Source organism: Macaca thibetana, chromosome 1, assembly GCF_024542745.1.
Source record: "Macaca thibetana thibetana isolate TM-01 chromosome 1, ASM2454274v1, whole genome shotgun sequence".
NCBI classification, from domain to species: domain Eukaryota; kingdom Metazoa; phylum Chordata; class Mammalia; order Primates; family Cercopithecidae; genus Macaca; species Macaca thibetana.
The window spans coordinates 199,606,283-199,678,371 of NC_065578.1; the positions used below are offsets into that span (position 1 = coordinate 199,606,283).

The window sequence follows — 72,089 nt, forward strand, 5'->3', positions numbered from 1 at the left end:
AGAAAGAAAGAAAGAAAGAAAGAAAGAAAGAAAGAAAGAAAGAAAGAAAGAAAGAAAGGAAGGAAGGAAAAGGAAGGAAGGAAGGAAGGAAGGAAGGAAGGAAGGAAAAAGGAAGTCTCAGTAATTAAACATTTATGTTGCATGAAAAAGCAATTGACACCAGTGAAAAAATCCTTTGTTTTACTTCCTTCTGCAACTTTTTTTCTTTTGGCTTTTAATGATGATGGGCAGAGAACTGAGAGAAATGGAATTGTTTCTTTTAATGATAAATTAATTTTTAATTGGCATTGCTAGATTTAGCAAATAAAAACTACAGGATGCCCAGTTAAATTTGAATTTCAGATAAATGGTGAATACCTTTTTAGTATAAGAATGCCCTAAACTTATATTTGTTTATTTGTTGTATTTTATTCGGCAACCCTAATTTTAAGGCTTTGCTAAGATCACAAAGTCCTTCTTTAGAGACACTATGGGACTACTAATAGGCAAGGGAGAATACAGACGTGAGGTAAGACCGGACCATGCTCAGTGATGGCAGAACAAAGGCAGAACTGTTTTCTTGAGCCCCAAGTAGGTTATCTTCCATGAGGACACCCTAGTACACTTTGGCTGGGCAAGTCATTTGATGAATTTCACAATCTTCCAAATGAGTCCATGGAATTTTAGGTAGCATACCCAGAGAGAAATAAACTTCTTTAGACCAAACTACAAATTAACAAATTTGAGAGCCAACATTTTGACTGCTGGCAGCTATCCAGTCCAAATGTACAGTTGAGCATGGTGGCTCACACCTGTAATCCCCACAATTTGGGAGGCCGAAGTAGGAGTTTAAAAAAATCAGGACTTTATAAAAACACAAAAATATGAACTGCCAATGAAAATGTTCACTTTAAGAAATATATCTAACTTAGGAAGAACCCCCTATACATCAACTAGAGCAACCATAAAATAGAATTTGGACACTAATCTTCAATTTCTTCCTCATTAAAAAATTAGAAAAAAAATTTTTGCTAGATTGGTTAAGACAAGAGAAAAAATAATCTCGGTTGTAGAAACAACCAGAGTTTTCTTCTTCCATCTAGTCCTAATTTTGGAGATTCTGCCACATATTACATTCTGTTCTTGTCCCATACTTATCTCTCTGGGATGATGTTTCCATGTTTCAAGGTCTTTATTACTATGTAAAGATTTTTCTTAGTATCTATTTGCAATTGCTCCTTGTTTTTTTCTCAGCTTTAAGTCCTGAGTGTTTTCCAAGTATACTGCTAAGGAGGTTTGCTCCTTCCAATACACTCTGCCAAATGTGTGCTAATTACTTACCACATTAGGAATAGCTTCGCTATTTGTCTGCTTGGTGCTACAGCTCAGCTTTCTAGTCCTCACTGCCTGTGCAATCAGCATTCTTCTCCACCAGATCTATATACGCCAGGGTGAGAGGAGGGTGTTTCTCACCTTTTGGGGAGGAAATATTTATTAAGAGTCTGATTTGAAAATAAATTTCCCACAGAACAGAAACACTGTTTCTGAAACACATTTCATCCATTCATTCCTCCACAAATTATTATTGAGCGCCTGTTATGTGCTAAGCACGATACTAGGCCCTGGGAACATAACTGTGAACAACAAAAAAATGTGGAAGTCTAGTGTGGAAGACAGCTATTTATACAACCATTCCAACAGTGTCAAATGTTGTTGATAGAAAATGATCAAGTTGACATGTGAGAACGCCACAGAGGGACTCTGAGATTAGGAAAGACTTTTTGGAAGAAATGATATTTAAGCTGAATAGTATTTAGTAAACTTAAAAGAGTGTGGAAAAGGGATGTATCAAACAGCACGTGCGAAGGTCCCTAAGGAGAGATGTAGAGGATGATATAATTGTGGAAATGAAAAGAATATAAAGGAGTCTTCAGTAGATCCATAAATATCTATGGAGTGCCTACTATATGCCGAGCATTGCTCTACAATCTGGAGGTACAGCTTTGAGTATTACATACACCGAGGAGGAGCTTAAATCCTGGTAGGGGAAGACAGACAACAAATAGGGAAGTATTAATAAGATAACCCCGTGTATTGACAAGTTCATTTTAAAAATATAAGGTAATGAGATACAAATGAGTGGTTTGGGGGTAGGGCTGCTTTAGCTAGCCTTTAGCCAAGGTAGTCAGGGAACATGTCTTTGAGGAGGTAACATTGTGGTGAGGGCTGCATGTTGAGAAGCAGCAGCCGAATTGAGGTTTGGAAGGGCAAGAATGTCATGAGACAAGGAAGTTCTCAAGAGCTTTGAAAGCCATGTTAAGAGCTTAGGCTTTATCCTAAAGGCAGTGGGAAAACAGTAGAGACTTTTCAGCAATGGAGTAATATTTTATTAAAATAGTGATTATTTTGGTTTTGTTGTAGAATCTGGATTGGAGAGGAACAAAACAGAATCTGGTGGGTGAGTCTGAGGAATGGAGAAAAACAATTGGGCCAAACAATTATAGAAGAGAGAGTTGACAGGTGTGTTGATTGAATTGTTGTGGAGGATAAGGGAGAGAGGGATGAGGGAAGGCTTTTTTTCTTTTCTATCACGTGCAACTGGGCGGGCTGGTGGTAATATTTGCTTTGAAGAGGAGATGAAAATGATGAGTTCTATTTAAGAGGAATTGAGTTTGAGGTGCCTATAGTATACCCTACTGGGGTACCCAGAAGGCAGACAGATTCATGGGTCTGGGACTCTAAAGAAAAGTCTGGGTTGCATAGATGGACTTGGGAGTTATCAGAAGAGCAGACAATTAAAGCCAAGGGAGAGTGGGAATTATGAAAATAGAGCCTTGAATATAGCCCTAAGGACAACCAGACTGTGGCTGCTCAGGAGTATGACAGTTTTCCATGGTTGATATTATGCACACTAGACATCCTCTAAACACACCTCCTGGCAGTTGTTAAAATACCTGTCTAGTGCATGATGACTTTCATCCTACAAAAGTTATTAAATACCAAGCATGCAACAGGTCCTGCGTTAGGCAAGGTATAACACGTTAAGCATACCTCTAGAAAAGAAATGTGTAGAGTAGGCCAAGTATGTGAATAGGATAACAAGGATATGAGGATTTTCCCTGCATATTGATTAATAACAACAATAAAGAGTAATTGAGTACCTTTGTGTCAGGCACTGCATCAAACATTGAATGGGCTTTTATTCCTGAGCCCAAGAAGCTCACAGACAATGGCAGAGTCATTCAGATAGGAATTTAATAGTAGCACACTATGGTATATGAAGAGATAGGTAAAGGATACTGTGGGACATGGAAGAGAGGGTGGTGGAAATGGTCCCTATGGAGAAAAGATGATGATACAAGGTTATAGGCCAAATTCCTAACCCTAGGACACAGACAGGTAGTTTCAAGTAATTATACTAATCCTTACCAGTACTCACAAGGATAAGGCCCTTAAAACTCTCTAGGGTTCATAAAATATTTGTGACCTGGTGGGTATTTTGAAACTGTTTTCAAATACTACAGTACTAAAAGCGTTATATGGTATTGATACAAAATAATTTAACTAAATGTCAGCTCACTACCTCCTAGCCCAGATCAGGTAGCTGAACAGGAATCTATGTTCTAAGTAGGAAAGCCAGAGACTGCTTTAAGGAACTGCTGATAACTTGTTCCCTGTAGCTGGGTAAACATGTGACATTAAATTTCTCTAGCCCAAAGATCTCTTACCTGTAATCTAGGTTAATGGATATGATAATTTCTACATTTTGAGATGATCCAGAAACAGACCAAGTATTCATGAGATCCTGAGTGTTCTTGTTACCTGGTAGCACTAACATACACTTCTAGATATATCTTCAAGTCAGGCATTGCATTTGAAATACATGAGACTGGGCATTACATCTTGGGATATCCGTTGACTTATCCAATGAATTAATAACATTATTTGCACTACCAATGAATAAACTTATTGAATAGAAAGTACAAGCAAAACCACGTTTTTGGTGGGGCTGGCTGAGATCTCCATCTGATGGATGTGGATAAAGAAAAACAATAAGAAAAACAACACAGTTGACCTTTGGACAACATGAGGGTTAGGGCAGCTAACACCCCACACAGTTAAAAATCCACGTCTAACTTTTGACTCCCTCAAGACTTAACTACTAAAAACCTACTGTTGACCAGAAGCCTTACCCATAACATAAATAGCCGTGACACATATTTGGTATGTTGTAGACATTATATACTGTATTCTTAGAGTAAAGTAGGCTAGAGAAAAGAAAATGTTCTTAAGAAAATCATAAGGAAGAGAAAATATATACTATTTATTAAGTGGAATTGGATCATCATAAAGGTCCTCATCCTCATCTTCATGCCGAGTAGGCTGAGGAGGAGGATAAAGAGAAGGATCTGACCTTATCGTCTCAGTGGTGGCAGAGGCAGAAGAAAATGTGCACGTAAGTAGATATATGCAGGTCAGACCCCTGTTGTTCAAGTGCCAACTGTATGTAGAAGCAGAACCCAAATAGCCTAAGGTTGGCATTATTAATTAGCAAAAGTTATTAGTAACCAGGTGATAAGGTTGCATTTTCTCTGGGGTAAGGAATTGTTTCTAATCCTAACAATGCGATGTTATTTAGAGTCTAACAATTCTGGCTGAAGCCAACATATTAACACTAACTCTGCCTTTCACATTACTTTTCCAGTCCAGCCTTTCCAAATAAATCAAGACATTTGTTGATTAACCTCAGCATAAATTTTCAGTTATTTTTGGTGTACTAATAGCCTACTCAAGTCACACAGGATTAAGTAAAGGGAAGGCAATAATGCCACCTTTGAACACACCAAAAGGGTTAATGAAGGACCAGCCAGACAGTTGAAGAGCTTACAGAGTGAGCCAAGAGAGAGAATGTAAGAGTGAATATAATGGCATTAGTTGAATAGTCTACAGAGATTTGGGGCTCTAAGGGCTAGACCCTGCTGTAGCAGGACCTACCAAAAAGATGTTCAGAGCAATTATTGCCCAATATAGACTGGAATATTCTGCTGACTTTTTAAGCATAGGAAGGTCAGACCCATCTGTTCCATCCTATGGAGCAATTTTGGAGTTAGGAAGTGTCTGTCCTTATTGTCCAGCTCCTTTAGTAAGAGATCCTCCTACTGAACAGCAGCAATCATGCCAGAAAGACCTAATTTCTTCTGAGTTTTGAGCTAGTTTTCTCTTTTGGCTGCCTTCTCATGAGCCTCGGGAATATGGATAAATGAAAAAGTGTACTTTTCATTCTCAAAAGTGGATAAATATAAACCTCTAACAGCCACACCAAACATTTTGTCTAGTACAAAAATGAATCTGGACATTTTACAATCACATCCATGAAATGGGAAGAGCATCACCTGCCCCTCTGAGCTCAGGTGCTGTATGAGAACTGCAGCCATCGTGCAGGGCACGGTTTTCTCTGAGCACAAGCTCTCTGAAGGCTGGTGGGATTCCTCCCACCACCGCACAAATCTCTGTTGCCAAGTAATGCCAATGAACTTCAAAAATCTAGAGCAAGCAAGTGTAGTTTAGTACATTTTTTAAAATTCAGATTCATTACCATAGAAATGAGCCACTTCTCTGTCGCAGCTTGCAATTCTCTCTGACATACAATTGACTGATCAGAAGACCTGTGCTTTATAGTAGGAGACTTTTTGCATCCCTCTTTGATCTGATTTCCCTCGATTTAATAGACAATTATAGGCTCTTTAAATCCCAAAGGTTCAGAGACAGCAAATAATTACCAGTAGTAATTTTAGAATAAAGTCAATCTAAATGAGTTCAGTTAAATTATGCAATACTAAGTAGTGGCTTTTTTTATTTTAAACAAGGACAGCTAACCAAAACCCCAAACAATCGTTATGCTGCCTCAAATTTTTCCTGACAGCTGCCTGTTAAACTTCTGACCTGTTAGTAAAAATCTGCACACCATCTACCAAAGGGATACACACATGATTGCAAACTTCTGTTCTAAGGACATTAAATAAATTATTTCTTTAAGATCATATGGCAGATCTATAATTAATTAAACCCACCATGATATTACGGCAAAATAATTTAGCTTTTCTAAAAAGGTAAATGTAATTTGCCGATCTGGTATTTGGAAGAATGCTTTGCCCAAAATCAATTCCTTTAGTTTCTAGAGAATAGAAACTAGAGGCAATCTCATTTTAATTATATCTCTTTATTGCTAACAAAGGAATGATTTATGCAATTAAATTAACTGGCTAGAAAATTATTCTCAGCTGGGCTGTCCTAATTCTTTGCTTTCTGAATTGCAGGCTCTTATACTTTCCTATGTAGATTAATTTTTCTGATATGCAAACAATGCCTCCTGTGTGCGTCTTTTCCTTTTTTTTTTAATTCAAAAGTCTCCTTTTCTTCTTGCCAATGACATGAGTAATATTTGTTGAACTGTTGGGCTTTGACTAGTTTTTTTTCTTTTTAATGTTGAAAAGATGAAAAAGATCTTTTTTTCCCAGTCTCATTATTCCAGAACAGAGCAAGAGTTGAGGGTTTCTTATCGGTGGTACTGGAACAGCAGCAGGAACATGGAAAAATTGGAAAAATGTCACACGCTGCAAAATTTGAAAGCAGTTTCAGTAGCTCCAAAAGTTGTAAATTAGCAAATGCTTTTAGGGTCATCTTTCCTCACTGCTTCCCTCTGTCTCTGCCTTCTCTACACCTCTCTACCCACATCCTAGTCCCTCTCTGTCTGTCCCCATTATTTTTTACAAAATGCAACCAGGTAAATAATGCATTACAATATCAGCAGTCACAAGTCAACATTTATAGAGTGACCTCAGTGAGCAGAACACTGAATGAGATTGGGTGGGAGTCAGGGTTACAAAAAAATTCAAACACACTCCTCTGTCCGTAAATAATTGATGATACAGGAGTCAATTTTTGGTACACATTCTTATGAAACAAGATTCATTTCTGTATTCATGAATTCAAGATAGAATGATGACATTATTTGGGGACTGACAGCATTATTTAGGGCCTAAATTAATTTGGGTTATTTTCAAATGTTCTATATATGTTGTTACTCATTCTTTTTAAGATAGGATAAGGCAAGGAGCTGCAAAATAAGCAGGCTGGTAAATGTTAAGACAATGTTAAGAAAATGACAGTAAGAGATCAGGTGTACTTTTCTTTTCAAAATTGAAAATAGTAGCATGCTTCTCTGTGCATTCACCTTTACTTACTAGTCCAGGAATGGCAACCTTCCTTTGTAAAGGGCCAGATAGCAAATATATTTGGACTTATGGTCCATATGGTTTCTCTCATAGCTACTGAACTCTGCTGTTATAGCAGGATAGCAGCCACAGACAAAATGTAAGCAAATGATCATAGCTGCGTTTCAATAAAGCTTTATTTACAAAGTAGATAGTGGGCTAGTTTGACACATGGGCTGTGGTTTGCAAACACCTGCACTAGCCCCTAGCAACTGCTTTTTGCTTTGTCTGAGGAAAAAAGCCCTATCTATTTCAAAAATCAAAATCAGCAGGGCACAGTGGCTCACACCTGTAATCCTGGCACTTTGGGAGGCTGAGGCAGGAGGATCACTTGAGCGCAAGAATTTGAGAACAGCCTGGGCAATATAGTGAGACACTGTCTCTACAAAGAAAAAAAAAATAGGTGGATGTGGTTGCACATACCTATAGTCCCAGCTGCTCAGGAGGCTGTGGGAGGATTGCTTGAGCCCAAGAGGTCCAGGCTGAAGTGAGCTGTGATTGTGCCATTGCACTCCAGCATGAGTGACAGAGCAAGACCTTGTCTCAAAAAAATAAAAAATAAAAAAGCATTAAGTGGGCCCTAATATGTACAAGGCACGGTGCTAGGCCCTCAATCATGAATAACAGACAGTTTGCCTTCCAGAACCTCACACTCTAGTAGATTAAACTTTTTAATGATTTAATGGTTTTCATGCATTAAACAGTTAATATTCAGTGGAATAAGTACTATGAGGAAAGTTGGGATTTTTTGTTTTTAAGTGCTGTGGGAGAAGAAAGAAAAAAGACAAACCACAAATAGAAGATATTTGCAAAGCATACAGCTGATAAAGGATAGTATCCAGAATTTAAAAATATATATCTTTGAAAGCAGTAAGGAAAAAAATAAGCAACCCAGTAGAAAAATGATCAAAAAATAAATAAATAAAAGGGGCAATTCACCAATGAGGAAATGTAAATAGCCAATAAACATATAAAAAGATGTTTACCCTCACTAGTAAACAAACAAAAAGGAAACCTGCCGAGCAATATCATTTCACATCCATCACATTGGCAAACATTAAGAAGCCTGTAGTCCCAGCTACTCGGGAGGCTGAGGCAGGAGAATGGCGTGCACCCAGGAGGCAGAGCTTTCAGTGAGCTGAGATCCGGCCACTGCACTCCAGCCTGGGCGACAGAGCGAGACTCCGTCTCAAAAAAAAAAAAAAAAAAAAAAAAAAAGAAGTCTGATTATTCCAGTGATGACAAAGATAGGAAGTAACTTAGTGCTGCTAATGTAAAATTTGGCAGACTACTTTGGGGACCCCGTAATTCTACTCTTTGTTATATATCTCAAACTTTACCATGTATGTGCAAAAATAAAAATAAATGTTAACAAATTTTCATAGTGCACAGCATGTTTATAATAGCAAGAAAAAAAAGATAAAAAGCAACCTAAATATCTTTCAAGAGGAGTATGTGGCATAGCCATGCACTGAAATACCATTCAGAAGTAAAAAATGACACAGGATGAGCTACACATATAAAAGGAAAATTGGTCACAAATATAATGCTTATTTATTCAAGAAATACTTGAGTTCCTCCTATATGTCAGCCACTTTTCTAGGTTCTCTGGATATAGCAGTGAACAAAACAAAGTCCTCACTCTTAACTTGCTCCCATTGAGCAAAAACAGCAAGTTGTAGAATGTATAAAGCAAATCATTCAAAGTTTAAAACACGCAAACAATACTATATATGGGTAGAGTTACTTCACAGTGTCAGTAAAATTCTAAAAAATATTCATGGGAATAATAAATTTATATTTCAGGATACTGGTTACCTGAGAGCAGTGAAGGGGCTTGTAATTGTGGAGGGCTATAGAAAGGGCTTCTGTTGCAATGCTAATGCTTTCTTCTTTAAGTTAGGTAATAGCACATTTATCATTATTTATAATTTATCATTATTCAAAATGTGGTAGTCTTGTATAATTCTGGAATAATTCTGGAATATACCTATCTTAAAAGAAAACAGAAATGTTTTCAAATCCATTCGTTATGTAAAGGTTTTGATTATTAAATGTTTCAATCAATTTTTTTAAAAAATTCAAAATTAACAGTCCCTTTGACATTCTGAAGATTTACTTCCAGAATAGGAATATTTGACTAGCTAATGACAGATAAAGTACATAATGGAGTTTTTATTCCATTGAAAACAGTGTTGGTTATTGTGGCTTGGTAGAGTATCAACTGATGTGTAGACTTCACTTCTGCTGTATCTGAATTTCTGGACTGAGACCCCAGGTCAGATGTCTATCATTTCTTAGAAATTTCCTTTTAACCAGGAAAAAAAAGGATAGGGACCTCAGGGAAAATAAAAATGAGGAATAATTTTAGCTAGAAGAGTTAGGGAAAACATCACAATGGGCAATTAAAGGTCTGAACCTTAATTTCTAACCCTCTTTCACTACAGCAATGATACCTGCAAAAGAGTTAACTTTCCTCCCAAAAGTGACTGCCGATCACCTATTATGAAGACTTTCAGGCAACACGCCCCCCCGGGGTTGATGGAAGCAGGGCTGACTTGGAAGGCCTAGCTTATTCTGCAGTCACTTTTGGGAGGAAAGTTAACTCTTTTGGACGTAGTTTTTACCTGTCAAATCACTGGAACTAGTGTAAAATAGACTGGTCTTGAGTCCTCAAAAAAAATTGCAATGAACAGACATACATAGTGCAAGGAAATTGGTGGTAAATCTCAGACTGCTACAATAGAAATGACAGTGAGAAAAGATTCATGTTTGTCTTTCTTACATAGGAGTCTGAGCAAAAGAGCTAAATTGGTCTTCCCCAAATTTTCAGATTAAATCTCTAGAATTGCACCTGGCTTGTAGAGTTTAGGATATGGGTCCCTGAATTCTGGAAAAGTGGCTAATAAATGTCTGATTTCTTTTATTAAAAGTTGGAAGAAGGTCAGATCCTATTTGGAAGCAAGCAACTCATGATATTGTTCTAATATATGTTGAACTCAATGAGGAAACATTTGATGAAAAAAAATATAGGTCCAGTTTAAAGAAGACTTGAATGCCAACTAAGTAGTTCAGACTTGAACTAATGAGGTCATTGGCAGTCATTTTAGGTTTTTGGGCAAGTGAATCAACTGGTTGCCACTAAGAACCTATTTGAGCCAAAGTTTCCCATCTGTTTCACAGGAGATAATGAGTGCCTCATCTACTAAGTCGTGCTGTGATCACATTAGGCAAGTGTAACGTTCCAGTCAAGAAAAAGGTACATTGTAAGAGATGCACTAGCGTATTGAGAAGATATATTCAGCAGTGTGAGTACACCAGTCAAAGGAATAATTCCCTAATTTTATATTACCTTAAAACATTGTCTACATGCTGGTGGTAAGGGTATAGAAGTCCCAGTCTCCAGTACAGGGACTGGGGAGTGTGGTAGCCAACTCTACAAGGTGGCTCCCAAAGAGCTCTGCCTCTTGGTATTTATGCTTTTATGAAGTTCCCCAAAACATACACATTGTACCATAGTTGGTCTATGTGAAGAGTAGAACATGGCAGAAGTGATGGTATGTCATTCCCAAGATTAGGTTATAAAAGACATTGTGTCTTCCATCTTGGTTGCTCTCTCTCTCTCTCTCTCTCTCTCTGCTATCTCTATCTGCAATCATTTGCTTTGGGGAAAGCCAGCTACCATATCAAATAGCTGTTTGAAGCCTGTATGGTGAGGAATTGAGGTCCTTTGCCAAAAGTCATTGGATTGAGCCATCTCGGAAGCAGATCTTCTATCCCTAACCAACACTTCAGATGACTGCAGCCCTGAAGGCCAGATTAACTGCAACCTCATGAAAGTACCTAAGCCAGGACTAGCCAGCCAACCTACTTCTATATTCCTTGACCCTCAGAAATTGTGTGAGATAATAAACTTTTTGTTTTAAGCTACTAAGAGTTGGAGTAATTTGTTACATAGCAATAGATACAGGGATTTTGGCCAAAAGAAAGACTAATAATACCTGAATGAAGAGAGAGTCATTAAAAGTTTACTTTGTCCATGGATAATTCTTGAGAGCAGGAATTCTCTTTTTCACCTTGGCTTTTTCCAACACACTCAGATTGGGCCTGTGTGTAGTGCACTCTTAGTACATATCTATTGAGTTATTGAGGGAAGAAGACCAGCTCTAAATACCGTGAAAGTAAAAGAAGCCTAACCATGGGTATAAGAGGAGGGTTGGGCCAAATAGGAGCTTCATGTAGAGCGCATGTCCAGAGAGATCAACCATCCTGGTTTGACCTGAATGAAGGGTTGCCTTAAATGTGGGTTACTTAGTGCTAAAACTGGGATAGTCCTTAAATGTGGGTTATTTAGTGCTAAAACTGGGATAGTAAGAGGACAAAAGGAACTCATCTAAGAAAAACAGAGAGAGTTCAAGGGATACACTAACAAAAGACAGCCTATTATTTCTTTGAATATGGTAGGGTTTCTTCATGCATTTGTTCAGCACATATTATTTTGATTCTATTACGTGCTAAGTTCTGTAGGTACAAAATGAATTATAATCTCTGGCTTGAAAGAGCACGGATATAGAGTTGTCCTGATTATATAAGAATAAATTTGCCCTCCCTGCTAAAATGCAATTCCTCTCTAAAAACTTTTGAGAAGATATTGTTTCTGTAACTCTTTTTTTCCTACAAATCTAGTTTTAAATGATGGTTGTAAATTTCTCAGTACTTTGAGTCTTTTCTCCTTTGACGGGTGATACAACTGCTAGCAAAAAATGAACATTAGTATTCTGATGGGTGCCATGTGATTTTTTTTCTTCCGGGTAGAGGCTATCTCTTTCAAACAGTAAAAGCTCACATAACACCTGTTGCAGTCATTTTTGTCGCTTTAATTTCTTTGGTTTTACTAGCAAAAATGGCCATTTCCAAAGAGTGCCAAGTAGTTTACATTTATTATCTGATTTAGTCCTTACAACAGTCTTGTGAAGTAAAGACTACTAAACTCCTCAATTTGAAAATAAGGAGCCTAAGCCTCAATGCCATTTTGTTTCATGCCCCAGTTTACAAAGCTGGTAAGTTGCAAACATGGAATTCAAATGTTTCTCTCTCAAAAATCCACATTCTGAACCATTGTACTAAATACCTCCACATAATAATTGCTAACATATGTAACGTGCTTGACCATGCACTGGGTGCTGTGCCAAGCATTTTACATCTCTCATCACCTCAGTCTTGAAGGGTAGAGAACTTGGTGATGTAAAGGTAGAATCAATGACGAGAAGCAGGAAGGCTATTCAAAGTGTGGTTTGTGGTCCAGCAACCTCAGCGTCTCCTAGGAGATTTTTAGAAATGCAGGATTACAGGCTCCACTCCAACTTACTGAATCAGACTCTTTATTTTAACAGGATTTCCAGGTGACTTGTAAGCATATCAAAGTGTAAGAAGCATTGCTATGGAAGACCTGTGAAGAATCTGACCCCAGTTGTGGTTAGATTTCTCTAATGCAGTGCTTCTCTAAATGTTGATCCCTGAACCAACAGCATCAGTTTCACCTGGGAACTTCATTGAAATGCAAATTATAGAGTCCCACCCTAGACCTACAGAATCAGAAACTCTGGGGCAATAATCCGTTTTACTCCTCCAGGTGATTCTGATAAATCCTGAGGTTTGAAAATCCTCTTTCTAATGTCCTGCAATCCTTACACCTATGCTCAAACAGAAAAGAGGAGTTAGCAGTGACACCCAGTGGAGCCAAGCGAAATTTGCAACTTTTAAAAATGAGCTTACCTGGTTCTTTTTTACCCTGGTAGGATAAAACTGTCATGATCCTTGTTCTTTGCACTAAAAATACAAGGCTGACTTCTTTTCCTGAAAACTCCTTGCTTTAGGGTCTCATTCCCATTTTGTATATGTAGATATATTCTTTAATTCAGCAAATATTCATTCACCACTAACTAGGTATAAAGAATTATGGCAGAAGTAGTGCAGAAGATATAAACCATATCAAATTGGCCCCAGAGCAGTCTAACAGCATCACCTACCATTTGAGTGTCTGAGGTGTGGCAGGCACTTTGCTAATTGTTTTCCAGAATTCACTCAGTGTTTTCACGCTTGAGATACACATTTGACCATTGAACAACATGGGGTCGAACTTCACAGGACCATTTATATGTGGATCTTTTTCAATAAAAGTTAATCCTAGATTGCCTGCCTCCCCTTTCACCCTATCCACCTCTTCTGCCTCTGCCTCCCCTGAAACAGCCATACCAACCCCTCATCTTCCTCCTCTTCCTCAGCCTACTCAACATGAAGACGAGGATGAAGACCTTTGTGATGATCCAGTTCCACTTAATAGTAAATGTATTTTCTCTTCCTTATAATTTTTTAACATTTTCAGTTCTCAGCTTTATTGTAAGAATACACTATATGATACATATAACATATGGAATATGTGTTACTTGACTGTTTACATTATTGGTAAGTCAACAGTAGGCTTTTAGTAATTTTCGGGGAAGAGTTATACGTGGATTTCCACTGTGAGGAGGGTTGGTGCCCCCCTCAGTCACATTGTTCAGCACTCAACTGTATTTGTTATTCCCGTATTTGTTATACTAGAAGTAGTGTGAGGACTTATTCTAGTTTATGCTGTTAGTCACACAGCAGTTCTTAAAATAATCTCCAAGGATTATTCTTATTAGAATCATTTAGAATGTTTGTTTCATATGTAGAACCCCAGAAACCCACCAAATCAAATCTCTCGGGGGTGTGGCATATTTAGCAAGTTTCCCAGGAAAATTTTACACACACTACAGTTTGAGAACTGCCATACCACACTATATGGTCTCCATCAAAATATTGTGCTTTAAAGTATTATGCGTTAGCATCAAAGATTTGTAGAGCAGTGAGGAGAGATTATCAAGTTTGTATTTTAGAAAGTTCTATGTCATGGCAGTAAGAATGGATTAGAGGTTGGTGGTGGTAGGAACTTACTTTATAGGATTACCAGAAGAAAAGAATGTTACACTGAGAATCCCAGGTGATATTCTAGTTTCATTTCCTAAGAGACTTGCTTGTTGTATGAAATCTCAAATTCTTGTCTCAGAAAAATTCAATTTTAAGAGTTACATGGAATCTGAACTAGAAATCCTGAACCAATTACTAAGAGGATGATTTAGACCAAAAAAAAAAAAATATATATATATATATACACACACACACACACACGCACGTAATCTTTAAAAGATTACATATGTGTATCTTTAAAAGATTATATATATAATCTTTTATATATATATATTTAGTTATATATATTTATTTATATATATATATATAAATAAAGAGAGAGAGAGAGAGAGAGATGGAGTCTCACTCTGTAGCCCAGGCTGGAGTGCAGTGGCATGATCTCGGCTCACTGCAACCTCTGCCTCCCGGGTTCATACGATTCTCCTGCCTCAGCCTCCCGAGTAGCTGGGACTACAGACGCATGCCACCATGCCTAGCTAATTTTTTGTATTTTTAGTAGAGACGGGGTTTCACCATGTTAGCCAGGATGGTCTCGATCTCCTGACCTCATGATCCACCCGCCTCGGCCTCCCAAAGTGCTGGGATTACAGGCATGAGCCACCGCACCTGGCCAAATTAATTTTTAAAAGATAATAAACATAAGGTCATAATTGGAGCCTTGAGATGAGTCATCCTTTTAGCAAAATTTTAAAATAATCTTAGGATATGATTTAGAACCTATTTCAACTTTAAACAGACTATCTCTAAATTCTGACACTTTTGTTTTTTGCATTGTTACTATAATTTAAAAATTTTTCAGTTTTTAAGTTTCAAATCTTAAAATCCACAGCTATTTTAGCATTGGTTATGCAAGTTATGTTATGCCCCCTGGTGGCAATATGGAGAGAAAGATGAGAAGCATATTTCAATCAAAGGGAGAGAGAGTGCCAACTTAATTCAAGTAAGTGGCAGGCCCAGAATTTGAAATGGAATTTCATATAAAACTTTTCTGGTCTTACTAAAAATAGGAAACATCCCGTTAAACTAAAATCAGATGTATTAACTTCAGCCTGCAAGGTGCATATTTCAATTTCCCTTGCTTTGTCATAAAATGGATTAGCTCCTTGAAATATGTCAGTTGAACTTGAAATTAAATATTTGCTCTACATATAGCTAAGTACCTGAACTCATAAATGATAACTAAAGTCTGTGTCTGCACAGTATTTCCTTTAAGATCAGGCTTCACCACATGCCACATACCATGAGGCCACTTGCTTCTGCAGAGTATTGATTTTCCCACATTAATAAACTTTAAAAGATTACATGGTCCAAGTAGTCATTTTCAAGAAGGTGCTGGGGAAAATCCTAAATTTACTCATTCTTTAGTCAAAACAGCCAAATGTGGATTATACTGAAGACCTCTTAAATAAGGCTTTTTACCTCTTTGGGGGCAAAAATAGGAAGTGAAAATATCAAACTGCTGAAATATATGTCGTTACTCGGCATAAAAATATGCCTAAAAGATAACGTTTCTTGCTGGGATAAGATACACCCGGCCTCAAGGTTATATGCTTTGGTCATAGGAGAGAGATGGCTATTCCTTAAGTAAACATTTAAGTGACTACCAGGTGCTTGGTTCCACGCTAGAGGAGAAATACTAAAACAGATGAGTCACTGACCTTAAAAAACCCTGAAGTCCAGCAAGGTGTAACATGTGTAAAAAGAATACAATACAATGATACAAATTACAGTAAAAATAAAAGTAAAAAGGAAAAGCTGACAGTTAAAAAAGTATTAGATTTGGCCAGGCACGGTGGCTCATGCCTGTAATCCCAGCACTTTGGGAGGCCAAGGCAGGTGAATCACTTGAAGTCAGGAGTTCAAGTCCAGCCTGGCCAACATGGCAAAACCCTGTCTCTACGAGAAATACAAAAATAAGCTGGGTGGGATGGCGTGTGCCTGTAGTCCCAGCTACTCGGGAGGCTGAGGCACGAAAATCATTTGAACCTAGGAGGCAAAGGTTGCAGTGAGCCGAGATTGTGCCACTGCACTCCAGCCTGGGCGACAGAGCAAGACCCTCTCTCTCTCTCACACACACACACACGTCTTAGACTTGAAAAACAAGTATTTTCCAGTTGAACAAAGGAAAGACATTATAAACTATGGCAAAAAAAAAAAAAAAAAAAACACGTGTAAACACATTAAGGGTGAAGTACTGTGAATGCCAAATAGCTCAGTATTGCTCAAGGACAAAGTTCAAGTGAGAAGTGACAAGAGAAAAGGTGAGAAAGTCTAGATTATGAAGAGTTTTCAAATTCCTGCAGGTTTACTTTATCCTATAAGGGAATGCTCCTAAGCAAAATAATTATCATTCTGTTTATTAAGCAGTTAGGTCCAGAAAACTTAATAAGCATTTATGTCCTAACAATGTTTTAAAATAAAACACAAACTGAAAGAATATTTTTATTATTTTTACTCTTAACCAGTTACTAATTGGGTATCTGTGCCCATTGGGCACCTTACTACTACTCAAACCTTGGAATCAGACTGAACATCGTTATCTTCATTTCCTATTCTATGATTTTCATGTGATACTTGCTTACCTCCTCAAATTCCAAACCCAGCTCCACAAAGATATTGTGTCCAGAATTGGTGGGTTCTTGGTCTCACTGACTTCAAGAATGAAGCCACGGACCCTCACGGTGAGTGTTATAGTTCTTAAAGATGGTGTGTCCAGAGTTTGTTCCTTCAGACGTTCAGATGTGTCTGGAGCTTCTTCCTTCTGGTGGGTTCGTGGTCTCGCTGTCAGGAGTGAAGCTGCAGACCTTCGTGGTGAGTGTTACAACTGTAAAAGGCAGCGCGTCTGGAGTTGTTCGTTCTTCCCGGTGGGTTTGTGGTCTCGCCGGCTTCAGGAGTGAAGTTGCAGACCTTCCCGGTAAGTGTTACAACTCATAAAAGCAGCGTGGACCCAAAGACTGAGCGGCAACAAGAGTTATTGCAAACAGCAAAAAAACAAAGCTTCCACAGAGCAGAAAGAGACCCCAGCAGCTTGCTGCTGCGGGGCTCGGGCAGCCTGCTTTTATTCCCTTATCTGACTCCACCCACATCCTGCTGATTGGTCTATTTTACAGAGAGCTGATTGGTCCATTTTGACAGAGTGCTGATTGGTGCGTTTACAATCCTTGAGCTAGATACAGAGTGCTAGAGGGAAAAGTTCTCCAAGTCCTCACTAGGTTAGTTAGACACAGAGTTAGCTAGATACAGAGTACCAATTGGTGTATTCACAAACCCTGAGCCAGACACAGAGTGCTGATTGGTGTATTTACAAACCCTGAGCTAGACACAGAGTGCTGATTGGTGCACATACAATCCTCCGGCTAGATATAAAAGTTCTCCAAGTCCCCAGTCGGTTCAGGAGCCCAGCTGGCTTCACCCAGTGGATCCTGCGCCAGGGCTGCAGGTGGAGCTTCCCGCCAGTCCGGAGCTGCACCTGCACTCCTCAGCCCTTGGGCTGTGGATGGGACCGGGCGCCACAGAGCAGGGAGCCGCGCCCTTCTAGGGGAGGCTCAGGCCGCGTGGGACCCCACCGCAGGGGGAGGAGCTCAGACATGGTGGGCTGCAGGTCCCGAGCCCTGCCCCGCCCGGAGGCAGCTAAGGCCCAGCGAGAATTTGAGTAATTTGAGTGCGGCGCCGGCAGGCGGCACTGCTGGGGGACCCGGTGCAACCTCCGCAGCTGCTGGCCAGGGTGCTAAGCCCCTCACTGCCCCGGGCCGGCGGCGCCAGCCGGCCGCTCCATGTGCCGTCCCGCCGAGCCAGCGCCCGCACACGCCGGAACTCGCACGGGCCCGCGAGCGCTGTGTGCAGCCCTGGTTCAGACGCAGGCCTCTCCCTCCACAGCTCCCCACAAGCAGAGGAAGGCAGCTTCGCCCTCAGCCAGCCCAGAGAGGGACTCCCAGGGTGCCATGGCAGGCTGAAGGGCTCCTCAAGCACCGCCAGAGTGGACGCGGAGGCCGAGGAGGCGCTGAGAGGGCTGCTAGCACATTGTCACCTCTCAATATGATGTCATTGAAAGAAATGTAGCATGCTTTAACATTGTAATTCTGAATGACCTTGAACTAGTAGTTTGTGACGGCGTCCCACAAATATCAAATATGTTGTTTCCTTTGGAAATTTAAAATATTCCATGATTCCCCTGTGAGTTCACTAATGTACCCTGGCAGGACAATTTGAAAAGCTAAAAAACTGCACAGATCACAGACACTATCTAATTTGCATGATAGAATACTCGAATGCCTTTATAGAAATGGGTTGGAGACTGGGAGCCTGGTAAGATTATTGCCAGTACAGTAATGACGAGGATGCAACTTGCAACATAAGCAAAGGAGATGTGAAAGGGAGATTTGGGTACATTAATCTGTAGTTCTTGCTAACTAAATGGATATAAGGGAGTGAGGTGTAGTAGCATAAGAAAGTGGATGAGTCCCTTTCCCAACATGGCACAAGTGTAGCTAGTGATACTAGTAACCATAATATGTTTTTAAATATTTGATAATCATATTTGAATCTAATTGGTTTCCCTTTTTATCCTGTATTTTATATCATGCATTAAACCCATTATTCTGAAAGGGTCCATTATTAAGCTTCATCAGAATGCCAATAAGTTAAATACACCTACTGGCCATTGGATATGCAAGTCTGAAAATCAGGAGATATGATAAAAGAAACATAAATGTAGTTAAGTTTACAGGTGTTTAACTTGTGCTGGAAGCTGTGAGTATAGATAAAAATTTTCAAGGAGGAATATAGAGGTTACAATAAGGAGAGGCAAGGGTGGAAGCACACAGAACAGAAACACAAGAGGTGAAAACAGAATGAGGCTCTAGGGTGGAAAAATTAACAGGGAATTAAGAGAACCAACAGAGAGGTGTTACTGAGACAAAATGAAAAAAGCACTGGATAGGTAGAATTTGAGGAAAGCTTAAAGTATGCATGAAATTTTGGTAACCAGGAATTTTTTGGTGACCTTAGAAAGTTCAGAATATTAGCATGGATAGAAATAACATTTCCGTGATGAACAAGGAATGAAACTAATTCACAAGTATAGATTAGGTTTTCTAGAAATCTGGTTGTGAAAAAAGGTGCAGTAGTTAAAGGTGGAGATAGGTCCAAGGGGTCAAACTTTTTAAAATACAAGAGATATTTGGTGATGTTTATACCTGTTACCTTGCCTTAGAGGCAGCCCTTTCTCTGAAGGAAAACTCATGAATATTTAAAGAGAAGCTAGGAAGGGAAAAGGCAATAGCTCAATTTTGTATCCCCATCTGTTCTTCCCCGCACACCCAGTTTTTGCTGCTCCTTCCATTCCAGGGCTTTCCCTTTCATTGAAAGCCTGGTCACTCCCTAAAATAACATTTTATTATCTCTGACAAAGGAAAGTACCTAGAGCTTCCATGACCTTAAATACTAATAGATAAGAGCTATCGAGTGTTTACCATGTGCCAGGCACTGTTTTAGTCACTTTACACATATTAACTCATTTTTCTTGAAAAAAATGCCAGTCGCATCAATGAAGAAATTGACTACTAAACTCAAACTTTCTCTTTCAATTAACTACCTTGGAAAGTGTGGTACATTGAAACATTCTAGACTTCAATATCATACAGAGTAGAGTTCAAATTTTGCTTCAGCTATCTGATCTTTTAGGACCTTTATAATTACTTTATCTATGTAGTAATAAAAATATCTACTTAAGCAAAAAAATTGCTTAAGTAAGAATCAAATGATATCTCAACCACAATGCTGAGGGCAGTCTGGACTCAATAATGCCACAACTCTCTATGTCAATAAACAAAACAACAGCCATTACAGTAACAGAAAACATATATATATATATATATATATATATATATATATATTTCAAAGGTAACTAGTTTTGTTTTACTCAAACTATTTACAACAAAGGGCAGAGTAGAGACATGAATGGCTGCACAAGTTATTTTAATTATAAATCAATAAAAGCCTACATTAAATTCATCTTATTAACTACTTATGAGAGTGTATAAAAACTGATGAAACCAGCATTTTTTGGTACTTCTGTTACTTCCATTCGCTTCAACTTAACTATTCTTTCTAAATAGAAAATTGAAAGATGGCAAGCCATTTGTAAAAAGACATGTAATTTTGTTAATCAGGTTGACATTTTGAACATCTTCCTCTTCAGTTCAGCTGTCTTCTCATCTATCTTAGCATAAGAGTCCTCTGCTGCCTTTTCAATACCGTCGTGGTATTTCTCCAAAGCAGTTTTCAAGTTTAGAAATATTTCCTAGGTAGAAAATGAAACAGAATAATAATTATTCCATGCAACAACCTAAACTACAAATGAGTTATAAGAATTCCAAGTTTATTCATATTTATTAATATTTTAAAGCCTAAACTCTTATGCACACACATACAAATGTGCATGTCCATGTCTGCTTTTATTAAAAATTCATTCTATAAGCTGTACAAACACATCAAAAAAGTTTGCTACTTAAAGAACAAAGGAGAGACGTGAGACAAATGGTTAGGATTATAATATATTAAGAACAAACATATTTATAATTATCAAGGAAAAATTTACTTTAGAGCTTTCCATGTTAAACATGGAAAATAACTACATTACTGTAGATAACTATACTCTCTGCATTTGACCCTGATTATCATTTAAAAGGTATGCAAACAGATTTAATAAGCAATCTATAAGACTGAAAAATATATTAATACCTTTTAGAGTTGTTTGAATAAACTGATCAGATAGTTCAAGCCTATATGGATGTGCTAAGAATTTTAAAAAATAAAAAAACAATTTTTATAGATTAAATAAGAAGCAAATTAGCCTGTACACATTTTCTTCCATTTCATACTTGTCAAATATAATATTGATTCTCCTTTCATTATTTATTTCTTAGACAAAACAATTCTCAAACTATAATATACATAATACCACAAGAAATTGGTATTTTACAAGGTTATAGGATGTGTTTTGCCACTGAAATAAAATAGCCATCTTTTTCCAATGGGGGAAGAAAAGCAGTATATGAATACAATGTTCTCAATTTTAAGTGTCTCTCCCACTAAATTTTTCTTAAGCCTATAATTTTGGCTACTATTTATCTTAGTTTAAATTCTAGCAGAGATACTATCTGAATAAATTACATAGATTATAATTTGATATAGTATAAATTCAGTGTTCCAAAAAAGAACACTATTTCCAGCAACTCTGCCACCTATGCAAGTTTGAGAGCTATTACTACAGATTAAGTGAATGTAAATATATGCTTAAGACTAAACATTCTCCAAAAATCCAAACATAGTTATTAAATCCTAACACAAAAATAGAAGAGTGTGTTTATATTTCTGAGATCTAAGCAGGTATCAAATTACTACAACTATGGTAGAATATGAACCAATAGGAAAATAAATCAAAATTTTTGAAGGCTTTATTTCTTAAATCTTGTAGGAAAAATAAGGTGAATTAGTTGCTAGCTTGTGTGAATGCCATTATAAAAAAAAAAAAAGCACTTTCAGCAGCTATAAATCAATTTAATTTTCTAGTTCTATATGAGTATATGTTTATTCATTCCAAAAAAGAAAGCTGAATAAATTTGGTAGAAAGATATTACTTATGAGAAACTATCAAAACTAAGTGTGACTAAATTAAGATATACAATCTGTACGTATCTGAACCAACCATTTCAAAATACCCAAAGGAATACTTTCCTTCTGAGAACAAATAACACTCTCAAGGAGGAGCAAAATCCTGCTGGTAGAGCCACAAGTGAATGAAACATTAAGGCCCAATTCCAGTGGCACAGGCGCAGAGACAAAAACATCTGAAGTTCTAAGCCAACTCTCACAAGATGTTTAATGGTGACAGATCGTATCCCTGACAAATACTATGTATTTCAGCATTTTCAATTAAATTCTATATCCAAGTGGAATTTTATAATATTAATCCACCCTAATTCACATATAATAAGTCTTACTGTGATGGCCTCATTGAAGCTAAATATTTTTAAACTCAAAGGCTAGTTCTGTGCTGTCGAATATAGCAACCAGTAGACATATGTGGCTACTTAAATTTAATAAAATTTAACTTAATCAAATGAAATTAAAAATTCAGTTCCTCAGTTGCACCAGCCACACGTCAAGGACTCAACAGCCACATATGCCTACTGGCTACAGTATTGAGCAATACAGAAGAACATTCTCATTACAGCAGAAAGTTCTGTTGGACAGTGTCAGTCTAGATAACTATCTCACTTTTCAAATCAGAAATATTTAAGACTATACACTATCCATGGAGTCTTATAGCCAGTGTAGCCATTTATCACATATGTATAAATTAACCCAATATATTATTGGGTACTTTGTATAAGTAGCACTGTAAATAGTACAATAGTACAATGAAAGACGCCAGTTATGCTTTCTTTCCTAAATGAACATACAACCAGAACAGACTGGATATTGAGCACCTGAAATATAGCTAGTGCAAATAAAGAACAAAAACTTTTTATTTTATTTCATTGTAATTAATTTAAATGTAAATGTAAATAGCCACATATTACTAATAGCTGTCCACTGGACAGCACAGATCCAGATTATTTGAAATAGACTAAGAGTGCTATAGTATTTGAGAGAGGAGAGAAAGATACTTCAAAGAAATAAAAGAAAGTTATGTGGAAGACATAATTTCTACTGGGCCTTAAATAATGGAAATGATTAGCTTAGATAGACAATTTTAAAAGTCCTAAGGTGGAAATCATTCCTGCCTTGTTCACAACTTACTCTCTGAATCAAGTGTGAAGCCTGACACCTAGCAGATACACTGGCCATTTGTTGAAATACTGACTGGGTGAATGAAGGAACTGAAGGAAAATGGTCCTTGTTTTGAATAAGAAAGTGTAGTATTGAGAATAATATTTTAGCAGGATAAATGTGGTAGTACTTAGTATTCAAGGCATATTTGATGCAGAAGAATCTAAAATCAAAGAAACTTGGCAAATGTTGCTGTAATCCATGACTACTACAAAATTATGTGATAGATGTATAATAGTAAGAGCGCTGTATGTATGAAGGGCTATGTACATGTATGAAGAGTACCACCATGTAAAAGCAATCATGAAATTAACTTGGTGATTATCTGGATGTCAGGATTATCTAAAGCAAGTCCAAAATTTCAATGTTTTGTGATAGAAAATGATGCCATTAGGAAATACAAAGAAATTTATGAAGAAGTTGAGCAAAAGCGAGAAAAAGAAAAGGGAAAGACAGAAAGTGAAGAAGAGGTCAGATGTGAGAAAATGTTGAATGTAATTTTAAAATATTATTTTTGTTGTGAGTGGCCAGAACAAGAAACATAGATTTTTGAAAGCTATCCAAATGAAGATAATAATTAAAACTAGAAGAGATAAATTATCTATGGGAAAGAACATTTAATGAAAAAAGACTATGATGATCACAAAATGTAACAGAACTGCACAAAGAACAATTTGGCAATCATAATATATCCTTTTTTCTTTTTCAAGGATGATTATAAAGTAAGCTAAGGAGAGTCCTTTGACACAAAGTATTTGATTTTACCAAAGTATTTAGAGACCTTCTCATTTGTGTAACAGATATCACAATGTAGCCTGAATCAAGGTGGGTAAGAACAACTTAGCAAGTTGAACAATTGTACCCAAAGTTTTGTTCAATAGTTCTATGCCTCTAGGATGAAAAAATTGCAATGCAGCAAAGGACCTTGTTCTAGTAAACATTTTTATTTTGAAGAAAAATGCATGCAGATCAAATCTGAGGTGACACTAAGCAATGAGAAATAGTTACGGTGGAATGATAGATTTAAACTAACCTTGACATTTTGAAATCTAGGTTGAAATAAATAAAATAAAATAAAACCTAAAATAGTAAAATTCTGAATTAACAGTAACAGTTGCACTAAAGTATGGTGAAAAACTCTTAACATGGCAGAACTGTATGTGGAAAAGACAGAGTCCTTTAGTTGATCACAGGGTCAATATGAGTCAAAGGCAAGATGCTGCTGCTAAAAATCCACCCCAATATTATGCTTTATTAAAAATGTGCTTTGGGTCTTGTTGGTCACATCATTATTTTGGAAGATTGTGTTTAGCACTGGGTTCTAAATCTTAAGCAGAATAATGACAACTAGGAAATAGAGATGACAATAAATAGGACAGTAATAAATCTGAAAATGAAGCTATATAAAGAATGGTGGAAAACTGGGACTAATTATCCTGAATATGAGAAGGCTGAAAGAAACCATGATCATTATCCTCAAATGTCTGAAGGGTTATTAAGCAGAAAAGGGTACACATTTGCTCCACAGAGAAGATCTGGGCTGACTACAGAGTACAGAAATAAATATTTTAAACTCAAAATAAGAGACAGAATTTTAACAATTAAAGCTGCCCTAGTAGAACAGCTTGGGTGACCATACCCATTGAAAACTCTATACCACTGAGAACAATTAAGCCAAGCCTATCAGTGGTTCTCAAATGCCACATTAAAAAACACAATTTCATGGGCCCCCTTGCTGGAGATGCTAATCAATGTGTTTGGGTGAGGATTTGTTCATTTTAAAATTCCTCACTGAATTCGAATACACAGCTAGTTTTAAGAAACACCATGCTAGATGACCTTTCAATTCTATAAATATTTATGGAAAGCATACTACACATAAGGCAGCATTCTAGGAATGGTTTGACATGATATGCTAAGGTTAACATTAGACAGTTGCTACTGTTAAGAAATGGAAAATGTAACTGGCAAGACATACAGGCATAAAACTCAAAGTAATATAAGGTAGGCATGGGTATCTCATAACTGACAGACAAAGATGCCTCGAATCTGAGTTAGTAACTAGTTACTAATTTGTTAGTAACTGGTTCACTAACTGTTCCTAGACCACGTTATAACATATAAATATTTGTTGATTAGATTTGGTTAAGAAGCAGGATTAAATATCTGCTAAGTCTTTCTAATCGCCATACTAGACAGACTGACTCTTGGTGAATATCAAGTTAAGAGGCAGGAAAAAGAAAAGTAGTTGAAGTATACAAAACAAAAACAAAAACAAAAACAAAACAGAAAAAAGCAGGCCAGTGTATTGGGAAGACCATGGAAGTGAAATCCCAATCATTTTATTTCTTTTACATCCAGTTTCCCTCTTCCTTTCCTTGCTCTATTCCCTTTTCTTTCCTTCCTTTTAACATAGCCTTAAGATAATGCTCACATGTGCAAGTGCTAACAACACAATTTTTCTGAGGGATAAGGTACTGAGAACAGATAAGGGAATTGTCTATTGTGGCTCTGTTAGTATTAAGAATTTTTACAAATTGGGTGTGGATAGCAGAAAGTAATGGCAGCAGATGTTTAAATATTTATCAGGTATCAGCGGTTTTAGAAATCTGTATGTAAGTTGTCAATGTAGACAAGGTAAAGAATGAAAAAAAAAAGAAGCTAAGGGATTTTGCATAATAAATAGCAATTTTTTGTGGTTTCTGGCAGAGCAGTTTGAATTATTGTTCTGGTAGAACACTCTTGAAGATATAAATCAAACTCAAAAGATAAGGAGAGAATAAATATATAATAAATATATCAGAAATAGACTACTTGTTAGAGACACTGGCAGTTAAAAGGATAGAAACAGGTAAACCTTTTATGTTTAGCATTGTACTAGCATTTTTAAAGATAAAAATGTAGGAGACAAGATGCCTGTTCTCATTAAACTTAGGACTGTTTATGAAGCTTTACAGTAAATATATTCAAAACAAGAATAAAGAGTAAATAATTTTAGGTATCATTAAAAGTCTCATTACACACAGAGACCAAGTAAGCTGTTTTGTTTCAGTTAACAACTCAAATACATATGAGATTATCTGAAATTAACTTCTTCTGAACACATATTCACCTGGGACTTCAGTTTCTCCCTTTCAGCAGCATCTTTTAGTTGTTGAATTCCAAGTTTAATTTTTTGGATTTCTTGATTAATTGTGGTTACTCGTTCATAGACAGCACCTCTTTTTTCTTGAACTTTATTGCAATCCCTAAAAGAAAATCAAGACAGCTAATATTTAATCCTCCTCAGTAACTAAAAAGGCAAACACAATTCTAGTTTTGATTCCAAAGTGACCATGTGTCAGTATTTGTTTGACAAACCTAAAACTCTTCTCAAGATATAAAAGCAAAGGCACGAAAACCCCAAAGAGTGGTGCTATAATCACATCATAACATAGCATGAATTATTTCTCTCAATATATTAATGAGATTTTTTTTTCCTCATTGGTGGGTCAGTGAATGAGTAAATAAATAAATAAACACATTTTTTAAATGAAGATTTTTTAAGTTACATTTCCCCAGTTGTACACACTTAGGTGTGAATCAGTTTAACTTTTCTACAAGGCAGTTTGGCAACAAATATAAAATCCTTAGGTTCTGCCCTTTTTCATCTGCATGAGGCAGTATGAAGGAAACACTCAATGATCGCTAACATACCTTTTAGGAACTGAAGGAATGACATCATAGACATATCTGGGGCAGGTATTTTAAAAACACATTCTTACGACTGATGGGTACTTCACCAATAAAGGACCCTAACATACTGGCTAAAAACATACTTGCATACTTAGGAAAGTATTACTTCTTACCTGAATATAAGACTTTTTCTCAAAACACAAATGCTGTAACTCTACAGACCAGCTGGACTATAAGATAGGCCAGTTAGTTCATTCTGATGCAAGCTAAACCACTATCTCTAAAGTGCACTGATGCAAAGGAATTGGAACTATACATCTAGGAAAAGAGTAGCTAAGCCATCTCTATATCTAGACCTAGCAGTATAAGTTTTATAATTAACTCATCTGTTTTAGTCAACTAAAGGTGAAATAAAGATAAAACTGTTTAAACTCTTTTTGAAAACAGAGGTTTTGAAATCCTGGGGGAAAAATGTATTTGCTTTTCATAATCGCTTTCTAATACACTAAAATTGAAAACAACTTCATACTCAATTACTGTGCGTTTGTATTGCTTAACGTCTTCATGTTTCTTATTTATTTTGAATTGTGCTGTGGCAAGTTTTTCCTTCTTCACAATCATCAGTCTTTTGAACGAATTTTCTTCAGTCTTCAATTTCTTCAGTTCTGACTCATCACTCTCAATTTGGTCCTCTAGGTTCAGGCTCTGTATTTTATAAGAAGTATTTAAAGTCAACATAACCAATGAGGATTTATAAATAAAATGAAAGAGTATTTTCTAGGATGAACTATAATTAAACACAATTTTTAAAAGAGATAAAACTCTAAAGCCTGAAAGCCTGGCGGAAAAATGCAGACGAACCAGAAGAGACAACAGGGAGGCACCAGAGATACTGAGAAAGGACATGACAACTAGAGAGGTATTTTCATCACGTTATTCTATCAGCATAGACTGAAAGGGAGACATGTTAAGAAGATTAGCTAAGAGACTAGAGTTGAGGGGGTTAGGATCTGAACTAAAGTAGTAAAAATAAAGGGAAAAGGGTAGGTGTGAGAAACAATTCAAAGCAGTAGATACACATCTCTTTTGGGTGACTCGATGGCAGATGAGGGGACTATGTAGTTGGGAAAGAATACCTGGGGCAATCTCACCTTCTAATCCCTACTTATCTCAAAAAGGAAATTGTTTATCAAATGTAATGTTAGTTATCCTGGAGGCGCAGTCTGGATGAAGATGATCAAGTTAAGAAGTAAAAAAGGATTTTCAAGCTTGTAGCCTGAGAAACTGCCATTAGCTCTCATTTCTTCAGGGCAGAGGACTATGTCATAAACTTTAAATTTCTCCATAGGTCCTAGATACAGTGTTGGGCACTAAGGTGGAACTTTCTTTCTGATGCTAACATCATTTCCAACTGGTAGAACAAATTTAAAATCCCATGACAGTAGTTCGTTCCCCTTATCCATGGCTTCACTTTCCATGGTTACAGTTACCCCTGGTCAACTGTGGTCTAAAAATATTAAATGGAAAGTATTAGAAATAAACAATTCATCAGTTTTAAACTGTGTGCTGTTCTGAGTACTGTGACTAAATCTTGCACCATCCTACTCCATCCCACCCTGGATGTCTGGGTGTGTGTGCTTTTGAGATGGGGCTTCACTCTGTCACTCAGACTGGAGTGCAGCGGAACGATCATAGCTCACTGTAGTCTTGACTTCCTGGGCTCAAGTGATCCTCCCACCTCAGACTCCCAAGTGGCTGGGACTACAGACATATACCATCATAGCTAGCTAACTTTTTAAATTTTCTGTAGAGATAGGATCTTGCTATGTTGTTCAAGCTGGTCTCCAACTCTTGGTCTCAATGGTCCTCCCTCCTCAGCCTTCCAAAGTTCTGGGATTACAGGCTTGAGCCACCATGCCCAGCCCTGACCCTGGAAGTGAATCATCCCTTTGCACAGCAGATTCATGCTGTACACACTACTGGCTCTCTAGACATCAACATCCAACTGTCAACATCATAGTGCCTTGAGGATCTAGGATCACATGAAGCAGATGATCCTCACTCTGATGTATGGTCAGAAGGTTAACAGCAGCCTAGCAATATCTCACTTCAATTATTTATCTAGGCATTTTATCATCTCACATCATCACAAGAAGGGTGAGTTTAGTACAATAAGATATTTTGAGAGAGAGACCACATTCACGTAAATTTTATTACAGTATATTGCTATAAATGCTCTTTTATTAGTAATTATTATTAATCTCTTACTGTGCCTAAGTTTTAAATTAAACTTTATCATAGGTATGTATGTATAGGAAAAAACATATATATAGGGTTTGTTACTATCCACAGTTTCAGGCATGCCCTGGGGGTCTTGAAATGAATCCCGAGGATAAGGGGGAGCTACTGTACTATTTTCCAAAATATACACAGCAATGTATTGGGTTAGTTATTATTAATTTCATCTGAAGGTTAAAAATTGGGTCTTGCTACTGCTATATTTAAAAAGAAAAGTGTCATTTTCATAGCATACACTTCCACATCTATTATATTGTAGAATGACCCTGCTTTTCTTTAGGAAAACAGTAACAAAAAGTGAAAGCAAAATCCAAAGAACTATAGTAAACTGTATATAACAAAGACATAAAAATTCCATACAATACAAACCTCCTTTAAGATACTGGCTAATTTTTCCCTATTATCTGAAAGGTCCTGTATTTTCTTTTGATATAACTGCACTTCCAACTGACATGAAGGCAGGCAGTCAACTGAATCTCCATAGATTTCATATTTCTCCACCACTTCTTGCTTTGAAAGACAAAAAACAAAGACCACAGTTTGATATTCTTCTTAATGAAGCTGCAGTAATATCAATTTGTTTGCTCTTAAATAATTTCTGCATTTAATACTGAAACTTAAGAGCAGGGAATAATTAAATTTCTAGGTCAGTAATACAACACTATTATTGACATGTGTTTAAGCACAAATAATTGTTTTTTAATTGCCAAGTATCTTCAAACAAAGGAAAATTGCCATAATTTTACTAAATTACTCGATGAAATACTTTCCAAAAGTTATTAATGATGATATTAAAATAGTTTATTTTGCTAATATTCAAACTATTTCTGATTAGTCCTGGGCTATCAATCGTATTACTCATAATCTTCCTATTCATTTGTATAATAACGGCTACTACAGTTAATTCTTTTAAAAAGATTAACTCCTCATCTAAAATTACAAAATGAACATATATTTCCTACAACCATGGTAACAATACAAAGACTCCTTCCCTTATTCTCACTAGCCTACCCCTCGATCTACCTTATTTTTTTCTTTTTCTTACTAATTTGTAATCTTTGCAAATCATGGATATAATCCCTCTACCTGTCATATGCACTGTAATTATGTTCTAGTATGTCTAATTTTCTCTAAAGATTTTCTGTTTCCAATCTTAATTTAAAAAATCTATCCTAGTCCAAGATTATATAAATGTTCTCCTAAAATCAGTAAAACTTAAATTTTTTAAGGTAAATTTTTAATACATATAAAATTTATTTTTGTAAAAGAGCAAAGTGTAGGCCCAACACCCTTTTCTTCTAGATGAATAGCTAATTGAGCCAGAACTGTTTCTTAAATAAATCATCCTTTTCTCATTAATACTCAAATCTATTTCTGGATTCTCATTTCTGTTCTGGTGATCTTTGTCTATTCTTGTGTGATAATCTTAATTTTCAAGAAAGAATTGGATAACAAATTCAAAGACAAACCACATATGTTTTTTAAATTAATAGTTTAAAAACAATGCTTCACAAAAGATGGTAAATTGTCTGCCCACTTCTAAGTTTGTATTGCACCACGTCAATCCATCTCCTACATAACCCATAATCTTGAACATACCTTACTCCCTACTACCTCACAGAATTCACATATGCTGTTCCCTCTGCCTTTCATGTTCTTCCATACACAATGAATTGGGCCTTGGTACTGCTATGTTTAAAATGAAAAGTATCTTTTTTTAATGCTAGCATCTGAAGAATGGTAGCATTCTTCCTTCCCTCTTCCACCTGTACTTCCAGCCCAATACTAAACTGGGCTCCCCTTATTACATTATTTCAAAGCACTCTATACTTCCTTTCCTCTTTCTGATACTATTAATAGATTTTAATTTTTCAAGCAGTTAGACATTCACAGCAAAATTAATCAAAAGGTACAGAGATTTCTCATATACCCCTATCCACACACATGCATACCTTATACTTTGTCATAGTATATATTATAATTTATAATTACAATTGTTTGTAAAATTACTTAATACTTTTCTCCCTTGTAATAAAGTAATTAAATCTCACGACCCAGCATTTCTGTTTTGATCTCCCAGAGCAAAGGCTTGTTGCATAATTGAACATATGTCTTGAAATTATATTTAGTTTCCCCATATCCACTCTAGAGAAAAGCTACAAAGAAATAAGGTCAAAAAAAGTTTAAGAGGAAGTATAGATAATTCAGAAATCCAAAAAATAACACATAATTAAACAAGAATTTGCTTTTTTTTTTTTTTTTTTAAAGATACAAAAGCATTAAAATAAAAAGAAAACTCACTCTGGCGTTTTTAAGCTTCTGGACCGTATCTTTCATTTTTTCTTTATAATTTTTTAGCTTCTCTGGAGAATCCACAATTTTTGTTTTCAAACTCTCTTGTATTTCTTTCAAAGAAACCACTGACAATTTTAGTTCATTCTGTTGAGAAAACATTTTTATATATTATATATAATAAACTTGGTGATTTACCATTCTAGTATAATGGGAAAGAACAAAGAAATTAGGTCCATGTTCTCTGTAATGGGGGTAAAATTAAATTCTGAACACATCACTTACCTACTTAATTGCTCACATTTGTCTGTAGGCCAAAGATCAAGCTCCTCCTTAGCAGGACATTCAAAGCCTTTCATTACATGGCTCTTACTTACTCTCATCCTGTCTAGTCTCATCTCCCACCAGTTCCCTACTGCACCCTACAATCTGGTAATTCTGATCTTATGTTTAGACAAGTATAAGTGATCTTTCTTTGACCAGTAGGGTCCTCCTAGAATATCATTATCCCACTCCTGTCTACCTGCTAAATGTGTACTGATCCCTGAAAATCCTGCTCCCATTTTCTCTATGTTTCTTCTTTAAATAGTACAATTTGTACATGCAACTCTATAATTATGTACTTAATATGTGTTTCATAAGACTGAGCAAATTGGAGTTGTGAAAATGTATCTTGGTTTTCCAAGTACCCAAATAAAGTTATAGCACTGAGAAGGTGCTCACTACATGCTTGCTGAATGAAAACAAATTCCCTTCTCCTGAATTTCAAAAATGAATGTAACTATTCAAAGAATCGAAGTGAAGGGTGGCTGGAAATTATCTTGAAAGTTTGTTGTTTTAAGTCTGAAATTATGTCAAAAAAATTCCTATGAATTTTCTTCTCAGATATTTGTTGATAAGTTGTATTTACATTGTCTGGGGACCCTCGATGACTCTATGTACTAACAGGAAAGATTTTCCAGATATATTAAGTGAAAGAACCAATTCACAGATCAACATATAAGACATAAATACATTTCTATAAAAACAGAACAAAATAGTGACACATGATTATGTGCCTCTATATGTGTATACATATGGTGTCGGAAAAAGGAAGGGAATAGTATTACCTCAAGGTAAAATGGGCTGAGAGGAGACCTTTCACATTTCGTACCCTTCTCTCTCTCTCTCTCTATATATATATATGTATACTCCTCTCTCTATATATACATATATATACGTGTGTGTGTGTGTATGTAAAGAGAGAATATTTCATAACAAGAATGTATTACTGTGTTGTGTAATTTGTCTAAATATTTTTAACTTAAAAGATTCTTTTTTGATCAGCTAACTCAGAGGCCAAAACTGCATGTTCGATATAATGTATTCCTGTAATTTCTGTATATTTTGTTATTTTATTCTTAGAGTTCTGCAAATCACATTATCTACTCTCTTTTAATGCGCTACAAGATTAGAGGTTATTTTCCTTACAATAGTGTTAACTTTCATCACTTTTCTCCTCTTTATAAAAGGTCTAAACTTGATAAGTACAAAGTGTTTGTTTTAACTTGGATTTAAATGGGACAGAAATAAGTAAATAATAAAATTGAGCAATAGTAAGTACTACTTAGATGAAAGCATTTCCCAATTAAAAAAATGATAGAAAAATAAGGGAAATATAATACCGCAGTAAGTTTCTCAAGGATCTAAAGAATACATGCTAAAATAATAAGGAAACTATAAAAGTACAATGAGAAAATATAGTATTAAAAAATAATCTGATGAATAGGGCAGTCCTTTCTATGTACATAATTAAAGCCAAAAACCACAAAGGCCTTATCTATAAATTTTATTACATAAAAACATAAACCTTTTAATGGGCAAAAAATATATAAATTTGACAGACAAATAAATGGAGAGCTAAAATCCCTAATTCATGGAGTTTATTGAAAAATAAATAAGTGGCCAGGTGCGGTGGCTCACACCTGTAATCCTAGCACTTTCGGAGGCTGAGGTGGGTGGATCACTTGAGGTCAGGAGTTCAAAACCACTCTGGCCAACATGGTAAAACCCTGTCTCTACTAAAAATACAAAAAAATTAGTTGGCAGTGGTGGCAGATGTCTGTAATCCCAGTTACTTGGGAGGCTGAGGCAAGAGAATCCCTTGAACCTGGGAGACAGAGGTTGCAGTGAGCTGAGATCATGCCATTGCACTCCAACCTAGGCAAAAGAGTGAGACTCCATCTCAAAAAATAAATAAATAAATAAATAAATAAAATAAATAAATAAGCAAGGTACACAAACAAGTAACATACAAAATAAGAAATTACAAGAAATCACTAAGCAAGATGGCCGAAATCACTAGAATTAAAGCAATTAAATTAAAATGAGATTATTTTGGCCTGGCGTGGTGGCTCATGCCTGTAATCCCAGCACTTTGCGAGGCCAAGGAGGGTAGATCACGAGGTCAAGAGTTCGAGAGCAGTCTGCATAATATGGTGAAACCCTGCCTATACTAAAAATACAAAAATTAGCTGGGCATGGTGGCACGCGCCTGTAGTCCCAGCTGGTCAGAAGGCTGAGGCAGAGCTGCTTGAACCCAGGAGGTGGAGGTTGTGGTGAGTCAAGATCGCACCACTGCACTCCAGCCTGGGTGACAGAGTGAGACTCTGTCTCAAATAAATAAATAAATAAAATAAATAAAAATAAAATGAGAATTTTTTTTTTCAATATAACAGTAACAAAGATTTTAAAAGCCTGAAAACATCCAATTTTGGCAAGGGTATAGGGAAAGGGACAGTCTCTTATTCTACTGGTAGTAATATAAATTGGTATCTTTCTAGAAATCAGTTTGGCTGCATTGGTCAATTTTACATGTGTATTTCCTATGACCCAAAAATCCTAAACAAAAAAAAATTATTTTAAATAAAAGCAGCGTGTTGCAGAAATGTATGTATGTACATATGTATGCATATGATACACACATACATATATTTCTGTTTAATAGCAAAAAATTAGAAGCAATGTGAAAGTCTATCAGTAGGGGATTAAAAGGATCTACAAGACAGCACATACATATAATGCACAACTAGAAGCAAGCATTAATATAATGAGGATCTATTTAAAACTCATACCTGTGTTATATTGCTAAATGGGGAAAAAAGCAGGTAAGACGTATTGAGCCTAATATCATTTATGTAAAATTACACACGTATATTTACATATACATAGCAAATACAATCTTTGATATACATCAGATTGTATAGTGAGCTTTCAGGTGATTTTTACTTTCTTCATACATTTCTGTGTTTTGGTATTTTTTAAAACAATAGTCATCTATTATATTTAAGTTGAAAAAGATTGCTTCATTTTGAGGGAAAAAAGGGAGAAACATTTGACAATAATAACACACACAGCTAAAATACTCCTCTACACAATATATTCAAACTTTAAATGCTAGTGAAAAGAAAAGATGTTTACCAAACGCTTGGTTTTCTCTGAAATATTTGACTTCTTTTGGGAATTTCCCTCTTGCAGCACTATCTAAGAGAAAAAGCAAACACATGTTTTATAATGATTCAAAACATTTAGATTTAGCCACTCACTGCTGTCTCATAAAATTAAGGTAAGAAAGGAGTTAAATGTGTTAGATCAGATATTCTTTAAACTTTCTCTGTTCATGATGCTCCTAAGCCAAAAGAAATATCTAAGAGCTCCTTTACTAAGTAGTTAAGTCCAAATAACGGCCTAAGTATTTATGTCCTAACATTGTAGCCCTTTGAAAAATAATACATATAAGTTGAAATAAAAAATTTTTATTTTGTTTTTAAATAACCTCGAGTACTTCCTAGTTAGATGTATGTACCTACTGGGCACTGCATACATTCATGTACCTTGGAGCGTATATTTCAGATTATAGAATTCTCATTTCCGGTGTCACAGTGATTTTTACATTGTACTTGCTTTTACCACAGCAAATGCCAAACCCCAGCTTCACAAGGATATGAAAGGAATGTGACCAAAAATTGAAACTGTGAACTTCCTTGAATTCAATAAGGATATGACAGATGCTGAGTACTACAGTGGTTCCCTTGAAAATTTCAGATACTTTGAGGCATTCTTGAGAGTTTACTGCAGTATCCAGGGCGCCACAGTACATGGTTTGGAAGCAGCAAAACTAGACCTAGGAAAACCCTAAAAAATTCTATTCAATAAGACAACAAAAAACTTTGCCAACAAAACCCATCATGGTTCTAGATGGTTGAGAGAAGTATATATCCATTATAAGGGGCACAAATAGGCACAGAAATATATTCTATTTCTTTGGTAATAGAGAAAGCAATGTGCTGTTACCTCCACTATATGTCCCACCACATCTACAAACAAATTTTATTTTTTAAAGTTTAAGGTGCCCCACAACAGATACCGTTTTCTGATGAAAATCCTGATTTAGTGATTGTTGTAGCTCCTGAATACCATCTGAAAGTTGCTTGAACTCTTCTTGCTCTTCAACTGGAACAGAACTTAACACAGCAAAATAGATTAAAATACCGCCCTTCAGTTTTGAAAGGCTAAAATGAAATACCTGTCCTCAAATAACTTAGATGAAGAAATCGTCTACTTTTATGTTTCTGAATTACACCCTTTCATGTGGCAACCATTTAAAATGAATGATCTGGCCTCTACTACAGGCAAAAAATAAAAATCAAATGAGCTCCTTCAGTTTTCTACTATCACATCTATGGATCCATCCACATACATACCTACCCTTTCTAACTTCACTCCTAATAAAATGCATATTGTATTCCTTCTGGTAATGCTGATTTCTCTACCTCTGTACTGGCTATCATCGCCTCACATCTCTTACTCCCGTATCATCCATTCTTCCACTACTAGTCCTTCCTTGCAACACTTACACGTGTTCAAGTCTCTTCTATATGAATGTTTTCAAATTTAGTTTTTGCCTGATATATTAGCTGTTTTTATATAAACTCCCTGTTTAAAGCCTTTGTCTATTTTTTTTTTAAGTTATACTTTTTCCTATCAGTTTATAGGGCTACTTTATAGTTTTGTATATTATATTTGTATATTAGGAATATTACATGGGTTTTGTTATTAGAGTTGTAAGGCTTTGTGGCATGTGCTGCATATATTCTCTCCACTTTGTCATTCTTCTTTTGATTTAGTTTGTGGTATCTTTTATCCTGTTACAGTCTAATGTCTGCCTGTCCCCAGTCTTTTCAGCTTACTGCTGCCTGTAAAGGCAATTTTAACCAGGGGCAGGTTAGAAAATCTCTCGCCTAAAATAGATAACCTCAAAGACATCTCTATAAATTAGAAAAGATTTCAAAAATCCTGCTCAAAATCAATATATATATGAGGAAGGCCAAGAAATCACAACTGTTGAGTGATTCTTTTCCCTACATTACCTATAAGTCAAAAACAAAACAAATAGACAAAAAACTCTGTTGTAGGAGTAAACATTGGATGGAATCAACTGATCTGAAGGAACATAGTCCAGGCAGTTACTGCTCACTTACATAAGATGATATTCCAGACACAAATTAGAAGAGTAAGCTAAAGGCTTTAAACAAATCAGGCTAACACATCAACAACAGAAAAAGCCAAAGGATGTATTACATAATTAAGAGTTAGAAGAAAAACTAGTTTTTCTTTTTTCTTTTTTTTTAGAAAAGGCAAACTCAAATACCCTGCTATTTATTAAGGGAGATAAAAGAGACTTAAGGTGGACTATAGGGTTGTAAAATACTACTTACAATTCATTTTGCATTTTGAAATTGCATTTATTTTACTTGTAAATCTCCCACTTACTCAAGTCTCTCCAGTTTCATTAATGCCTCCTGGTGTGCAGCGTTTAACTGTTGCATTTTGTCCGCAGAGGATTTCTATTAAAGCAATTTTAATCATCTCATATTAGTGCATTTCAACACAATCAGAGTGTCCAAAATGCTTACTCATACTATAGTTTGAACCATCAGAAATAAGAAATTTAAGATAGAGTTAGGCCTTCATGACAAATGAATTAGGAATTTCTTTACTCAACACAAATGTCGGGCTCTCATCATAGGCACTGAGCTCAGTACTGAGAATTCTCAAGAAGACTAACTTATAGGCCTTGAACTTAAGTAGCTAAGTCTCCTTGAGGAGCCAGATACAAGAATAAAAACCCACAAAATAGCTTGTTGTTTTTAATATAATGGGAACCAACAAGAGTGACATCTAACCCAACTTGGGTAATGGCTGGGAAGAAGGGTGATAGGACATCGTAGAGGTGATAGATGTCTGAGGTGTGTCTTAAAGATAGTGGATACTTAACCAAGCAAAATTATGAGAGTGTGTGTATGTTGGCACATGAATGTGGTAAGCTTTGAAGATTATATGATGTTTAGGAGGTATAAGCTTAGCATGATTTGTGCAAAGAAGTATGGATCCATATAGCTCAGTGAAGCTGGAGCCTAGGGTCTAAGTGTTTGGAGTTACTCTGGTGCTTTTCTAAGAGTATGGTACCCCATTACTGAAGACAAATGGGAAAAATCACACAGATGACTCATAATCTTCCCAAATTCTCTAAATTGTTGATGAAAGGAAAATGAGTTTCTGTCTGTTAAAGAGATTGCCTTGGACTGAATCTGAGCAACCATGATAACCACCACCACAAACAGTCCAATTATGCCATTATTTAAAAGGCAATATAAACCTCAAATATGTCCATTATTTAATAAAAGCTACATTATGCAAACTTCAAAGAAAAAAATGTAAACATATCAATATTCCCTAACATTTCCTCATAAAGGAAAACAAGCCTCAGCTACAAGATTTTAAAACAAGCAGAACTCAGCCTCTCTAGAATGTTACCAAATTTCAAAGAAAATACGATTCTGAGATATGCTTTCCAGTAACTAAAATCTGCAAGTTTACAGAAATATAAAAATGAATTCAATTCTAAAGGCAATACAGCAATTTGCTATCTATGGCAATCATTTCAAAACAGATTATAAGTTCATAAATAATGTTACTGATCTGGCATGTAACCCCAAAACATATTTAAATCTTACATATTGCCAAAGAAATTCCATATACGTCTCACGGCATGCTTCTCTGAAGTGAATAAAGTTGATAATGCCACTTAAAAACCGACTCGTCCGTTTTGCTTCTAAAATAGAAAGCAACACTCTTTAAATAAACCTTTGAACTAACATAACATGAAAATGAAAATTCATCTTCTTCCACTATATATTCTGCTCATAATATATAAAATAAAACTGTATAGGTTATAATAAAGTGTAGAAAATCTGCTCAAACTTAAAGGTAAGAATTATCTTTGTATTAATAACTTAAAAAAAAAAAGGCAAACCACTTTTGGTCATGAAGAAATAACAGAAACCAGAATTACCCTCCCATATTAAAAAACTAGAAAAACAAATAAAAATACATGAAGCAACAAATTTTAGATGCTGGACAACAGGCAATACAGTAGAGCAATCTCTAAGAGAAACAAATGAGGTGAACTCTATTACTGCACCAGCCTATGACTGAAGAGTTTTCAGGCTGTACTCCAGAGAAAGAGAACACAAATAAAACTTGTGAATCTTGCTGGATCAAGAAGACAGAGTTTAGAGTTAGGGAAGCCAAAGCAACTAGGATTCATGGAACTGAGTATTGAGACGAGGAAACTGTAAATAGAAAGAGTTCTGGAAATCTGTAGAGGAATTCCCTCAAGTTCTCAGTTAAGTACTAATTAGTTCATGAATAGGAAGAAACTACTGAGGCCAGGAAAACAATCAAAAATATTTAAAGGAATAAAAAAAATCCAGCAACTAACAATGTAAAATTCACAATGTCTGGCATGGGCTAAAAATAACCAGACATGCCAACAAAAAGGACAACATGATCCATAAGAAAATATAATCAATCAACAGAAACATATTAAAAAATAACACAAATAAATAGATGATAGATTTAGTAGATAAGAATGTGAAAACAGTCTTTATAAATAAATAAAGGGGGCAGAGAAAATAATCAGCCATATGAAGAAATAAAAGGAAAGATATTTTTAAAAAGATCTGAATTAAGAGTTGAAAAATACCTGAAATAAAAATTACACTGATAGGAATAACAGATTAGACCTAAAATAAAAGGATTCATGAAATTGAAGACATAATAGAAGTCATCTAAAATAAAGGCCAGAGAGAAAAAAATGAATACAATATCTGAGCTGAGAGACAGTATCAAGCAGCATAACTAATGTGTAATTGGAATCCTACAAAAAGAAGGGACAAAAAAACTTACAGAATAGTTGAATGTTTTCCAAATTGTATAAAAACAATAACCATATCCAAGGAAGTGAACAAACCTAAATGGGGGGCAGAGATGGAGGGGGAGGGAAGAAAGAACAGAAAAACAAACAAACAAACAAAAAACACCGAAAAGTCACATTACATTCAAACTGCTAATAACTAACTTAGAAGGCAAAAAAAAAAATCTTAGCAGCAGCCAGAGGAAAACAAAACACATTATAGAGAGAGAAACAAAGATAAGAAAAGCAACAGACTTATCAGAAACAATGCAAGTCAGAAGACAATGGAGCAATATATTTAAAGCACTGAAAAAACTGTCAACTAAGAATTCTATATTGTAGTCCCTCAGTATCTGCTGGATATTGGTTCCAGGATGCCTACAGAACCCAAGTCTGTGAATGCACCAGTCCCTTACAGCAGGCACAGTGGCCGGGTGCGGTGGCTCACACCTGTAATCCTAGTACTTTGGGAGGCCGAGGCCAGTGGATCACGAGGTCAAGAGATCGAGACCATCCTGGCCAACATGATGAAACCCCTTCTCTACTAAAACTACAAAAATTAGCTGGGTGTGGTTATGTGCACCTGTAGTCCCAGCTACTAGAGAGGCTGAGGCAGAAGGATCACTTGAACCTGGGAGGTGGAGGTTGCAGTGAGCCGAGACTGTGCCACTGCACACCAGCCTGGTGACAGAGTGAGACTCCGTCTCAAAAACAAAAACAAAAAAACCCGAAGAAACAAACAAAACAAACACACAAAAAATGGCATAGTACAGTCAGCCCTCCATATCTGTGCATTGTGCATCTGCAGATATAACCAACTATGGATTAAAAACTTGACTTTTCACATCCACTGAGTGCTTAAGAAAAATACCTTTTATTTATCCATTTCTCTTTCTTTCCTTCTCAAAAAGAAGCGGGTCTCACTGTATTGCTCAGGCTGGGATGCAGTGGCATGATCATAGCATAGCTCCCTGCAGTCTCAAATTCCTGGACTCAAGTTATTCTCCCATCTAAGCTGCTGGAATAGCTAGGATTACAGGTATCCATCACCACACCTGGCTCATTTTTAAAGTTTGTTTTGTAGAAAAAGGATTTTGCTATATTGCCCAGGCTGGTCTCAAACTCCTGGACTCAAGCAATTCTCCCACCTTGGCCTCTCAAAATGATAAGATTACAGGTGAGAGTCACTACACCTGGCCTCAAGAAAAATACCTTTCAAAAATTAAAGTGAAATAAAGGCTTTTTAACAGCACTACAAGAAGTGTTAAATAAAATGCTTCATGTGTAAGAAAAATCATACCAGATGGAAATTTGGTGTACTTAAAAGAATGTGAGATAACATAAAAGACATTTTTCCTCATATAAAAAAACCTCTTTAAGAAAGAAATCATATCAAAAAAATGAATGCACTTGTATGTTTATTATAGCACTATTCATAATAGCAAACATATAAAATGAACCTGTGTCAATCATTGGAGGATTAGATTTTTAAAATGTGGTGTGCATATACCACAGAATACTACTCAACCACTAAAGAAATAATGTCTTTTGCAGCAATATGGTTGGAACTTGAGGCTATCCTAAGTGAAATAACTCAGAAACAGAAAGTCAAATACTGCACATTGTCACTTATAAGCAGGAACTAAACAATGGGTACACATGGACATACAAAGTAGAACAGACATTGGAGACTCCAAAATGTGGGAGGACAGGAGAGGGATGAGGGCTGGAAAACTACTGATTTGGTACAATGTTCACTACTTGAGCGATGGGTGCACTAAAAGCTGAGATTTCATTACTACACAATATATGTATGCAAGAAATCTGCACTTGTACCCTCTACGTGTATTTTTTAATTGTCAAAATAGAAAATCCTTTAAAAGATAACTGTTTCACACAAATCTAATATCGATTAAGGGGTTTATGATATCTTTAAAAGTAAAATTTATGACACAATAGCACAAAGACCAGTAGTGGAGAAAATAAAAGTATATTATTGTAAGGTATACTATATTTGAAGATAGATAATGGCATGTTAAAGATATATACATATATACTAAAACTTGGAGCAAATACCATTTGAAAAAGACGTATAGCTGATAAGCCAATAACAGACAAGGTAGAATATCTTTTTCATATATAGTATTATATAAAATAAAATTTATTTTAATAAACCAAAATAAGGCACGAAATGGAGAAAACAGGACTAAAGAACAGGACAAAGAGAAAACAAATAGTATAAAGGTGGATTTAAGCCCAATCATATCAATAATAACATTAAGTGTAAATGGTCTAAGACTGATTAAAAGACAGCGATAGTGATGTTGAATTTAAAAAGAAAGACCCAACCATATGCTGTCTACGAGAAACCCATTTTAAATATAAAGACACAAGTTACAAGGATGATATGGCATGGTTACACTAATGAAAAGAAAACCTGAAGTAGCTATGGTAATATCAAATCAAGTATATTTCAGAGCAAAGACGATGTCATCAAGAGGATATAGCAATTGTAAATGTGTGTGCTTCTAAAACTAGAGCTTCAAGGTACATAAAACAAAAATTTAAAGAATAGACAAAACAGACAAACTCACAATCATAGCTGAAGATTTTAACATCTATCAACAGTTTAATGGAACAACCAGCAAAAAAAAGTCTGTAAGGACCCAGTAGGCTTGAACAACGCTATTAATCAACTGGACCCAATTAACATGTTTAAAACACTCCACTCATCAACAACAGTGCTCATGGAACTTTTACAAGGGTAGACCATGTGGTGGGCTGAATAATAGCAACCAAAGATGTTCAGGTCCTACTCCTTGGAATTTGTGCATGTTACCTTATTTGCAAAGTGGCTTTATAAGTATAATTAAAGATCTTGAAGTGAGAAAATTATTATAGAATAACTAGGTGGGCCCTAAATGCAATCACAGTGTCCTTATAAGAGGAAAGTAGAGAAAGATTGGACTATACACAGAAAGTAGAAAGCAATGTGATCATGAAAGTGGAAAGAGATTTAAATATGCTATACTGCTGGCTTCAAAGACAGAAAGAAGTCATGAGCTGAGAAATGCAACCCTAGAAGCTAGAAAAGGCAAAGAAACTGATTCTCTCCTAGAGCCATCTGAAGGAGTGCAACCTTAGTAACACCTTGGTTTTGGCCCAGTGAAACCAGTTTTGAACTTCTGACCACTAGAACTATAGGAGAATAAATGTATGTTATCTTAAGTCACCAAGTTTGTGGTAATTTATTACAACCACCATAGTGAACAAATACAGACCATATTCTGGGTCATAAAATAAGTCTGAATACATCTAAATGGATTCAAATGATACAAAGTATATTCTCTGATCACAAAAGAAATAACTTAAAAATCAGTAACAGAAAAAATTGTGGGAAAATCCCCAAATATTTGGAAAGTAGACAACACACTTATAAATAACCCACACATGAAAAAAAGAAATCAAAAGGGAAATTAGAAAATATCTTGAACCTAATAAAAATGAAAATACAACATATCAAGGTTTGGGGGATGCAGCTAAAGCAGCACTAGAGGTAAATTTACAGCAATACACACTCATTAGGAAAGAAGAAAGGTATCTAATTAATGGACTCGGCTTACTGCCTTAAAAAAAAAAACTAGAAAAAAAAGAGTAAATGAAACCCAAAATAACCATGAAGAAAGAATAACAATAAGTTCAAAATTCAATAATAATAAAAAGACGTAGAATATAGAAAAGTCAATTAAGTCAAAAGGTGATTCTTTGAAAAGTGATAAGCTGAAAACCAGACTGGTTAGGAAAAAAAAAAAAGAAGAATAAAGAAACAAATTATTAATGACAAAAATGAAAGGGAAGATTTTATTACCTACCACAATGACATTAAAATAATATGGGAATATAATGAACACTTTTATGTTAACAAATTTGCCAACCTAAAAATTCCTTTAAAAATATAAATCACCAAAGCTAACTCAGGAGTTTTGACAATAAACAACCAGAATAGCCCTTAACCTATTAAAGAAATTGAATTCTTAATTTATCCCAGAGAGAAAACTCCAATCCAAGATGGATCCACCAGTAAATTCTGCCAAATATTCAAAAAAGAAATAAATAATACAAATTTTACAAAACAATTCCCGAAAACGGAAGAGGGAATCTTTCCAAATGTATTCTATGAGACTGGTATATCCCGATATTCAGATCAGTCACTGCAGTGACATTGCAAGAAAACTGCAGAACAATATCCATCATTAACACGACAAAAACACTTAATAAAATATTAGCAAATCAAATCTAGCAATATATTAAAAATATATCATAACCAATCAGGGAACATCCTGAATGCAAGGTTGGCTTGATATTCAAAAATCAAACAATGTAATTTGGTAGATTAAAAAAGAGAAAACCCATGATTATCTCCCTAGAGGCCACAAAGGCATTTAATACCCTTCATGATAAAAACTCTCCATGAAATAAAGTAAAAGTTGCACGTTCTGATAAAAAAAACTAAGAAAAATCCTACAACTAATACTTAATAATGAAAGACTAAATGGTTTCCCCCTATGATCAGGAACAAGGTAATGATGACTGCTGTCATCATTTCAATTCAACATTATACTAAAAGTCCAAGCCAGTAAAAAAAATAAAAAAATAAATAAAAAAATAAAGGCATCTTGATTAGGAAAAAACTTTGTTCTCAAACAAAGATTGAGAATTGTCAATAAGGAAAATCCTAAGGAATCTACAAAAAAGAAAAAATCTACTCAAATAATAAGTGATTTTAGCACAGTCAATATACAAAAATCAATTGTATTTGTCTACACTAACAATAACTAATCAGAAAATTTTAATTTACAGAACCATTAAAAATTTGATTTAGGCATAAATTTAACAAAATTTATTATACAAGGCCTGCACTCTTAAATTTATAGAACATCATTATGAGAAATTTAACAGCCTTAATAAATGCAGAGATATAGCATGCATATGGATCAGAAGACCCAATATTATTAAATTGTCAAATATCCCCCAAATGAACAATACACTCAAAGTAATCTCAATCAAAATGGCTTTTTCAGGGGGAAGAAGAGTAGAAAGTGACAAGCTGAAAATACTAAAATACATACAGAGATGCAAAGGACCAGAATAGCCAAAATAATCTTGAAAAAGACGAAGAAAGAGAAATAACACTGATTTCAAGACTTACTATAAAGCTAAAGTAATCAAAGTACTGCTTGACATAACGATAGACATACAGATCAATGCAGTAGAATAGCAAGCTCAAAAATAGACACATATAAATATATAGTCAATTAATTTTTAATAGACTTCCCTTTTTAAAGGAGTTTTAAGTTCAAAGTAAATCTGAACAAGAAGTAGATAGTTCCCATATACCTTGGGTCCCCACACATGTACAAACTCCTCTCCACCAACTTCCTTCACCTGGGTGGTATATTTGTTACAACTGATGCTTGCACTGACACATCATTATCACCCCAAATCCACAGTACACATTAGAATTCACTCCTGGTGGCCGGGCGCGGTGGCTCAAGCCTGTAATCCCAGCACTTTGGGAGGCCAAGACGGGCAGATCACGAGGTCGGGAGATCGACACCATCCTGGCTAACACGGTGAAACCCCGTCTCTACTAAAAAAATACAAAAAACTAGCCGGGCGCGGTGGCGGGCGCCTGTAGTCCCAGCTACTCGGGAGGCTGAGGCAGGAGAATGGCGTGAACCCGGGAGGCGGAGCTTGCAGTGAGCTGAGATCCGGCCACTGCACTCCAGCCTGGGCGGCAGAGCGAGACTCCGTCTCAAAAAAAAAAAAAAAAAAAAAAAAAAAGAATTCACTCCTGGTACTGTACATTCTGAGTTTTGACACATGCATAATGACATATATCTACCATTAGAGTAGCATACAGAGTACTGCCACTGCCCTAAAAATCCTTAGTGCTAAAGGGGTCCTATTCATCCCTCCCTCACCCCTAACCCCTGGAAACCACTGATCTTTTTACTGTCTCCACAATATTACCCTTTCCAGAATGATATATAGTTGTGTAGGCTTTGCAGACTGGTTTCTTTCACTTAATAATATGCATTTAATGTTTCTCTATGTCTTCTCATAGCTTGCTAGCTAATTTCCTTGTAGTGTTGAATAATTTCTATTCTCTAGATGTACTACAGTTTATTCATTCACCTAGGCTACTTTTAAGTTCTGGTAATTGTGAATAAAGTTGCTCTGAACATCTATGTGTAAGTTTTTGTGTGAATATAAGCTTTCAATTCACTTGGGTAAATACCAAGGAGCATGACTGCTGGATTGTAAAGTAAGAGTATGATTGATGCTGTCCTCTCTATAGTGAGTGAGTTCTCACAAGATCTGGTCACTTAAAAGTGTGTGGCTCCTTCCCCCTTGTGCTTTTGCTCTGCTCTGGCTATGTGACATGTCTGCTCCCCCTTTGCCTTCTGTCATGACTAAGCTTCCAGAGGCCTCCCCAGAAGCAAGCAGATGCCAGTATCATGCTTCCTGTATAGCCTGCACAACGGTGAGCCAATTAAATCTCTTTTCTTTATAAATTACCCAATCTCAGGTATTTCTTTATAGCAATGCAAGAATAGCCTAATACATACACCAAATCTCTTAACTTACAATAACTTGATGGATAAATATCAAAGTCAAATTAAGGGACAATTAAAGCTAGAATTTTACATTCTGATATAACATGACTATTCTTTTAATGATAAAAGACAATTTCTTTACAGTAAATAGTAATTGCTACATTTCATAAAATTGGTATGATGAATCCACTATGCAACATCATACTTACATATTGTTGGTACTCATATTCCCAAATTTATAGAACATTTTTAAATGGAAAGAGTTTCTAAAAAATCAAATAAACAGCTTTTCTGTGGCTCTTAAAAGGAAAAAAAAAATCCAACATGATATTAAAAATTCATACTTAAAAATGGGATATACTTTTTAAAGGCAATTTCCTTGAAGTTTTCTTTTTTTTTTTTTTTTTTTTTTTTACATTTACTGATGGAAAGGTGAAGGTGAAATGGTAGATTGAAGCCAGACATTAAAATTGTTTTGAATTCTCACTTACTTGGACATAGAATATCAGCAGTCTCAAAGTCATTCACCCGACAGATGGGCAAAAATGAGTCCCTTGAAGATGAAGTACAAAAAGACTATTGAAAAGTATTTTGCACATTAAATACTAAGCCATAGGATATAAACATCTTATTCTCAGAAAGAGATTTCTGGATATACTTCTTAAGGTCAGGGGATGAAGCCAGAAGTCTACTATAATATATAACCCTACAGCACTGAAATCTATTTTTTCTGTATATTAATCACATAGTCATGCAATACTAAAGTATAGTTATAGATTCTAATAAACAGTACATAAACTTGGTGACACTAAGACTCTTTTAAGAACTCAAACCTCTTCACAAAGATGGTAAACAATTTTAGACTTACAGTATCTTACAAGTTCAACTGAAAATATGCTGAGAAAGTGGCACAGTTGGAGGCAGTTCTGTTTGGTGGCAGTCTACAATTTTGAAATTTTGAATGTATATGGGATGAAATGAAGAGGAACATAGTAGGTATTCCTTCCCAAAGAAAATTATGTCTTTAAGAAAACTTAATGCAATATAAATATGAATGTAGACTAAGACAATAAAATCACTCTTTACTCACAGATGAGTAACTAAATTGCTGAATGGTAAGAAGCCTTCCATTAAATGTGGATACATGACTTCAGAGTTCACTGGCATCTAAATGCAAGAAACCACAAAATCAACCGTACGCATTGATTAGACAAAATGAGAAAAATCTTCAGCTAAGATCAAAATATATTAACTTATTATCATTAAAGACCTTAATACATATTCTAGTATAAATACAGAGTTTTCATTATTATTAATGCTAAGTTCATAGTAGGTGCTTAATAAAGATTTTTAAATGAATTTTTAAAATGGAATAAGGTTAGCATTTACTAAATATCAGGTACTATGCAAATACTTAATTTGCTAAAAGCTCAGTTGCTTCATTTCAATTGTTTCAATCTTACTGCATATCTTCTACTCTAATTTGGGAGTTCTTCCAGAGAAGAGAACAATAGGAAGACTTAGCTATTGTTTATTATAGTCTCTGAAGACAAACCTAAAAATTTTTAACAACTGCATAGCATCAATAATCTATGTCATTTAAGTCTTTTACTATGGTTTTCATCTTACTAAAGCTATGGATATAAACCATTATTATGCATAAGATCCCAATGTAACTGACACTAATTTTCTATGTCTTTTAATTTGTTAAAAATAAAGTCAATAACTTCCCATCATAAAAGCCAGTATGCATTGTAAGCAGAACTGCAGCAAAACAAAAAAACAAAAAAACAAACAAACAAAAACACCCCCATAATTTTGCCTCATCTTAAACTCACCATGTAAAAATGCTCCAGTCGAATTCCATATACTATTTGTAAGGCTCTCATGTAGATCATGTGCAAGACTTCAGGCTACAGCAAAAACAACTTTGAATATTCTGATGCATAACTCTAAAGTTTATCATAATGATGATAAACTCATACTATCATCATTACCATACAGTATTATAGTCAATGAAAGCAAAGAAAAAGGCAACAAAATTACTCCATTTCCCTTGAAATACTCCTTAATTTTTCCAAATTTAACACAAGATGCTTAGTTTGCTCATACATAAGTGGTCAAGGGATCAGCTGTTTAAGAATGAGAGGGCAAGTATATCCAAATCCAATCCAAGCAACCCAATCCACCTTAGGAAATGGAAGAAGAAGAGTTAGTCTTTCAGAACAGGCTGTCAGGCATGTGGCAGAAATAATGGCACATTGAAAATGTGTGTGTGTGTGTGTGTGTGTGTGTGTGTTTTAAAGAACACAGGAAACCTTGTTTGCTGCCCAGATATTAAGGTTTCCTTAGATGTGAAGTTTAAGGGAACCCTTGATCAGGAGGTATAAATGTAATAGGGTTATATATGATTTTAAAAATTGGATCTTCTAAAACAGCAGTTCCTAAATGCAGGCGTGTGAATCTGTTCTGATCCATGTAGTAATACAACTGTATTGGGTGAGCAGAAAGACGAGAAATATAGGGAAAACGTGGTAATCTTTTAAGAAAGCTGAATTTACTCAGTTTGAAGACATCAGTTATTCTAAAAGTATTTCTTCCATGTTCAAGAATCAAAGGGGGTAGCGATGTCAGAAAGTTTGAGTTCTACATCATTAAACCAGGTTTTACTATGTTATCACTTCAAGTCCAACACAAGAAACTGGAAGGAGACTTTGGGATTTTCTGTGACACATAAATAGTTCATTTTGTATTTAATAACTAAAGATAGGAAAAACAGTACCTGTCAAAACAAGTCAATTCCCCCTGGGGCATAATGCACGAAAATTAATCTGTAAGCTTCCAAAGAGGATTATTTCTAAGCATTTTTTTGTGGTTGAAAACTACTTGGAATAAGTTCCTTCAACCCCTACCAATAAATGATACTCTCAGACCACCATTCCAATAATAATAAAAAATTGAATATACTTTAATATGCTTTAGAAGCTGGTTTTCTTTTTTTTTTTTTTTTTTTTTTTTTTAAAGAAAACGACTATATTAAAGAGTTGAATCCTAATGGGAATGTAGAAGTCACCACACATATAAACTTGGTGTTATTTTTAAATTACACTAGGTGAGAGATTCTCTCTCGATGAAAATGGTCTCCATCAAATAGGAGAGCATATCCCTTTCTTGCCACACTATAGACCTAGTAGCTTACTTTTTTCTTAAATACCATTATCCACATGCAAACATAACCACCTTTTACCTTTGGATTTGGATAAAGATCATTCTTGGTGAGGTTTTTACCATCAGCTCCTGTTAAGATCTTATTGCGAATATGAATCACAATCTCAGCTACATTGTATCTGGGGAAAGACAAAGTTTCCATCTTGGAAGTTTCCTGTTAATCTGAAGGAAGAAAAAAATATTAGAAATATCACATAATCAGTAGCTCTCATTATCTGGAAACTAATAAATATTAGGACAAAATGAACGAGCCAAAGTTGAACTATTCATAGTAGTGTTAACTATCATCAAATATCTTAGTAAAATAAAGACAAATATTTATCTATGTATCCTAAAATTACTTTTATTCTAAGGTGACACAGTTATTTTCTACTAATTTTCCTAGTGTTGTTCTCTTTTGTAGGAAGAGAAAAACACATTTGGGAAGGAGGACTTTGGTTGAATACATAGATGGGAACCATGTGCTTTTCTTTTACATGTGAGGGCCAAGGAGCTTAACAAGACCAATCCTAATAATTAATTCTCAAAGCAAGGCATATAGGCAACATTATCAGCAGAAGCCATATATAAACAACAGTAATATAGAGCATAAAAAATTGTATTCAGTTTTGACATCCTATTCAATACATATATAGTGAGATGGCTAATCAGGTTGTAGATGCAAACAGAAGAGAGAAAAACAACTGAATAAGAATAGATTATATAATTGGTAGCAATTCCTATCACCAGAGTGAGAACTTCAAGAAAACGAAAAACCATATCTCCTAATGTCTTCATGTAGTGAGTTATTCCTATCTGTGTCCCCCTAGAGTAGTAGTTCTCTAACTTTATCCTCAAGGGCACATCTGGCAACGGCTGGAGACATTTTTGGTTGTCAGCACAGGAGTGTGGGTGCCACTAGAATCTAGTGGGTAAAGACCAGGGATGCTGCCAAACGTCCTGTGATGTATAGGGTGGCCCCCACAGCAAAGAATTATCCAGTTCTAAAGGTCAATAAATGCTGATGTTAAAAAACCTTGTACCTGTAATCTCAGCACTTTGAGGGGGACCAAAGCAGGTGGATCGCTTGAGCCCAGGAGTTTAAGACCAGCCTGGGCAACATGATGAAACCCTATCTCTACAAAAAACCTAAAAATTAGTCAGGCATGGTGGCCTATGCCTATAGTCCCAGCTACTTGGGAGGCTGAGGTGGGAGGATCACTTGAGACTGGGAAGTAGAGGTTGCAGTGAGCAGAGATTGCACCACTGCACTCCAGCCCGGGTGATAGAGACCCTGTGTCGAAAAGGGAAGGGAAGGGAAGGGGAGGGGTGGGGGAGGGGTGGGGGAGGGGAGGGGAGGGGTGGGGGAGGGGTAGGGGAGGGGTGGGGGAGGGGAGGGGTGGGGGAGGGGTGGGGGAGGGGAGGGGAGGACAGGGAAGGGGAGGAAAGGGAAGGGAAGGGGAGGGGAGGGAAGGGAAAGGGAGGGGAGGGAAGGGGAGGTGGCAGGTGAGGGGAGGGAAGGGGAGAGAAGGGGAGGGAAGTGAAGGGAGGAAGAAAGAAAGAAAGAAAGAAAGAAAGAAAGAAAGAAAACCTTGTCCTAGAGCCTTGCATTTAACCCTGTTATGATACTAGTTGCAACGTACCAAAACTATGTTTAAAGAACTCTGACACTACATTGTGAGATTCCAGGATCTTTTCATTTTCTTCGTATCTCTCCCTGTAACCACAAAAATAGCAGTAGTAACAGCAAGAGGGGAATGAGCAGCAATAGCAGCCACTGCTCAGCCACTCCCTTAAATACCTGTTGTGTTACCTTCAGATCCCCTACTCTCCAGTGAAGCAAAATGATCTTAGAGACCCAATGTGAATATATTCAATTTTGCAAATACATTGAAATGGCCCACAATTCTGAGAATCTATTTCTTTAGGCTCCTAATGTTTTTCAGAATTTTAGGGTTAAAAAGGGGAGCTTTGGCAACTTGCCTAACCTCTAATAAATGGAAGCCATTTTAAATAATGATTAACAAATAACTTCCCAATTCAGTTTGAACATGTGACATCATCACAGAATTCACTCTCAATGCAACTTTTTCCCACTTTATTATGATTCCAAATTAAATAACTCTTCCTTACAGTGTGTGGAAATATGTTTTGTTGTAATTTTACCTCTCGGTCCAGTCACTGCAACTAAATAGAATATATTAATCTCTGTTTACATGACACCATTTTCAAAAATGTGAAGAAAGCTATTACACCTCTGCTAAGCCCTCCCTTTTTTAAAGTAAGTATAATTTGTTTATGTTTGGCTATATGTAACTTTAAAATACTCCTTATAACGACATTGTTTTAGAAACTACTATCTTATTCATCTTCCTGTAACACACACTATTTTGTAAATGTCTTCTTAAAATGTAGTGCCCAAACTGAACACGACATGGTCTGTCTAGGGCACAGTATTAATGGCCTCTGCTGTAGCACTTGTTGATCAACTGAAACTCCAAGAACTTCACCATGACCGTCTTGTATCAAGACGGCTTCTCCCTGTTCTTTTTTTTCCCTCTTTTCCTCTTTTTTGGTCACATCTGCTGGGTCACTTGTGTTCTTGTTGTATAAACTGATCATTTGAACCTTAAGCAAGAATTTGGACTTTCTACCATTAAATTTCATGATTGCAAGCTTTCCTGTTAGAGCTAGGACCTTTTGTCTAATTTTTTTTTCTTTGAGGCAGGGTCTCAGTTTGTCACCCAAGCTGGAGTGCAGTGTGGCACAATGACAGCTCACTGCAGCCTCGATCTCCCAGGTTCTAGCTATCCTCCTGCCTCAGCCTCCCAAGTAGCCAGGACTACAGCAGGCACACACCACCACGCCCTGTTAATTTGCGTGTGTGTGGAGATGGGGTCTATGTTGCCCCGTCTAGTCTTGAACTCCTGGGCTCAAGTGATCCTCCCACCTCAACCTCCCAAAGTGCTGGGATACAAGCATGAGCTACCTTGCCAGGCCATAGAGCTGGGATCTTTTGGATTCTGATGCATCACATATCAGATGTCCCCTTTGGCATAAATATGCATTCTACATTTTCATGTAAGTCATAGACTTAGAGGTTGTTTATAAAAGGACTGGACCAAAGAAAGACTTCAGAAAAAGTCACTTTTCCAAAGAACCTGCATCTGAATTACAGAATATTGCAATAGAAAGCATAGGTGTAAAGTATCTTCAAAATTATTATCACTCGTTCCTCTCTTCTCTAATATTTGGCACTCTACTATCAGATTAATCCTTATAAAAACACTTAATGCATCATATAATATTTGTACGAAAATACTTCAATTACCTTACCCACATCAAATTCAAATTTTTCTGCTAGGCTTCCAAAACCTTTAATAATTGAATGAAATTTGTGCTCCAAGTTAGTCTCCTAACTTTCCCAAACTTCCAGTATTTCCTTTTGGAACCTCCTCCAATATCCAAATTCTATCATTCTTTCGGAGTACCATTTCAGTTACAATTTATTCATTAACGAGAGATGAAGAAAGACACTTCCCAACTACACAGTTTGAGCTCCTGGGTGGGATAAAGTATATAAATGACTTCATATATACGCAGTAATACTCTGTCTAACGAGTAGCAGAGATTAACTGCTAATTATTCCTCTGGTTTCTCTCTCACTTGCAGCACCACGATGCTGAGCAGAGTAGATACTAAAAGTATTATCTGTTAAATTTTACACACTTTGTTTTGTTAAAATAAACTATTTGTGGACATCACAGTTCCAGGAGGCAGAGATTAAACAAAAATAAACAGAAATGACTCCCAACTTCAGTGAATTAAGTAAAACGTTCCTTGAACTTTTAAAGGGAAAAAAAAATGATCGCGTTACGCATGCGTAGTGCTATATATACGCTGCTCTCTTCCTTTGAATTTTGAACGTGCATTGAGAGTGATATTTTTGTCCTTTCATTCATGGTTTTGGATTTGGTTAAGAAACGTTTGGCAACGGAGATGTGTAAAAAGCTGACAAGCATCTGCAGCCAAATAAGCCACATCACCACTCCTTTCCAAAAATCACACATAAATGTATGCCTAAGTTGAACAATTTCAGCTCAAGCTCGTCTTCTTTGGTCTATGCTGCACCAGAAAACACCCATTAGTTTCTTAGGAACTGAACTCTGGTTGTTTCTGGGACTAAAATCAAATAAAAAGTAACGATGGGCCCGCCCCTCACCTCCCAGGCGCTGGTTTCTTCCGCCTCCTCCCACCGCTGAGCACAACAAAAACACCGCCAAGCCCTGCGTCCCGACACCTGCCCGCGCCTTGGGATGGCGAAGGTGTCCGCAGGCTTCCTTCCTCCGTCCTCTCGCGCTCACCTACAGTGCCGGCCGCCGACAGGAAGGCGGCGAGTTCGAGGAGCAGCTACAAGCAAAGTAAAAAATCAGCAAACGTCGACCGTTGTCACTTTTCAAACTTGCCGCCTCCTACTGGAAGTCCCGCCTCGTTCCGGCAAGCCCACGTCCAACCGCGACGGATGCCGGTTGGGCTCAAGAGCCGCCAGGCAGGTGGGGCTGGAGTTGTCATGGAAGGGGCAGGGCGCAGCGCGGAACCATTGCTCGCGGAGCTGGCGCCAAGTCGGAACCTCGGACTGCGGGAAGTGGAAGCGCCGGGGTTTCGGGGAAGAGACCGGGGTTGAGCATTTATAGCCCAGCTTAGCGTGACTTCCGCCGGCGTTGAGCGCGTTTTCTGGGTCCGAGTTGAAGGGCAAAACCAAGTGGAGGAAACTTCACTAAGGTCAGGGTGACAAGGGAGGAAGTGCAGAGGTAATTTATAGAATTCCAGAGTAATAATAATTTGTTGAACATTGATTATGTGCCGGGTTCTGTTAGATGTTTATCACCATCATCTCATTTAGATTTCATTAAAGGGGAGAAAAGGGAGAGTGGAGAGATACTATCATCCCCTCAGGTGAGGGCTCTGAATCAGAGAATGCAGTTATCTGCGCACAAGTAGCATAGCTTCCATGTGAACACACATCCTCTGACTCTGTGCTCATAAGCACGACTTCAAGAGGTGGAAGGAACGTAACATTCATCTGGTCAAATCCTCTCGCTTTTACAGATAAGAAAACTGGACTCAGTGAGAAGTGATTTGTTAGAAGTTATACAGTAGGTGGTACTGTCTAAAGTAGAAACCAGGTCTCGTGATTTTAGCTTCTCCCTCTTCGATCAGCCCTCAGGAGGAGCCAGGAACATCAGGTGCTTTCCACCACTGAACTGTTCCCCAAACTTGCACATTCCTGAGTGAGTTGCATTCTTCAGATAAGGGGCCCTGAAATCTGTATTTTTTTACATGGTATTTTGTTTGTTTTGGCAAGAATGGAAACACTGCACTTAATACAAGTTAGGAAACCACGGCAGGCCTAGTTATCAGGGGAGAAAGCCATTAAGTTTTATTGAGGTTTGGGACACGAGAGGACATAATAGAACTTGTATCTGGTTACAGGGTATAGCATCATCTGGTGACAGTCGTGTGTTGGATGGGGAACCTGAACTGAATTATGTGAAAAAAGTGCTAGAAAGCTTGTGTTGAATGTAAACAAATACCGGTGCTTTGTCCTGTGGGTTGAAGGACCAAACCTGATAGTGAAGTCTATACCAATTTTAAATAAAAATACATTTCATATTCATTAGTTCAGGGCTTTTATCTTTCAATGTCTATTTACTGATGTAAGTCTCAAAGTCGGAATCTAGTAAGACTCAAAAGGAGGTTAAGAAAATAGATTTTTAAAAAATATTAGAGTCAGTGAGGAAAGCAGAAAAAAGAGACCTGTCTTATTGACACTTGCCAAATCAAATTGATTACTTATACGTGCATAACTTCCACCAAATCATATGTCCTTAGAGGCAGGGAAGGGAACCATAGTGTAGTGACTGAGAGCACATCTCTACGGTCAGAGGGAGCTGGATTGAAATCCCTGATTACACCATTTACTACCCAGGTGGACTTAGGCGAGCTATTTAACCTAACTGAGCTGGTTTCTGCATCTTTAAAATAGGGATAACAGTTCTACTTTATAGGGTATCATGAAGATTAAGTGAATTAGTTCCCGTAGAGTGCTTAATTAAGTGCTTGGCAAAATTATGAGTACTTGATAAATATTAGCTGTTATTTTGACTGTTATTATTTATACATGGTCCCTAGTAAAATATCTTGCAAGTGGCAAGTGCTTAACAAATGTCTAAGTTGTTGTGGAGAATCGAGACAAAAAAACCAAGCGATTTATGTGAAAGCCAAGATTAGAATGGAACTTGGAGAAAGAGAAAAATGAGGCAAAGGAAGAAAAGAGCAAGATGACCATTTTGTTGTATCGACAATAAATATTGTTTATTTGGGGGTTAATATTACTATTGATGTGATAAATAGTTATATTAGAAGTACATTATTTGTTTAAAAAATGAGTGTTTATTCAAATTAATTTAATTAGAAGGTTAAATCTGACTTTTAAAAACTTTTCGTTGCCTGATACTGGTCAGTGTAAGGTAGAAGGTGGAACATCAGAATTCTCACCCTAGACATTAGTCTAAGAGTTTTGTTATCACCTATAAAAACACTGACAATTGCAGAAAACTTCAGTGTTCTTTATGATTGTAGCATCATAATTTTATACCCTCACATGTGCTACATTTGCCCTTCTATTTCATTTTCCCTGTCAGCCCTCCTGCTAATACCTCCCTTCACAGCCTAGTCTACATGGTTTATCAGCATCCAAACTTCCTGTGTCTGATGCCTCTGACCCAGGTGCCTGTCAAAATCTTGTCCCTGAATCTTGTCTATAAATCTTTAACTGGAAACACTGGAGAAAATGACACAAAGTGACATATGACAGATAGTCTCTATCTTCAGCTCTTTCCCGGATTCCTGACAAGCCCTTAATTTATCATCAGTAATTTCCCTTTCCTGTAACTTTCAGTGATTTCTCACAAACTTTACCCTTTCCTCATTCCTCTTCCCAGCCTAAATTCCTCTCTTTAATAGAAAGTGACCAGAGTAGTCTTAAAGGTATGTTTCAAGCACATAACACGTTCATATGCATCTGCAATTTGTTGTGTCTATTGCCTTTCTAATTTTAATTTCATGTTCCTTTTCTAGACTGCACTTTAAATTCTGGATGACAGACCTATCAGGACTGAGTGGACCTTTGAGTGACAAGATGGGGGGTGTTCCAAAGAGACCATGGCAGCCTGCAGCTAGGACTTTATCTTTAATGCAAGTGGTGATGCTGTGATATCTAGTGCTTTAAACAAATCTCTTTTTTTAAGTGACAGGGTTTCCAAATTGTTATATCTACTTTGTTTAACAGATCAATAGGGACAAAAAGTTGATTCACTTGGTCTAATGTAGGAATAGGTGAAATACTGATTGGGTCCTACACTCTACTTGCCATCAGGCACCCATTCTTATGAATAGAGATTCCGTAGGGGCCACAGACAATCCCAATACTTTTTTCCCAGTTAATTGAGAAAATTAAAGCCATCATACAATATATAACTTCCTCCCTCTCCACTTCTGTCAATGCCACATATAGCCACCTGTCTTATTTGTCTGTCTCAGAAAATGTAACGTACTTCCTCCACTAATGTATGACCACTGTTTCTTGTTCTAGACCTCTTTTCTGCATTTGGTGTCATTGATCAAACCCTCCTTGAAACTCCTTTTGCATTTTTCCCATCTTTTTCTACCTGTCTCATGCTTCTTGGGGGTCTTTTTTTCCTCTGCCTACCCATTAAATAGTATTTCCCAAAGTTCCAACCTTGAGTTGTTTTCTGTCTGTGTCTTCCCTGTGAGGACTATCTACTCATTGTTTTAACCTATTTGCTCATGGATTCTAAAACTACTGCTATTCCTAACCTCTTCTTTGAAGTTCAGACATTTGGGAGGCTCATGAGCCCTTCAAACTCTTTTTGTCCTTTGCTTTCATTTGTACTCCCAATTCTATCTCATCTCACTGCCTCCAGCTGTAACTACTACCACCCCCACCTACACCACCAAATCCATCTTGTAAGTAGCAGCCAGAATGACCAGTCTCAAATGTAAATCTATTTCACTTGCCTCCTTAAATTTCTGATCTCCCTCCACGGTCACCTTCAAGATAGTCCACCTCCATGGCCTGGTGTGCTAGGGTCTTCATCATCTTGCCACTCTTTTCCTTCCCAGTCTTGTTTCCCTTTCCAGTACCATCTCCCATCCTACCCACTTCGCATTCATGAGGCTGCTTTACACCTGAGACCTTTCACATTCTTGTTGACTTTGTCTGGACTGTCTTTATTTTCTTTGGCTGACTCTTCTTTATCCTTACTAATTTTTTAGGGTTCTTCTAAGAAGCCTTTCCTTATTCCATAGTCTGAGTTAGTTGACTTTTCTCTGCTTTCTTGACATTCATGGATTCATTCAGAAAATATTCATTGAACCCTTATTTTATGCTAGATACTAAGCTAGATACTGGAAATGTAATAATGAAAAAGCAAATATGGCAATAACCAATCTAATAATTTCCTGACAGAGTTTACGTTCTCATAGGGAAAAAAATAAAAAAAATCAAAAAAAGGCAGTTCAGTCTTACTGGCTCCATGCTTGAGAATAGCTAGGAATTGAAAGGGTAAAAGACAAGTGTTCTAGATAGAGGCTAACAATGTTTATGAAGAAGAACACAGTCTAGGAACTGAGAGATTCTAGACAGGGGTGGAGAGGCAAATAGGGACCAGATCATGAAGAGCATTAGTGATGATGTAACAAACTTTGGACTCCTTCTTAAGGCTAATAGTACCTTTGAATGGTATCAGCGTGATTAGGTTAGTATTTAAATGATGAATCGCTACTCTGAGAAAAAGAACTCAAAGGGTGGCAATACCAGCAAGAAGGAAACCAGTTAGGAGATAATTGTAGTAAACCAGGGAAAGAAAGATGGCAGTTTATACTGGGGCATTGCCAGTGTGGGTAGAAATAGATCTCAGAAGAATTTTAGGAAGTAGAAATGGCAAAACTTGGTGACTGGCTGAATTGTGAGGGCAGAAATGGGATAAATCAAGGACAGAGTTTCAACAAGCTTTAGTGAAGACAGAGACTACCCCATTTGCTGTCATGTATTCACAGCTTAGCACAAATCTTTATACGCTGGAGATGCTTGATAAGTACAAATGAAATTTTCTGGCTTGAGTACCCAGATAAATGGGATGCCAGTCTCTGATTTAGGTAACATAGAGGCAGACTCAGTTGGGAGGTAACTGGTGATTCAGTTTTGAACATGTCTAGCTTAACATGCCTGTGAAACATACCATGTCCAGATACACGGCAATTGGATGAATGATTCTGAAACTCAAGAAGAGAGGTCTGAGATGGATTCTTTGCATACTTAAAAAAATAAAAGTTTATGTTATATTGAAATGATCTGTTTTGTGCCTGTCTCCACTATCACACAGGTCTGGTTCTTAATGACCTTTGATGTTCTAATGCCCAACGCCATGCCTGGTACAAACTGCACACCCAATCAGTGTTTGTTGTTGAACTGAACTCCTTTTGAGACATGATGCATCTAACAAAGTAATAGTAGTAGCTTCTGAGGAGGGAAACTAGCAGGTCAGAGTGAAAAAGAAATGTTCATTTTGTTGAATATATTTTAGTTCCTTTTGCCTTTTCCTCCAATGTATTTCTATTTCATGAGAAATAAAAAGATGACATAAAAAGTGTTCTAGTAGATTTATATGGACTTAATACCAAAAGCAATACTCCAACTATGTTCTAGTCACTATAGAGTAGAATATTAAGATGTTATCTGATATTATATCATATTAGCTTTTTTTTTTTTTGAGACAGAGTCTCAGTCTGTTGCCCAGGCTGGTGTCATCATAGCTTACTGCAGCCTCAAACTCTTGTGCTGAAGCACCACATTACGTTATTGATTGGTTTACAAATTCTGTGGTTGTATTATTGATGCCATCATTCAATTCACTTATATGAATTAGGAATAGTAATAGCAAGATGTAGTGAAATTATGAACACACATTTTATAGTAAGGGCATGAGACAGAAAATCTTTGAAACTATGTACTGTATTATCAGATATATACAAAATCTACAAAAGCAAACAAGTGCCATTGTTTTATGCCTGCGTAACATTTCATACAAGAGGAAATAATGATACGTCTCTCCTATCGGCCAGCATTTCTGGCTTGCTGACATAGGTAGCAACATAGGTAGCATTTAATATTCAAAACCCTTTAATCACGAGTATCAGAAAGCACATCTTAACTGTAGTTATAAATGGAAAAGTAAAAATGCATAGTGCTTCTATATATTTTTGAGTTAGTATTGTAGTGTATAATTTTATATAAATGGTTGAGGCCATAGATATTTTGAAAGTACACATTAGTATTTAAAGAAAATAGTAAATTCTAGTAACACTTTTGAATATACAGCATATTCACTGGGTGGCGCTGTTGCATTAATGTTAACCTTACATATTTTGAAAGTTTTATTTTGTTTTCTTTTATATAAGTAAATTAGAGTGATAAACATTGAACAGAATGTTCTGGATAAAAAAAAAATAGATTCTAAATTTATTGGCATTAGAATACATGTTTAGAGCCCAGGCTTAAGAAGAAAAATAGCATTGAATTCAAAATAGCTATCTGCTTTTTATTACCCTTTAATCATTACAAGCCTGTTAATCCACTTGACTTCTCAGCTGTGTTCATCTTTTTTAGTGGATTTGAGAACTGAGCTGTACATTTGTAATACAGTATCTTTGTTAAGGACTCACATGGAATTCTTAGTTTGGAACTATAAAGTACCTATTCTTTGCTAATTTGTGATGAGCTCTAAATAAGATCTGAGGAAGCAAAAAGTTGCTATATTATACTCTAACCTCTCTAGTATCATTTTCCCAACTTTCCCAGCAAGTTCTATTATTTTAATATAGTTAGTATAGAGAATCTTAGGAATTATCAGCTGAAACAAATTAAATATTCTTCAAAATTTTTGTTTAATGTGACTTTTTAAAATTCAATTTTCTTTTGCAGAGATGGGGTCTCACTATGTTGGCCAGGCTGATCTTGAACTTCTGGCCTCAGGCAGTCCTCCTGTCTTGGCCTCCCAAAGTGCTGGAATTACAGGAATGAGCCAACTTACCCAGCCTAAATTCAATTTTTATATTCTGGATATTTTCAATATCCATATTACAATATCTAGTGCTATTTTTCAGTTATTTCAAAGGAGTTAATGAGATTCTCAGGAAAAATACTGATATTAATGTATTCCAGTTTTTTTATTTGAATAGTTTTTGGAGTACAGGTAGTTTTTGGTTACATGATTGAGTACTTTATTAGTGATTTCTGAGATTTTATTGCACCTGTCACCCGAGCAGTGATTGTACTCTAATTTTTAAATTAGTCAGTTATAACACATTTTAGAAAGGTGTCTTAGTTCATTCAGGCTGCTTTAACAAGCTACCACAAACTGGGTACCTTATAAGCAACAGAAATGTATTTTTCACAGTTCTGGAGGCTAGAAAAATCAAGGCTCTGGCAGATTTGATATCTGGCGAGGGCTTGCTTTCTGGTTCATACATGACATCTAGCTGTGCCCTTGCATAATGAAAGGCATGAATGAGCTTTGTTGGACCTCTTTTTTAAGGGCACTAGTCCCATTCATGAAGGCTCCTGTCATGAATTAATCATTTCTCAGAGGCCCCACCTCCTAATACCACCTTGGGAGTTGGAATTTCAAAATACGAACTTTGGGGAGACACAAACATTCATGCCATAGCAGAAGGGGAATTTTTAAAAAGTGAAACCCATAATAACTCACAAATCAGAAAAGTTTGGGGATAAGTAGGTTTCTTTGTTGTTGTTGTTGTTTTGTTTTGTTTCATTGGTGTTTTGTCACAGTTCTGGTGCCATGTTATTATTCTCATGAATTCTTTATGATAGTGATTTATATTGTCTAGAGTGAATTTTCTAATATGGACCCTTAGGAGAAAATCGCTTCTAAGTTCTCTACATCTTTTTCTAATTCTGTTTTCTCAAAAAGGGGTCTGAGTCTATGCATTTCTATATAAGTACCAAGTAATATTATCTCATTTCATCTTTAGTCTTTGGAAAAATCACCCGCCAGTTTTTCTTTACTCTTTATTAAGCAAATTCAACCTGGCAAACATAGGTTGACCATATATATTCAAAATTAATACCTGAATATTGTTCCTGGGACAATCTGTTAAGATAATTTACATTTATTCACCTTTTATACAATATTTTATAATAATGATAGTGCATATTTACAGAAGATGTACCAGGCGCCAGGTCTTCTCCATGTATTACCTTATTTAATTATCACAACAACTGCATGAAGTAGTTTTTCTTCCCATTCCATTTATAAACACACACACACACACACACACATATACACATATATCATATTTAAGAAGACTGGAACAACTAGCTCAACGTCATATATCTAGGAAACCAGGAAGACAAAAGTTGAACCCCAGTAATTAATGTTAGAAGCTCTGTGCCTAGCTCCTCTACTGTGCTTCCTAATTTCAAACCCTTACACTGGAGGAGGCAGTGTTAATTTTTGTAATCTGTGCAGCAGACCCTTTTTATGTTCTACAGATTTTATCCCTGAATCCTTCTAGAAAGGATTATATGCCTGGATACCTACTATTCTACCACTTCCCTACAGTACAACACAAAATACATAGACCTGTGAAGGGTTCCTCAGTTCCGTGGGGAAGAATTTAGTTGATTGGATACTTTGAATTTCTTTGCTATGCTTTGTTGTTCAAGGGATTAGGTGTCTCTCTCCCTCGATAAGCCTTTGGGTGGGTTGGCAGTCACACACAGACCTTCTAGGCCTTCAGAAATGTCTTACATATGTATTTTCTCATTCCTGACTCTTTTACATTCTTCTGGCAGCCTCTAGGGTCTCCCCTATCCCTTTCCTAGAACCTGTCACTCCAAAGAGAGAATAAAGTTCTCAGTTTTCTTCCTTTGTCTTAAACATTTCACAGTTTAGTGATTTGTTGATTGCTAGTTGCCTCTTGTTCCGTTCATTGACTAGGGCTCGTCTAAAGATTTTCTCCTAGAGTTAATATTAACTAAAACAAAACACTTCTAACTATTTATTCTACCCTGATGATTAATTTTTTAAAGAAAATAACTATTTTCTACATAAGGAATTTATAATAACATAATTGTGCCATTATTTCTTTAGAATAAACCAGACTATATTGTGTTAAGAGCCATTTCTACCCTGATTGATATTGAACTATTTACCTGAAGTCACTGTTGATCCCCTTACCACAGCCCAGGTGTAACGGTGTATGGGGAATTAGTACATTTTATTTCACCCTGTTATATTTTTATTTTAGGTTGAAAGACAGAAAGCAGAATGGGAAACAATGCAGGTGGTTAGCTAAGTAGAAAGTAGAAATTTAAACTAAGATTCTAATCTCAAGATAAATCAGACTTGGCAGGTATTGCAGAGATTTTGTGTGGATTACAAATACAGCAGCCATCACGCCATCAACCAGACTTCATGGAATACTTGCACTTGTCAGACCCTGTGTTTTCACAACCAAAAGTTAAGACACATTACTTACCAGTACAAAATAATGTTTTCACTTTGGATTCTTCCCTGTGTGAGAAACTATAATGCTCTTATATCTGCTTGAGTCCAGATTCCTGTCTAGTAATCCATTTTTCACATCGTCACAATCTACCTTTTTTATCTGACATAATCATCCAGTACTGTTTAAAATGTATTCTCTGCTTTAATCAGGCTAGCTTCCTTACACAATCCTGGTTCATATAGCTGTCGTTTTTAGTAGCTTACTTCTACTCTGTGCGCCTTGCTCCTTTTCCATTTAGGATTCCCTTTGCCCTCTTTTCAACCTAGCCAAATTTAGTTCGGCTACCACTTCTTTCACCAGTCCTTCAGTTTCCACTTCACTTCATACAGATCTTTCTTTTACTTAGTCTCCCATTATATATAACTACTATCTCTTCCACATAATTATTGTATTAGCCGTTCTAAACACTCCTATAAAGAACTGCCCAGGACTGAATAATTTTTAAAGAAAAGCGGTTTAGTTGACTCACAGTTCTGCATGGCTGGGGAAGCCTCTGAAAACTTACAGTCATGGTGGAAGAGGAAGCAGGCATGTCTTACATGGCAGCAGGTGAGAGAGCAAGTGAAGGAAGCCAAGTGGGAAGAGCTCCTTATAAAACCATCAGATCTCATGAGAACTCACTCACTATCATGAGAACAGCATGGGAGAAACCACCCCCATGACCCAGTCACCTCCCACCAATTCCCTCCCTCAACACCTGGGATTACAATTCAAAATGAGATTCGGGTAGGGACACAAAGCCAAACCATATCAATTGTATATAAGCAAGTCTTGTTTTATTACACGTCACTTTATTATGCTTTGCAGATACTGTGTTTTTGACGAATTAAAGGTTTGTGGCAACCCCACATTGAGTAAGCTTGTTAGTGCCATTGTTAACAGTGGCATGTGCTCAATTTGTGTCTTTGTCATGTTTTGGTAATTCAATATTTTAGACTTTTTAATTATGTATCTATTATGGTGATCTGCAATCAGTAATCTTTGATGTTACTATTGTAATTGTTTTGGGGCACCAAGAACCACACCCATATAAGAGAACAAACTTAATAAGTAAATGTTGAGTGTGTTCTAACTGCTTTATTGACCAGCCATTTTCCCATCGCTCTCCCTCTCCTTGGGCCTGCCTATTTCTTGAGATACAACAATATTTGAATTAGGCCAATTAATAACCATATAATGTCCTCTAAGCCTTCAAGTGAAAGAAAGAGTCAAATGTCTCACTTAAAATAAAAACCAGAAATGATTAAGCTTAGTGAGGAAAGCATATCAAAAGCTAAGATAGGCCAAAAGCTAGGCCTCTTGTGCCAAACAGCCAATTTGTGAATGCAAAGGAAAAGTTCTTGAAGGAAATTAAAAGTGCTTGTCCAGTGAACACACAAATGATAAGAAAGCACAATAGTCATATTGCTGATATGGAGAAAGTTTGAGTGGTCTGGATAGATCCAATCAGCCACAACATTTTCTTAAACCAAAGCCTAATCCAGAGCAAGGCAGTAGCTCTCTTTAATTATATGAAGGCTGAGAGACAGGAGGAAGAAGAAAAGTTTGAAGCTATCAGAGGTTGGTTTATGAGGCTTAAGGAAAGAAGCCATCTATCATAAAAGTGTGATATGGTTAGGCTTTGTGTCTCCACCCAAATCTCATCTTGAATTATAATCCCCCTAATCCCTTCATACTGCTATAAAGAACTGCCTGAGACTGGGTAATTTATAAAAGAAAGAGGTTTAATTGACTTACAGTTCAGGTTGGCTGAGGAGGCCTCAGGGAACTTACAATCATGGCGGAAGGCAAAGGGGAAGCAAGGCACGTGTCAGGGGAGAGACCAGGTAGAGGTAATTGGACTCTGGGGGTGATTTCCCCCATTCTGTTCTGATAGTGAGTTCACATGAGATCTGATGGTTTTACAAGGGGCTCTTCCCCCTTTGCTCGGCATTTCTCTTTCCTGCCGCCTTGTGAAGAAGGTGCCTTGCTTCCCCTTTGCCTTCTGCCATGATTGTAGGTTTCCTGAGGCCTCCTCAGCCAAGCTGAACTGTAAGTCAATTAAACCTCTTTCCTTTATAAATTACCCAGTCTCAGCAGTTCTTTATAGCAGTATGAAAATGGACTAATACAAAGCATAAAGTGAAGCAGCAAGTACTAAGGTAGAAGCTGCAACAGATTATGCAGAAACTCTAGCTAAGATGATGAAAGTGACTACACTAAACAACAGATTTTCAATGTAGACAAAACACCTTCCTTTGAAAGAAGATGTCATTTAGGACTTTCATAGCTAGAGAAGAGAAGACAGTGCCTGGCTGCAAAGCTTCAAAGGACAGAATGACTCTTGTTAGGGAAAATGCAACTGATGACTTAAGTTGAGGCCAGTGCTCATTGAAGATTCTGAAAATTCTACAGCCCTTAAGAATTATGCTGAATCTACTCTGCCTCTACTCTGTCAATGGAACAACAAATCCCGGATGACAGCACATCTATTTAAAGCATGGTTTCCTGAATATTTTAAGCTCCCTATTGAGACTCTGTTGAGAGCAGGAAAAAAAGATTTATTTCGTATTACTGCTTGTTAATAATGTACCTAGTCACCCAAGAGCCCTGATTGAGATTTACAAGGAGATTAATATTGCTTCTTGCCTGCTAATACAACATCTATTCTGCAGCCCATGGATCAAAGAATAATTTCAAACTTCAAATCTTATTATTTGAGAAATATATGTCATAAGGCTAGACCTGCTTCAGTGGTTCCACTTATAGATATGGCAAAGTAAACTGAAAACCTTCTGGAAAGGATTCACCATTCTAGATGCCATTAAGATCATTTGTGATTTGTGAGAGGAGGTCAAAATGTCAATTTATCATAATAGAAATTTGGAAGAAGTTAATTCCAAGCCTTATGAATGACTTCAAGACTTTAGTAGAGGAAGTACCTGAAGATGTGATGGAAATAGCAAGAGAACTAGAATTAGAAGTGGCACCTGAATATATGACTCAATTGCTGCAATATTAGAATAAAACTTGAGTGGATGAGGAGTTGCTTCTTGTGGATAAGCAAGAAAAAAAAGGTTTCCTTAGATGGAATGTATTGCTGGTAAAGATTCTCTGAACATTGTTACATTGTTGAAATGACAGCAAAGGATTTAGAATATTACAAAACTTTGTTCATAAAGCAGTGGCAGGGTTTGAGACTACTGACTCCAATTTTGTAAGATGTTCTATAGGTAAAATGCTATCAAATACCATTACATTCTACAGAGAAATCTTCCATGAAAGGAAAAGTCAATTGATGTGGCCAACTTCATTTGTTGTCTTATTTTAAGAAATTGCTGCAGCCACCTAAACCTTCAGCAACCACCAGCCCCTGCTTTTTTTTTGTCACCCAAGTGGGAGTGCAGGGGCACCACCATAGCTCACTGTGACCTCTGTCTCCCCAGCTCAAGCAGTCCTCCTGCCTCAGCCTCCCAAAGTGCTGGGATTACAGGCATGAGCCAATGCACCCGGCATATCGACCACCACCCTGATCAGTCAGTCAGTAGTCATCAATACCAAGGCAAGAACCTCTATAAGCAAAATATTATCACTCACTAAAGACTCATGAGCATTAGCATTTTTTAGCAATAAAGTATTTTTAAATTAGGATTTGTATATTTTTAAACATAATGTTATTGCACATTTAACAGACTATAGTGTAGACATAACTGTTTATGTGCACTAAGAAACCAAAAAATTTGTGTCATTCCCTTTTTTGTGATACTCACTTTATTGCAATGGTGTGGAACTGAACCTACAATATCTCTGAGGTATGCCTATACATAATTATATACTATTTTATATTGGTTTTGAGTCATTTCATGCATGTAAATTTGAGTGTCTTAATTAAATTGCAATATCTTTAAAGTCAAAGACTGAGTCTTCTTTGGACTCTGTATTCTCATGACAGTGAACTATTGACATGGCTCAAGACGTTGACCCGTTTTGGTTCCTGATGAAGTTTTGTTAATTTAAATGAGAAAAATAAGGACAGTGAAGTAAGTTTTTTTATAAAACTAAATTTATTTGGTTTATAAAACAGTTTAATATTATACCCTTCCTATATTTTTTGTGTCAAGTTATCTCTTTTTCTAGATGATTATAATAGATGATAATTTTTAAATGTTTCTATTTGTCAAAGTACAACATTGTCAATCCTGTGTCAATGTCTAACTTTTCCTTGTACTCATTCAAATAATCTCATAGTCGGAGCTTAATAAATACTTATTGTGTCACACAATATCCTGGTAAACACTGAAATGGGGAGGGGTTACTTTCGTTCTATTTTAGAGTGGCACAGTTTCTATGGTATAGTGACTAATCTGAACTATATGTAAAAGATTAAGAATCACTTGAGAATCATTTTCAAAGAATAACTTTTTTAAATGTAGCACACTGCTGACTTGTGTAAAAATTAAGTGTGTTGCTGAACTTGTTTGAAACTCAAATTTTTGGACCCCACCCACAGACCAACTGAATCAGGATCTCTGGGTTTAGGAACTTTAAACTCACACTTTAAAGTAGTTCTGCAAGTGATTAGGATGCAGATGCTTCACGGAGTTAAGAACAACTGCTATCCTAGCAGGCTGATACAGATATAAGTTTCTATCTCATTTCTGCCAGTTACTGGTCATTGTTTCCTGGATAAGGTTTCTAAACATCTTTAAGTCTCAGTTTATTCTTCTATAAAATATGGCTACTAATAAGGCTGCTGTGGTGAAGGTTAAATGAGATAATGGATATAAACTAGTGTTACAATGAAGGTGGTCAATAAATATTAATTTACTTCTTTTCCTTCCTTTGAAATTCCATTGTACTTCAGTGATGAGTAGTGTAAAGAGTTTCTGATTCATGTACTAGACATTGCTTTTGGCCGCAGATCTCATCACTGAACCAATCATGTGTTACTAAAGCTCCTTTTCTTTTTTTCTTTCTTTTTCTTTTTTTTTTTATTACTCTTGAAACCAAAGTTATCTCACTTGCTATTAAGTTGCAGAAGTACAGTACTTTCCTAATCCCCAGGCTTCTGCTTCTCCCATCCTTAACCCGCATGGGACCCAGTGGAAGAATTAATGGACTAGAAATCGTTTGGGTATTGATTTCCTACTTAGTAAAATGAGGGACTTTTTCACATGATTTGATATATCCTTTCTGTTAAAAAAAAAAAAAAAAAGTTCTCACTTTCATGTCACACATAAAATTGAGAAGACATTATTAAGTTCTCCCACTATTTTACCACTTGCCAATGTAGGCTCCTAGATTTATGTGGAAGAAAATTGTTTCATTTCAGAGAAGAAAATAAGCAGAGAATCTACTAGAATCAGTTTTTACTTGACATTGTCATCTCTTTGACTTAGAAAAGGGATGTGGTAGAGAGAGATAGCAGCTAGAGATCTAAGGGCAGGAAAACCATGCTTTGAGGAACCTTATCCCATATCAGAATCTCAGTAGCTCTTCCCTCTGTTTCAGCCTCACCTCTTATAGGAGTTGTTCCCAAGTGGGAGGTGAGCTCTTTTTATATATTCAGAATATATATAATTCAGAAATTGGGAGATTCGAAGTAAGGTATAATGCATCGGTTTGCTAGGGCTGCCATAACAAAGGATATTGGAGTGGTGCATCTACAAGCCAAGGAATGCCAAAGATTTGCCAGCAAACCACCAGAAGCCAGGGAGAGGCATGGAACAGATTCATCCTCACAGCCCTCAGAAGGCATCAACCTTGCTAATATCTTGATCTAGTACTTCTAGGCTCCAGGACTGTGAGACAATGAATTTCTGTTGTTTAAGCTACCTAGTTTGTGGTACTTATCTTCACATGGCATTCTTGTGTGTATTTGTATATCCAAATTTCTTTTTTTTTAATAAGGACATTGATCATATTCTGTTAGGGTAAGACCCACCCTAGTGACCTCAGTTTAACTTGATTTCCTCTACAAAGACCCTATTTACAAATAAGATCACATTCCGAAGTGTTGGGGATTAGGATTTCAACATTTCTCTTTTGGAGGGCACAATTCAACCCCTAAAACATGGTTCACAGCATCATGAGCCAGAGGCCTTCCTGGGCAGGATCTATATAAATAGCCTGAGGGCTCAAACCGGGACAAATATACCAGCTTGCCTCAGAACAAAATGCAATTCCTGGATTTTTACCTCCTTTGAAAACTGAGTACTAATTACTTATTTTTGTATTACCAATGCTCTTTGAGTGCAACATGCTGAGTACATGTGATTCATTTTATTTTTCTTAGAAACAGAGCTCTTAAAAAGCACTGTCTGGATATCTTCAGAGGGAAAAAGGAGAAAGTTAATTGAATCGGTGACACTTCAGATCTCTCACAGAGGAAGGTAAGGTTTCAGTCAACAGCACATAGAGGATTATCCTCGTTTACCCAGGACTGACAATGTTTGTGAATTCTAAAGCTGTGCATGTAGTGAATATACAAGATAAAATTGAAATAAGAATAATGGAATAGCAGTTTAGAAATGATTAAAATGTGCCCAAGCCCTGAGTTTTCAGATAACATGATAGTTTTCTAATAGTGAACATGTTTAAGATGTATAGCCATAAAAAAGATTTAAAAAAGAAACAGATGTATAGCCAACTTTTAATAATCTGTGCTATACACTCCATAGCAGGTCTGAAGGTAGCTGTATACCAGCAGCAGAAGGTGTACCCTGGAGCACAGTTTTGTGGCAGTACTCCCAGCTGACCAGCTGAGGACTAGTGACCCTACTTAAGAAGAGTTGGCTAAGAGGATAGTCAAGTGAAGGGAATGTGCTACAAGAGAATCATGGTAGATAGAGATGCCTACAAAAGGGAGTGTCTGTCTTCTTGTTCCTTTCTGATCTGTAGAACCTGCAGGTTCACTGTAGAGCTCCCATTGGAGCACAGTGGAGCATGAAGAGAGAATCCTTAGGAGAGCTTACCAAGGAATTTAGGGGAAGAGTGTGTTTACAAACGTGAAAAGTATTTACTTCTCATTTAGATGTTCTGCAGGCAGAAAGCTTAGTAGTGTAGGCTGTATTTGTAGGGCTGCAAGCCACCAAAGTAAAGACTACTTGGAAGAGAACCAATCTTTTCTGAAGCTTTGTGTGAAAAGATACAGTGGTCGGGGTGGGGTGCAGAATCTCTAGAGCAGCTCATACAGCCACAGGGCAAAGAGAGGGAACCCCTACACTGAAAAAAAGATTGCAGCAGGGATGGAGGGCTAGTACTTTTAGGACAACTAGACACTTCTGAAAGTGAGGACTTCTGAAAGTGAGGACACCAAACCAACAGAAGCCACCAGGACAGCACACAGCCATTCCAAAATTCCAAACCAGGATCATTCCAGAAAAGCTTTACATCCCAGTCTAGTATATGGATGGTTTTGTAAGATGACCTATGATTATTCTGTTCCTCCTTCCTGCCCCTAACTTCAGAGAAACAGACCTGGAAAGAGGGAAGGGAGGAGTGAAAGAGCGTGCTATACTTTACCTTCTCCCCTTCTATTTTAAACCAGACAAATCTATATTTTAATTATTAAAAGTAACCAGAAAGTTATATGGTCTGTCCAGGATGGCATTAAAGAAAATGAGAGAGAAAAGTTTAAGATAGCATGGTTGGAGACAATAATTGGAAGAAACCAAGTACTTCAAGTTATATAACGCCCTGTCTTATAAACACTCTCGAACCAATAATAATGCTATTACTGGAAGACATCTTCAGGGTTGAAATGCTACACATAACTGAAGACTACTTGTTAGAGCAAGACCTTAAGAACTTCTTTACTGACTATTCCCAACATGTGGCGCTGGTAATCATTAAAGAATCATTGTATTGGCTGTTAAACATCTCGGGATCCCCTGTTTAAATCAAATTAACAAAACACTTATTTAACAAATATATATTGATTGCCAATTATGAAGTAGATGCTATAGTAGGTGTTGGCAGTATAAATATGAAGAAGACATTGTGTGTGCATATTAATATACAGCGAATTAAACTTCATCAGAGAAGTACTATACTAGAAGGTTGACAGAAGTGTGGTGGTAGCTCCCAGGAGGAAGCAGTTGGCATCCTTGGAAATGAGTAGTCTTCACAGAAAGTATGACATTTGACCTGCTTCTTAGAGGAGATGCATATTAAACCTATTAAATCCATATCAGCCTTTAACACCTTTGCTCAGATTAGTTTCTTGACCTGTTTTTCCACCTGGTGAGCAGATAAGAGCAGGACAGGAAAGTTCTGATGAAAGGAAGAAGTGCCACAGAGAGAATGCCTTGCAAGGAAAGAAGCCGGTCAGGCAGGACCCCCTGAGTATCCTAAGGAGAAGTACCAGCGATTTAGGGAAGAAAATTGCTGCCAGAAGGGCAGGAAATAAAAATTATGACCTAGATCATTTTACTTATGTCTTCTCTGGTTCTGTGAATATATCTCGGGTGTCCTTTTATAATCACATTTCATTAACCAGGCAAGATTAATCAGTGACCAGATAGGACAGTCACTGACTCTCAAGACCTTATGCTTTGAGGCCGGGCGCGGTGGCTCAAGCCTGTAATCCCAGCACTTTGAGAGGCCGAGATGGGCGGATCACGAGGTCAGGAGATCAAGACCATCCTGGCTAACACGGTGAAACCCCGTCTCTACTAAAAATTACAAAATATTAGCCGGGCGTGGTGGCGGGTGCCTGTAGTCCCAGCTACTCCGGAGGCTGAGGGAGGAGAATGGCGTGAACCCGGGAGTCGGAGCTTGCAGTGAGCTGAGATCCGGTCACTGCACTCCAGCCTGGGCGACAGAGCGAGACTCCGTCTCACAAAAAAAAAAAAAAAAAAAAAAGACTTTATGCTTTGAAACAATGTGTACAAATGTATAGAGAGACACGTAGACCAGCGGTCTCCAACCTTTTTGGCACCGGGGACT

At 36.6% G+C, this 72,089-nt stretch overlaps 1 protein-coding gene across 3 annotated transcripts; it reads right to left on the reverse strand.

The window, feature by feature from the left end:
* Positions 1 to 20,225: 20,225 nt before the first annotated feature.
* NUF2 (NUF2 component of NDC80 kinetochore complex) lies at positions 20,226 to 54,018 on the reverse strand. Of its 3 annotated transcripts, XM_050784891.1 has the most exons (15): positions 53,852 to 54,004; positions 51,131 to 51,204; positions 49,528 to 49,670; positions 48,119 to 48,193; positions 47,371 to 47,447; positions 46,772 to 46,833; positions 38,420 to 38,517; positions 37,176 to 37,249; positions 35,770 to 35,866; positions 34,824 to 34,886; positions 31,374 to 31,511; positions 29,442 to 29,582; positions 27,304 to 27,479; positions 26,212 to 26,347; positions 20,226 to 20,565 (listed from the first exon to the last, which is right to left on the reverse strand). In XM_050784891.1, exons 3-15 carry the CDS (start codon positions 49,648 to 49,650, stop codon positions 20,431 to 20,433), a joined length of 1,395 nt encoding a protein of 464 aa, XP_050640848.1. In that variant the 5' UTR covers positions 49,651 to 49,670; positions 51,131 to 51,204; positions 53,852 to 54,004; the 3' UTR covers positions 20,226 to 20,430. The 3 variants fall into 3 exon arrangements, with proteins under 3 accessions (XP_050640848.1, XP_050640840.1, XP_050640839.1); XM_050784883.1 differs by lacking the exon at positions 51,131 to 51,204 and having other exon boundaries at positions 53,710 to 54,018; XM_050784882.1 differs by lacking the exon at positions 51,131 to 51,204 and having other exon boundaries at positions 53,852 to 54,003.
* Positions 54,019 to 72,089: the final 18,071 nt, after the last annotated feature.

Bases quoted from the DNA above. Each gene is read 5' to 3' on its own strand.
- NUF2 (XM_050784883.1), bottom strand. From the start codon at position 49,650: ATGGAAACTTTGTCTTTCCCCAGATACAATGTAGCTGAGATTGTGATT. The intron at 29,583-31,373 runs GTGAGTTTTCTT...TGTCTTTCAAAG, and splicing joins AGAAGCTTAAAAACGCCAGA to CAAGAAGTGGTGGAGAAATA. The intron at 27,480-29,441 runs GTTTGTATTGTA...TATAAAATACAG, and splicing joins TAGCCAGTATCTTAAAGGAG to AGCCTGAACCTAGAGGACCA.